The sequence below is a fragment of the Thalia democratica genome, chromosome 2 (assembly GCF_965202585.1).
Source record: "Thalia democratica chromosome 2, ktThaDemo2.hap1.1, whole genome shotgun sequence".
Lineage (NCBI taxonomy): Eukaryota > Metazoa > Chordata > Thaliacea > Salpida > Salpidae > Thalia > Thalia democratica.
In genome coordinates this window covers 85,979,622-86,051,710 of record NC_139166.1, presented here as the reverse complement: position 1 = coordinate 86,051,710, position 72,089 = coordinate 85,979,622, and the positions used below count along the sequence as shown (strand labels likewise).

Here is a 72,089-nt window from a genome sequence, read left to right as displayed (position 1 = left end):
TATGTTCACAGGTAACAAAATATGTCACTTATACAGAATCATTTTACACTATAGCTTTAATTTCTTAGTGGATAAAAACATTATAATAACAAAACATTTACTTTAGAAATTAACATCAATGTGTCTCTATAAGTGTGCAAATTAACTACTTAACTTTAAAGCTTGTAACATTCAGACTTATATCAGCTTGATTTTTAGCTCTATATTGATAATTGAACATTTATATTGAAATTTATTTATAAAGATTAACAACACATAACTTTAGACATATAGAAAAGCTAATAATGTTTAATAGTAACAGCTCTTTAGTTACTTTCACACACTTTAGAAACACTATACTCTATAGGATATTATTAACTTTCATTGTAATTAATTCATAATTTTATGACATGCATTTATAAGTACCAGGGCTGCCACTCTTTTATTCAAAAACTGTACTCTATTAAACCAAATTTCATCTTAACTTTATTAAAATTAGAAACTAAGCAGCACTGCTAATGTGTTATGTACTTCACTTATACTTGATATCAGTCGATTTTGAGCACTAATTTATACTAATGGTATTCTACATTTACAAAATTAACGACAATATTTAATGAAACAACTAATTATCAAGTATTAAAACCTGAGCACTACTAATAAATTAAGTGTTGGCAACCCTAAAAAATTATCTTATATGACATTTATCATCTTAACATTAACTATTTTGTATAACATATAAAGCACTTACCTCAGTAAGAGCAGTAAACCAAGAACAGACCTGATATTTAAATTGCCACAAGAAGGTTAGTGGCAAGAATATGGTATAGATGATTGCTGTAGAATCACTATGATTAAATAGAAACACAGGATTACTAATAAATTGTAGCAGACTGTTGATTTGAGACACTTTTTCAACATAAAGATAAAGACTTTTCTCTGAAATCATGAAAAAAAGGTAATGAATCACATGGTTTGAGTAGAAGACTGTTGATTCAAGATACTTATTAAACATACAGACATTATCAATTTGTTTTATGTACATTTTTTTTCAAGCATAAACAGTTTAAGTTTCAGCTGTTAAAGACAATGCTGATTTTTTTCAAACCAAGTAATTGATTTGATTTATCTGCTTTTAGTACCTTTAATTACTTAAAAAAAACATATAAAAAGGTAAACTCTAAAATAATTTAACAATCAAAATAGAAGATGCCCAATTTGCTTGTGCTTAATAAAAACCTTTCAGTGCAACTATGATTAAATAGAAACACAGGATTACTAATAAATTGTAGCAGACTGTTGATTTGAGACACTTTTTCAACATAAAGATAAAGACTTTTCTCTTAAGTCATGAAAAAAAAAGATAATGAGTCACATGGTTAGAGTAGAAGACTGTTGATTCAAGATACTTTTAAAACATACAGGCATCACAATTTGTTTTATGTACCTTTTTCAAGCATAAACAGTTTAAGTTTCAACTGTTAAAGACAATGCTGATTTTTTTTCAAACCAAGTAATTGATTTTATGTATCTGCTTTTACTACCTTTTATTACTTAAAAAAAATATATAGAAGGTAAACTCTAAAATAATTTATGAAAGTAAAGTTTAAAAAAAAAATGACAAGAGCTGCTACCAGTAAGAAAACATTTTACTAATGAATGCAATTTTCATGAAAAATTTCTGCAAACACAATTTTTTATAATTACGTAACAAATAAAAACTTGGTGCAAAAAATTCGCTTGGTGACATACACGGGTTCTCTCTTCTCTCACTTAGAAAGTTTTAAGCTGATTTTAAACTTTTCGCTATAATTTTTTTAAACCTAGTTTTTTTCAAAAATAATATTTACCATCATGTCAAGCGCCGAATTCTGCTTCAAAAAACACCAAACACTTTATAAAAAGGATGAAAAATAAGGATTAAAAACTTCAAAGCTTTGAATTTGAATTGTTTGATTTTTCAAACTTGTATCTTTTTGCATGAAAGGGTTTAAAAACAATCAGCAGATACTAGTATTCGAACTGCGTTCATAACAAATATGTCTGCAATATTTTTAATTTCAGCTTTAAATCTTTGTTTTAGTTTAAAGGTATACATTTGTATCTATTCATTAACTGCTTAAACAAAACATTACTTACATGAGTAAATATAAATGACTAAAATAAAGGCGTTAATTTAATACAATCACAGTAAACTTGTGATTGATTAGTAAGCTACTTTTTATGGAAACCTGTTGGTTTGTGTACATATTTATAAAAGAATACATCACTCTAGTATTAAAAACACCTTAAAACAAGTATGTGAATAAAAATTTACGCACACATTAAAGCTTAATTTTACAAACTCTGTACTTTTAATTTGGTCAACAGTTTATTTTTACATGACTTAAATTTAGCTTAATTTGACTTAATTAAAAAGTTTAATGTAAGTTATGGCATACAATAAAAACATTTCATCAAGTTTATAGATAAGTGTACTACTTGACAGAAAAATAGTTTTTATTTGATGTGTACACTGACAAAGTTATCTATATGATTTGACTGTATTTCTATTTATAGTCAAATAACTTGATAATGTGAACTTTTAACTTGTGAACACTATTGTTTACTTAATTAACTTTTTCAAAACAGTATTAAATTCAAGCTATTTGAATAAAAACTTGTGAGCTGCAGAACAGTTGAACTAGTTTAGCTCTAATAGAATTTTTTAATGAACTCTTAAAACTGTAACACAAGTAATCATAGTATTGTGTTTTTAAATTACATACTGTTCCTGATGGAAAAACCTGCTCATTTTACTTATCATTTAACTTACATATAAACTTTATCATGATACTTAAGTCAGTAACATTCAAAATTAAATATATGTGAACTTATTGCTATATGTAGGTTTTAACGAAAGGTATTTCATTTTATCATAGTTATTTCAGTATTATTTTCAAGTTTCACTAAAGTAAAGATTAACTTTTTATATACAAAAACTATTTTATGTTTGTCATTTAAATCATAATGATAAAACTAACCCACTAACCTAACATTATCTTACTTAATACTTGAGCTAACAGCTATAATTTACATTAAAAGTTACTTAAAACTAGTTAATAAAACTTATTTCTTATTGATTAGTGTAATACTTATTTATAAAATAATTCTTAACTCTAGTATTAAAGAGAACATTTAGTTGCAATAAGTATGAGAATAAATACTTATACAGACACCAATGTTTAAGCTTAACTTTACAAACTATATTAATACTTATCAAAACACTATTAAAACTGTTAGCAAAGTAAAAAGTCTTTAATAAACTGTTAAAGAACTAATTACATTAATAAACTCTATAAAAAAGCAGTATTTATCTTAAGACCTAACCAGCTGTAGTCATTATAAATTATGGAAACTGAATGAAAATTTAAACAGGAAAATTTATTTTATTTTCTCTACCTTTGAAAACTTTAACCTGTTTTAAAACTTTTTGTTTTTTATAAACCTGGTTTTAATTTTAAATGAAATTTACCATCATGTTGAGCACCTGCTTCAAAAAACACCAAACAGTTTATAAAAATCATGAAAAATAAGCAAAATAGAACTTTAAATTACATTTATTGCTTGTTTTAGAGGATCTTTCAAACTTATATTTTTCAACAACATATGAAATAAAAGTTAAAACAAATAGCAGATGCTAATATTTGAACTATGTTGATAACAAATATCTGTGCTACATTTTTAATTTCAGTTTTAAACTTATGTTTAAATTTAAAGGTTTTGTATAAACAATTAAACTTATAAAGGTAAACAAACGTTAAATGTAAAACTATATAACTTGTTAAAAATAATAAATGTATAACACAAGAGTATACAAACGAATTTATTCAACAAGCAAAACACAATTAAGTTGATTATTTTAGCAAAACAATTGAACACAAATGTTTATTGAAAGTATTTTATTTAGAATTATTTTTGTAAACTTTCATTAATTTAAGTATTCAACTCAATAAGCAGTTTTGTTATAATAAGAACAGCAAGTTTACCTAACTGATATAAACAAGCTTAAGTAGTTATTATCTGAAAACTAGACAAAACTATAAATATGAAAATTTATGCAAATTTTTGAGCAACAAAATTGAATAAAAATGAACAGGTAAGTTTTATTTTTGAAATTTTATTTATTTTTATTTTAAACTTGCCAATACTTAAAAACAAATGTCTCCATCATTTTGGGCATAAAATTCTATGCAAAAAAATACCTAAAACTTTATATTAACGATGAAAAATGAGAATTATAGAACAAGAGCGTTATTTTTCACGAGTAAAACAATTTTTTTTTAAACTTCTAGTCTTATAATTTCTTATTATATTTGTTATTTGTAAAATCTATTATTAATGTCGGTTTTTGTGAGTTAGAAAATATTTATTTATGACTATTAAAACAATCAAACAGTTTTATAAACAGATATGCCAAAACTGTACCCACAAAAAAGCTTACAAGAATATAGCAGTTTTTTTTTTCACATAAAAACTTATATTTGCAGTATAGTTTTATCTTACTGCACGGTCACATTTTATTTAATTTAAAAAATATTTATATATTCGTTAAAACTTTTATTCCACTCAACATAACACTCATTTCTAACTAATTTTAAATATAAGCTCTTGTTGTGTTGTTTTTTTCTTGGGTAAATGAAATATTTGATAATAATTTTTTTCGTTTACTTTATTTTAAACAATGGTTTACAAGCTAAAACAGAGTTTAATTTTGATATCTTCCATTCCAGTAACAAATTATTTTCTTAATTTACTTCTACAACTTTACTTTGATTTTATTTAGAGCAACTTTTTAGTATAATTTAATAAATAAAACACTTTGTAACAAAACTATTATATTGTTTATTGAGCGATAAAAGTAAAGCTAAAAATACTCGCTCCTAGAAGTTGGTGTGTTGGAAGAACCTTTTGGTTGAAGAGTCGCAACTTTTTTGGTTACCTTTTACTTGGGTACCAGGAAAGTTTAAATGTTTTTCACAAATTTTAACTCACACGAACTGTTCTGTTTTGACAAGATGTTCTGGAATATCAGGATATTCAGGAAATTACCGAAGAACTGAGAGAATTGGATGTGACGTCAGATGAGGGTCAGAACTCCGCTCGTCGCAAGCTGCGAAGTTATACTGTTAAGCTATACTGCAAGCTGCGAAGTTATTTATAGTAAAAAAAAAACTTTTAATGTATTATAATGTTTTACGTATAATAATTAATGTAAAAACGAAGATGAAAAGCATACTCGATTAACTTACAACTAATTTAGTGGTCTACTAATATTTTTAAGTTTTTGTTTAACAAAGTTGTCATATTTTTTACTAAAACTTAATTATATTTTGTTTAGGAGATTTTTATGCCATATGATTATGAAGGGTGCACAGTTATTCAATTTCGTAAAATAATTATATCTAGCCACAACTCAAAAGTTACTACACATTTCAAATGCGTTTTAATATTCAAATTTTTTTACTTTGTTATCAAAAACTACTGTATTTTAATCTATATTTTAGCTATATCTCAAAATCTAGCTTGATATTTTTCAAAAAAATAAGTGTTGGAAGGTATTAGTTAGACCTACATATGAATTTTTATATAAATAATAACAATAAAACGATATAATGATAATATATATGATGACATCAACAAATAGTAAAGTAAAATGACCAATGAAAAAATTACATTTTATTTAACCGAAGAAGAAAAAGGGATGAAAATCATACTTTATTTACGTTTAAATGCTTTTTCTTGCTTTACTGTGTTTGTAATTGTTGATTTTTTTTAATGTATACTTATAAAAAATAATAAATAAATACAATAAAAATTTTAGAAACAATATAAAAACGATTAAGGGTTGAGTTTGTGATGATTTTAAATATTAATAACTGTTATGACTCATTTTACTATTTTTATTTATATTAATTACGGTTTCACTTTACATTTACTAACTCATTTAAAGTGTTTTTTTTTATTTCTCTTACTCATCTTGGTATGTCCATTTTTATATATTATTCGCGTGAATAGAGCTTCCATCCTTTTAGGTCGTGCTGATAGAACAAGTATAACACGTGGTTAACTTCTCAACTATCGGTATAAATGTATTACTTAATGTAAGGTCATACTTTACTTTTAGATTAAAGTAAAAATAGTAAACATTTTTAATCATAACGGTAGTTTTATATTTCTTTTAGTTTTATTTGGTGCTTAGATAATGAGTGCAGAATATTTAAAACAACTTTTACGTAGATATTTAAGCAAGAAATTGCGTTTTATGTTATAAATTTAGTGTCTTTTGAGCAAGCGAAAAGTTTTTTCAACATATATAAACCACTTTTGTGCTCTCTGCTTGAAATAAAACTAGCCAAGACCACCAAGTTTCACACATAATTTAAACGGTAAACATTATAAAATTTTTATACTTTTAAACATTATAATGCTTACATTGTTTTAACTATAAATTTTTACAAACAACCGGTTGAAAACCGTTCAAGAAATATTACACTACTTAGAAAAATATAAACTATTTGTTGTAGAGTTGTTTAGATTCTTTTGTTTGAATAAACAATTACTACAAAGTTTTGTTACTAATCCTTGTTTTAAATTTTTTGTTGAAACATGATATTAGTAGTGTATCAAGTTAAAAGTTCCAGATTGCTTGCATCTTTAATCTTTAAAGAATTTAAACTGTTGCTTAATATTCTTAATAGAGATAGACTTTTTATAAAGTGCTAACAAAATAATTGCCATCTGAAACCTTTTTTCAAACATAACGGAACTCAAATTTAGAAACATATCAACTATTTTAAACCAAGTTTAATAAATGCGGTATAAAACTTTCTCGTTGTTACTTAATATTACGCTTATTGACTTTGTACTTGATTTGACATGACTTTTTATAAAAATCAGCTTTCGTTTCATGTTATAACCAATTGTGTATTAAACCATTGTTTGAGAATTCTGACGTTTATAAAAGTAACGACAACTGTTTAAACGTTTGTAGCTTTACAGTATCTTTTCGATGTTGCTAGACTATATAAGACAGTATTTTTTTACCTTACACTTAGTTTTATACTAAAATAGACCCAAAAACTTGTATTTTTGAAAACCTGGAAGAAATTTCTCAAAAACATTTGGCAACCCTGTAATTATAGTTATTCAATATTAAGTTTAGTTAACGTTTTATCTTTATTTTACATTTTTGTGGCATCTCTTTATACTTCATTTTTTTCTAAAGTGAATATAAGATAGTTTACAAGTTAAAGTAGAAGCACACTATGTTAAAGCCCAGAAAAGTTTAAACTATCATTTTAATAATATAATATAATATACTATCAGCATAATAGTTTAATATTACATTGTTATGGACTGTTCAGACTGAAAACTTTATTAAAACAGAGAGTTTCTTTTTTATTTCGGTCTGTTTTGATTGTTAATTTTCCAGACTAAAATAATTTTCAAAAATAAACTCAATTCTTCTTAGTAACGTCAGTTGAACTACAGCATTGGTTATAAACATATAAAATATTATTGAACATATAAATTTAATACCTCGAACAACAAAAAAGAAGATATTTATCTTGATATCACCATTTTTGATCAAGATTTGAAAATTTACAAAAATAATAAAAATAAAAAACTGTACGCTAGAGTTTACATTCCAAAAATGTTAGAAAACGAAAGCAACAAATATATATAATAGAAATATTCAATAATGCTTTATACATCAATTTTATAGTTTCAGAATGAATGCTTGAATGATTTCAAGCTGAAATCTAGATAATCTCAAGCAGATAAACAACCGTTTCAAGGCAGCTCAAGTAGACGTCTAATGAAGTGTTAAACAATATAAAATTTCTAAATAATCTATTTCGATCCTTGCGTTTAACAAGGTGTAAAGACCGAAAACATGTTTCTCAGTTGTCGATTGTACCCCGTATTTTCAAGTTCACCTCCAGAAAGTTTTCGCATGTTTCTGTCAAAATTCGGTTGATGTCCTGCTACTCGGTTGTCAGCTGGCCGCCCTGGTCAGGTTGTTGCTGGAGCCTGGCTTTTTGCTGTTGGTATCTGTTATACAACTGAAGCCACCGGTCCGATTTCATGATTAACTTGTCACGCGTCCTTACTGTTGTGACTAAACTCCAATCAAAAAAACTTTGAGTTACTGACTGCATTGAATATAATCGAAGAAACTGCTGTGAACATAAAGTAAGTAATTTTTGTAGCTACATAGAATTAATAAATATAATTAAAATGAAGAAATATATTAAAATTTTGAAATTTAAAAATATTTTTTAATAACATAGGAAAGCCTTAAGAATGTTGTTAAACTTATGAAACTAGTTCTAAACTGGTGTTAATCAAATTTATGCATAAAAAACAAATAACTTATCATCTTAAGACTCTGAAAAAAAAACTATTTAAATGTTTAGACAATACTTAAATTCTGTGTTTAGGGTATTTTATCTTATTATTAAACATATAAACCCCTTGCCGTTAATATTAAAAAAAAAATAACAAGTCTTGCACAATAACTTAATAAAAATACATATATGTTAATTAGCTAATGAATTCACTTGTATTTCATGTGAGTTATATTTAAATATAAATATAGATATATATATATACAAAAAAAAAAAAAAGGTCTAATAAATCAATTTTCACAGAGACCCCATAAAGGGCTTAAAAGTAGTTTATTGCAAATAGTCGAGTTACAAAAAAACAGTTCAATTGTTTTTCTATCTATTGCTTGTAATCTTAAGTTGTTAATAAGTTGTAGCGAAGAAAATATTATTCGATTAAAAAAAAATCTAATTTAACAAACTTGCAAAGAAAATTAATTAAGTTACAGTTTATTTAGAATAATGTTTAGTATATATTTAAACTAATAGTTTTTTTTTTAAATACATACTTTTTCTGTATTTAGTTTTTCCTTTAGTACAACATCATTATTTGTTAATATTAATACAAAAAAAAAATTTTTAACTATTCTGTTTTTCATTAATGTTTCAAAAAAGTATCAATAAAATATTATCAAACACAATTTTCTATTGTTTTGTATCCTTTTTTACTAGTTTTTTTTTAAATAAATGCTAAAAGTATGAATCTTTATCAAAATGCGTCCTTAACTATTCTTGCAATGAAAGTAAAAAGCCATAAAAAGTGTACACAACAGGCATAACTTCAAGCATTAATGAGAAGTGTCAGCTATAGAAGCTAATAGTGGGCTAAACATATGATGTGTTGATTTAGTAGCATATAAAGAGAAAACTTCAAATAATTTATAATTATTTTTTTGTTCAGTTATTAGAAAATTGTGTTACTGTACCAAATATAAGTGTCAAAACAAAACAGTAAAAAGCTTTGTTTTAAACATAAAAACATCAGTAGCCACTATTATTGAGTGCAACAATATATTTCTTAAGTAAATCAGTTACACACAATGTAATCTTACATGTCATTTTAATTTACAGTAACCTCTTGCTTATTTACGCACATTGTGTCCACAGAAAAAGTGCGTAAAAATATGAGAGATCGTAAGGATACGAGAGGTACCAAATATACTTATTATACTGGCTGTTTTTTGATAATGCATCTAGTTAAAAGAACTGAGAACTTTTCCACTTATAACAATTTGTTTATTTTGTTTATAAATATAAAAACAAAAAATAAAACTATACATGTTTTAGAAAAAACGAATTTAAGTTTATATAAAAAAAATTCTAGCAAAACTGTTAATTTGTTGCATTAATTATTTATATAAAATACACAATATTTTTCAGGACTTGATCGGCAAACCAGCTAGAAATGAATAGTCGAAGTAGAAAGTACCCTGTCTTGAAATATGCAAAAGTTAAAAGTATTAGAACATTTACTGTAGACAATTGGTGTTCATTGCTTTTGATTAGTTTTAACTTTTATAGGAAAATATTGTGTGTTGATTATCATGTTCCTTATTCCATACTTGTGATTTTTTAACTTTCATAAATAATTTTGGCTTCAATTTAACGGCCTAAATTGTTACGTATTTATTGTTATTAAGCTCACATTTTTATACGCTAGAGATTTAACTTTGAATAAGTTTTTAAGTCATAGTTAAGAAATAATTCTTTAATATTTTTTGATTTAAGGTTCTACAATTACAATTTACATGTAAAACTTGTGATTTTTTAACTTTCATAAATTACTTAGCTCCAATCTAACGCATAAATTTTTACGTATCTTTTTAAGCTCACGTTTCTCACACTAAGATGTAACTTTGAAACTGTACTTATAAGTCAAGTTTAATATTTTTTAGAAAAACTATTATTATTTAAAAAAAAAATAAATTTTACAACAAAAGTTTTTTTTTGTTTTTTTTTTTTGTTTTAAGCTTATAAGATTAAAATTTTGCACGTAAAAGTTCGTTAATTATTCTTAAGTTTGTTTTTCAGTTTATAAATATAATAATCTTTTACTTGAAAAGTTTTATTCTTTGATAAAAATTATCTATACATATACTATTTTTTTAAATAATGAAAATTTTGATACAAAATAAATAGTAAAATTAACTTAATGATATATTTTATTTATATAACAAATAAGTATTATGAATATAAGTAAAGAAATATATTTTAAGGGCTCAAACGCGTCAGACCAAATCGTTCTATTTTGAAAATGCCTGTTTTTATCAGGTTGCATGTTTTAAATGCTTAAAAATTTGTGTATGTCAGTTCAAATTCTAGATTCATTATTTTTTGAGTTCATTATTAAGTTATAACCTTCATATGAATACGAATTTGTTTTTTACCTTTATTTCAGTACAATTTTGGCGATGTTAGCTAAAAGTTTTTGTCTTTTAAAATGCTTGAAAGTTTTTAAAATAGTTGAAAATATATACTTTTTTGAAGTAGTTTATAAAATTACGTTTATTTTTCTAATAAAAATAGGTTTTTGTAGGAAACATGACGGTATGTGTCGGTACAAATGCTTGTAAATTTCTAAACTTGTATCTAAAATGTAACTGTAATCTAAAAAATGTACTTTGTTTTGACTAGGTATCATTAACTTCCTTACCAGTAATTAAACTAATCAGTGTTGTTGTTAATAAACTTAATTATAAAGAGAGGAACATGTGAACTAAAAAATTAAATTTTATATATGCTTGCTAGAAAACAATTAAGTTCCGAAAACTAATATTCTTATGAAATTTTCAGGGGTTTTACCAAATAAAAAAGTTCTACTAATAATAGACTACGTAGCTAGATATAATGTAACAGGTTATGTCGTTTCATATAGTTATAAACCCAACCAACAAGGGTTAGGAAAAATGCACAGTGTGTCTGAATCACGCTGAACTAGATATAAGCTTGTACAACCTAAGAAACTTCAGTAAATATCTTAATCTTTTAATGTTTTTTTTTTTCTTCAGTATTCATTCCGGCTACCATCAACTAGTTTGAAATATTTTTGCTAATAAACAATGAACTTCACTGCACAATTAAAACAAGTGTATGGGTTGTCTCGGAATACTTTTTTTTCAACCATTTTCTGTTTTGTGAAAAATTTTCTATCAAAACATAATAATATCTTCTAAATAATTAAAAAATATTAAATAGTTTACATAAAAGGCTTAATTTTGTATGTTTTTCTTTGAAAATTTATTTTTAAGAAAAACATATTGAATTTCTATCCATGTTTAGTTTTTTTAAGTATATATTTTGTATAATTTCAGACAAAATAGACTTTATTTTTTCTGATTCGTTAAATAAAATAAAACTTTTTTGGGTAGCTTGAAAAGTTATTTGCATATTTTTCAAGCTACCCCGTATTTTATCTATGAGTTTGAAACTTAATTACTCACCTTTTAAGAAAATTATCATTGAATCAAACAATTAGTTGTAGTACTTACACTATTGCAGTTGTGAAGAAAAATACGAAATTAAACTTAAGTCAGGTTTTTAATCAAAAATCTAAGATATTTTTTTAGAGTGTACAGTACATTAAAACTGTTAAAGCATATCTTCTACAGTAATGTTGTTATTTTAAGTTCCATATTGTAAGTTGATAGTTCGATTATAAAACTGTATTTAAATCTAAAATCAAATTCATGCATTATTAAAAAAACTTCAACAAGTTCTTGAAACCTTCTAAAAGTTTAAAAGCGTGGACCTAATCATCAACATTTTAAATTATATCACCTATTTTTCCTTTTTAACTCACAAAACAAAAAGCAATGTTGGTAGTTTTAGTAATTGTTTTAAACTTAACTTGGAACTTTCCTGAACTCTCCTGGACATTAAACTGTTCTGGTGCGATAACTAAAAGTTTTTTTCGTGTACCAGGTCCTTGGACCAAACTTTTTGAGTGTATTTTTGTCGTTCAATAACAGTTTTAAAAGCTGATTGTTTAGTTATGTCTCGTTTTAATCTTTTTTAAAAGAAACATTAAATAGCACTTTGATAAGTAACAATCTATAAATAAATAAGGTAAACAGTATAAAGGTAAACAGTATAAATAACAATAAAGAATGTATGAGATTTTTTTTTATCATCAAAGTTTACAGTTTAATTAGTTTAAATAGAAAAAGTGTTAAGATTTAAGTTGTGGTTTATTTACATAAGTATCAATAAACAACTTACCGTTTTAAAAAGTTTGTTAAGATGGGATTTTTCATATATTTAGATAGTGAACAGCATGTACTTAATCTTGACAATCTACGTGTCACTGTTTTTGAGATAATACAATTGATCACTCCATTAACTTGGTTGTTAGAGACAAGAATATGTTTGAATGTTCTGAGAAATTAAGGACCTTGTTTGCGTTTGTATGCTGATAACTACATTTTTATGAGAACATCCAAAACTAAGAAATTTACTTTGTGCTTGCACTTGGTAATGTTAGCTTCTGGGCTATTTTTATGTAATTTTCCCCGTAATAACGGAAATTAAGAGATGGTAAAGTTCTGGTCTCGCATATCCGTGACGATTGCTACTTTCAAAGGTTTAAGTGGTGCCGTAAGAGGTCTGCAAGAAATTTTTTTTTTCACAACTTCTATAAGCATCTGTATGATAATAATTCGAATATTTACCAGTGTGGCATTCAACACGGATCGAATTTGTTTTTATTCATTAATTTGATTTATTGAATATGCTTTAGTTGCCTCAGTTAACAATGGTTTTTGTTTTATCGAGTTAGTGTACTTTGTAAATGCTTATAATTGCTAACAGTTATGTTTATTAGTTTAAGTATTTTTTATTCCTATGTTTCGATATACTATTTCGTTTTAATGAAATGCGTTTTTATACCTAAATTAGTGGAAATAAAGCTTTAGATCTGCCATACTTAAGAAATTATTACGTAAACCACAATATTATCAACACATAAAATAGTATTAGTATTGATTTTTCATGATTAAAACCACCTAAAATGAAACTGCTAGGTTTCACTCATTTTATTATTGATTTTATCTTCTTTAATTAACAACAACTAAACTATAAATTCATTTTGAATTAAACTTACAAAACAAGAGCAAGATACCTAACGTTAAAAAAGATAAATGAAAATTTGCTAATTTTAACTTACCCACTCATAAACCAGATCAATAATTTTAAAATGTTTAATGTGTTAATCTGAAGATTTAACCAGTTTGATGCTTAAAAGATTTTTATTTCTTTAACTTGTAGTTCATGATTTAATTAGTATTTTTACTTAGTTTTCAAACTTGAAGAGATATAAACGTATTTTTAAAACGCAAATTTTCCGATATCTGGCAGTTCTATGGCCTGATTTTCACAAAACTTGTTAGAACTTTTCACATTACGGTAAAAGTGTGATCTTTATTGTTAAAGCCGTATATGTAACTTAATTTACATAAAAAATTGTTTTAACGAAAACATAAGGCAGTTAGATTATATAATTTGAGTTTTTTTTTTAATTAAATGTCAAGTAACGAAAACCACAAACAAAGTATATATCTATTGTCACTACAATGAACTTTTATTTATAAAGCTTAAAGTTAAGCGTTTGTTTATTAGAAGCGTTTGTTATTACAACTTTTTGATAAAAAAGCACAATTCTTAAATCAACTATTATGCTAAACTTGTTCTTGTTATAAAGTTGGTTAACGAGTTAAAAGAAGCTTAATTGCTGTATGTAAAAACGGCATTAATATCTAATCATAGTAGTTCTATTCAAAAAATACATAACACGTTTCATTAAAACAACCTGTTTATTGAAACATAGAGACACAAAATCATCAATTAAAACACAATTTTCAAAACTTTATTAATTCACAACTTTCATCAATTTAACAAAATAAAATTTTTTTTACCGAGGCAATTTTCCTAAAGGAGCTACATACAATTTAGATCCGTTTTGAACACCACACTGATAGACATTCCATTTTTCATCGAATCGATCATACTTTCTAGCGTTGAAAGACAAATCATAGTTATACGCTGGCAGCCCGGTTAAATCAGGAAATCGACGTTTTAGATCGGCGACCGTACTGAGCCGGTGGGACCAACGCTTTACAAGCGCCATTGATTCAAGGTTAATATGGAAAGACAAATAAAAATAAGTCCAGGAGCTAACCTTGCCAAGTGTGAGCACAAAACTAATATCCACGTCACGCATGGTCTCATTAAAAATGTGGTTATCCGCGTACAAACGCAAACCAGGTCCTTGATCAGGATACTCAGGATACTCGTATAGATTCTGGTCTCTGACAGGTATGCCAGTTTGATCGCTGATCATTTGTTTTACATGAAGAACGTTGGTAGGTTGATTGTTAAATTCATCGTGTGCTGTTCACCGTCTAAATTTATGATAACTCGCATCTCGAAATTCAATAATTATAAGCTGTTTCGATATATAAATGCAAGTTTTTGTAATAATTTTTACTAATTTCTTTTCGCTTAGTATATTCTATATTATAGTTTCAACCTTTTTGTAATTTTTAACTAAATTTTAATGAAGTTAAGTTTTGTAATCATTCGATGATTTCATTAATAAGAATTCACTAATCAGCTACTTTTATTATACTTAAACATTTAAAACATATTATAAACATAAGTTTTACTATTCGGTTAAAAAAAGTTTAAGTACTTTTCCTAAGAAGTAAAAACATAATGGTTTGTAATATTCTTTAAAACCTGCACGATAGTTAATAATTTCTTTTATTTTTTTTTGTATACGTACATATCATATATTTGTATATTTATTAAGTTCAGTGCTTTTAATTATAACCAGTACTAACAGTAAATGATAAATAGTTAAACTAATGCAAATAGTTTATACTTAATAATGATTTGATAAAAATAAGTAAAACGATTATGTCTTTTATCATAATATTAACTTGAAGCATTTTTTAATGTATTAGCTGTTTATACGAAAGTATGAAATAAGGAACAAGTTTTAAGAAAATAAAACAACAAAGCGGTTTGTTTTTGCTGGAACACTGTGATTATTTAACAAGATAAAAAAGTAAAGTAATTTCTTTAATACTAAGTTATACTCTGACTTTATATATCTAAATAATTTGATACTCTAAATATCTAGAAAACAAAAAATCTGTATTTTTTCTCATAGATTGCATGCATTTTATAAACTTTTAATTTATAATAAAACTACAATATATTCAAATACAGAGGTCGGCAGCTTTTTGAGTATCAAACTAATTATACTTTAAACAGTTGTTTGTGGGCCTGGCATATTGGTAAAAATCATTTCTGTGCAATTTCTACAGAAAATCGTTAGATACTAACAATGACATGCACACTACAGCTTGTTAAAAAAATTAAATTTAATTTTGATTAGTTATCATTTAAGAAGTCAGTTAAACAAATTCTTTTTAGAAAAAATCATCTAAAATAAAAACCATAACATCAAAGTTAGCCGAAAAAAAATATTAATATATATGCATTTATTGTAATCTTTAGGATATGATTGGTAAATATAACAACTGATTTTTATAAAAGTTACAATTTGAAGTTTTTCTACACAATAAATAATGAGCTAACCGTATTATTTTAAAATTACAAGACAAAAATTATTATTTTGTACTATGTCAAATAATTTTAACAATTTTTAATAGATTTTTATAGAAATTTTAAAGTATTGTGTAAAAACTTTTAACCATAAAATGTAATTATCATTAAAAATTTTTAATTGTAAGTAAGGGTGTTGAAATAAAGCAATTAACTCTAATATTGTGGCTTGCCTAACTGTTTTAAATTTAAATTAATTTTCGTAACTCGTTTTCGACAGAACTTTATGAAAATTTAATTGTGCATTTAAACAAATACATGGAAAACTCTTATTTAAACGTAGGTTTAAAACTTGAACTTGCTTTAAAAGGTTCAATATTCGAATGCAGGTTAATTAGCACTCAAAATCAAATCAGAAAAACAAGCAGCTAAGTGTTTTAAAATAAGAAATCATCGTTAGCTTTGAATTTTGTAGTTTTTTAATATTTGATGAAGCACTTAAGCATGATGAACAAATGTGTTTTCAAAACTAACAAAAAAGCTTTTCACAAATTATTTACACCTATCAAATTTTATATATAGATTTTTTAAATAAAAAATAAAACATTTGTCCTTCTGATTATTTAAACTTTAATTACTTTGACAAACATTTAATTTTAATTTTACTAAGGCTAATGTGTTTAATTAAGTTTATTAGATTTCTAAATTATATTTAATTTACAGCATTAGTAAATTTGTTTGTTTCAAACTGTTCTGTATTTGTCCACAAATAACATGGTAAGTTTTTTTTTTAATTTAGTTTCTTTTTATTATTTGATATTTTATCAGTGCAATTCTTGAGTAGAATTGTAGATTTTATTGTAGTTTCAACAATAAGGAATTAAGGTTAACTTAACATTTATTGGTTTGTGAAAAAAAAAAAAATTAACTCTTTTTTTTCAATTGATGATTTTTTGTAAAGATAGAACTAAACTAAGTTGTTTTATTTATATATAGTTCACTTACTCTTCAAAAGCTAGTAATTCTTTTTTATAATCATATTTTAGTTTTAAATAGTTTTTATTCTGTTAGGCTAGAGACATTCAGGAAGTGAAGGTTCAACCTGAAGACGTTCCGGAAGGAGAAGTTCAACCTGAAGACGTTCCGGAAGGAGAAGTTCAACCTGAAGACGTTCGAGAAGGAGAAGTTCAACCTGAAGACGTTCAACCACAACAAAACGTTCAAAAGGCGAAAATTGGCAACCAAATTGTAATTCTAAATCCTCCGAGATCGCCCAATTGCACGTACATCAATGCCATAGATTTAAGAAACAATATACCTGCTTTTGATTTACTTGCTGTAGCAGCTGATGTCATCGAAAGACGTCCTCTCAAACCACAACAACTCCGACCTGCGGTGCCAGCTCAACAGCCTGGAAACGATCCCGGAACTCCCCCGCGTGATCAACAAGAAAACCAGCATCATTCCAATGCAAGCAACGAAGAAATGGTTCAACAAGATATCCAGTCTGAAGTTACCTCTCCGGATCCTAATCCCATGGAAGCGTTAGTGGAGATGAAGAATGTGCTCGGTCTTCAACTTTCACAACAAGAAATAGCTCAGTTCTTAAGTGATAACTTTTCTGCTCTTGTGGATCTTGCCGGAAGGGACGAGAAAGAAGTGAAAGATGTAGATTATTATAAGAACAATTTTGACACTCTATACAATGGGCTGAATGAATTGGTGGTTGCACGTGCACTTACGGATGCACAACGTAATAGTTCTGGCATTAATAAGAAAAACGAAAACGAAGGCTCTGTAAGAGAGTAAATAATAAAATTTGACAAGGCTTCTGCTGTTGGTGAATGAAACTTGTTTTTACCAGTTTTCAACTTCTAATGTTTTGTAACTTTTTGTGGAATCTTATAACAGTTGTCACGTGTTAAAATTTATATATAACTGATCAATATTTATTGTAAATTTCCTACGTTTTTTAGATTTATTTGTTAAGTTTATACATGTTTTCTGTTTTCAGTTTACTATGCATTAGCTTTACGTTAATAAATTCTTAAAAACATTATATCATTTTTCTTGCTATATAATTATATCATTAACTTTTAATACCACCAGCATAAAATAACTAATTTGTTCATGTTTTGCTTTTTTCTAAAAGCACCTGAAGATAAAGCTAGTCGTATAAAAATGAATAATACTAAGTGTGTCTTGAAAACAGTTAAAATTGAGCTTAAAAAATCTCCGTAGATCTGTTCTTAAATATATTTGAGAGCAGTGAAACGCCGTTAGTCGGAATTAACATCTGTGATATATATTTCGATAAGCTTAGCTTATCAGGATCGCTAGGATTTAACGCCTTTTAACGTTACATCTTATAAACATATTATGAATGAAATTAAGGATCAAAACATGATTTTTTTTCAATAAATAACAAAATAAATAAAAAAATGTTCGTATGATATAAAATTACAATGTATTTCAATTAGTCGTTTGTTTAAAACTCTTAAAGAGTCTTCGATCAAAAAAGTTCGATTTTTTATGCATAAAAGCAGTATTAGATTTTTTCTAGTAGTAAAGGTCAGTAGTCAAAAAGTTTAAAGTTTTATATACCTTTACTATAAACTATTATAAACTTAATTGTAAAAATTAAAATTGTTAACGTTTGTGGCAGATATATAGATTTTTTAAATTCAAATGAAAAAAAGTTTTCTACACCGTTTGACTACCTATGGTAAAAGCCAAAGTCTTAAAACAATTGTTTTACTTAAAGTTGTTTTAAGTTTTTATAGTATGTGTATTTTGTTAATACAGTATGATAGTTGTACAACAAATTTTATTGTCTAGTACTTTGAATAATGCATCGTACTCCAGTATTATTTTTAAGAATATAATTTTGTTATCAAATAATATCAAGTCTTAGATATTAATAAATTCAAAAATAAACATTTGGATCTTTAGAAATCCTCAACATACTATCGTAAAACAGTTACTATTATTACAATAAAGTCTAGTATTTTTTGAAATGATATTACGGTAGTGATGAATATTGATTTAATATTATATTATAATAATATAGTAATATTATATAATAATATATTGATTTTTAATGGTCTGATTTAGTTTTTCAGTAAAAAAATTACTTGCTTTATTTCTTATTTCGAAAACTTAAAAATAACTAAATGCATAAATGTAACTTACACCTATATTTTTTATTGATGAATATCAATATAGCTTTCATTAAAAATTATTACCTAAAAATAAGAGAACACAGAGCGTTAAAAATAAAAATTTCAACTTTTAATAAATGTAATCATTCATTTTACTATTATTGTTACTTCAATAATTATTATTTACGGTTTCAATTTTCACTTTGTAATTTATTTGAAGTGTTTTTTCATTTCTCTTACTAACTATGGTAAATATAACCTTATAAAAATATAATATTTTTAGCGTGCAGACAGCATCTATCTTTTTAGGTCGCGATCATAAAACAAGTATAATATGTGGTTAACTTCTTAGCTAAAGTATAAATGTTTTACTTAGTGTAAGGTTAACCGTTTTGGTGCTTAAAGTTGAACAACTATTACGTAGCCATTAAAGCAAGAACTTGTTTCAACTTATAAATTTAGTTTCTTTTGAGCAAGTGAAAAGTTTTTCTAACATATATAAGCCACTTTTGTGCTCCCTGTTTGGAATAAAACTACCTAGCCAATATTACCAAGTTTCACAAATAATTTAAACGATAGACATTAAAATATGTTTCTTATCTACTTTGAATAATTACAAATTCTTTTCTCTGTTTTAACTATAAAATTATACAAAAAATCTGTTGAAAAAGGTTTATAAAGTATTTGGTCACTTTGAAAAATAAAATTTTATTGCTTGTAAAAGTGTTTCGATTCTACAAATAAAATACAAGTTTTTGTTTAAACAACTTTTATTAATAAATAATAAATTAAAAGTTGAGTAGGTAACCGTTGAACAGGATATGAGTATTTGTTTCTCAAGTTAATAGTTTAAAAATCTAGAATACTCTGCAACAACCACCTTTATCATAAGTCATAATCTTTAAGTCAAAATTTAAAATAAAAAGTATATCAATACTTTGTAAGTAGATAAATTCATAACTAAATTCTATATTTAAACTATGTAAGAAAATGTTTAAAACATTGAAAAATATATTTTTCCAACTTTAACATCATATATCAATCTTATTCTCGCATTAACTGTTACAAAATTCGTGTTTAAAAAATGACTTTATATTAACTAGAAAAAAACTGGCTTTTTTATAAAACAAAAAAAGATGCTGAAATTTTGAAAATATTTAAATAATATTACCGTATGTTTTGAACAACTTTTTTAAAACTTTTCAGATTTAATTAAATCACTTTACAAAACATTTACAAAAAAGAATCTTAAACGGTTTGACTTGCTTCAAAGTTATCACGTACTTATTATGATTGATAAAAACATCTAAAAAGTATTATTTATTTCCTCTAGTTACAACTGTTTTTTTTTTACGTGCGTGCTATTTATAACAGCAAATATGCTTAAATTATAATTATGCAACTTACAAGACTTAAAGAATTCAATTGAAAATTTTGAATGGTTTATCTTGTTTTGTAGATATTAAAATGAAAAGTTCAGTTAATGTGTCTAGGGTTTGTTTTATAACTGCTACAGGTATTAGACTAAAAATTAATAATAGTTTGCTTAACGACATAAAAAAGCGTCCAAATTACTTGGTCCTAGGGCTTGGTGCACGAAGAACCTTTCGGTTATCCAGTCGCACACCACGGATACCTTTTAACGTCTTGTCCAGGACTTTAATTTTGCATTACTAATTTTGAACAGCTTAGAAAACTAGAAATATTTAAACCAAACGATAATTATTTTGATTACAAATTATATTTGTGTATCTAAATTTTGCTTACATATTCTTAGGTAACAACGTTTCTATACAAACGTAAATAAAATATATTATTACCAAAAATATTTTTTAAGTTTAACTTGATGATTTTATTAGTTCTATTTTTTGTTTCATATACTAAATCTTTTACTTATATAAGTTTTCTTTTAACAGCACCTATCTAAAAGTTGTGCTAATCATCTTGCATGTTTATAACGTAAAAAAGAAAGAAAAAAAATACTACATAACTTAGTGTTCAAGTAATAAAACAAAGCTTTTTTATAAGTTTTTGTATTGTTTGTATGAACGAATAGTTATCACAGTAAATAAAATGCAAAGTATATGACCAACAAACTATATCATTATTTATAAACAAAACATGTTTCAATACTATTTAGGTATCTAATACTACACAGGAGAGATGGACTTTTAGCGTAAAATAAAAATGTACAGTAAAAACTGCTTAACAACTTCGGAAAATAAATTTATAATAACAATTCTCTCATGCTTGTTCCTTATAACTTGCATTATTGCAGTATACTTTTGTCTATGTTCACCTTCGTTCAAAATAAAAATTGTGGTTCTACTTCCTTACACTGTGGTTGCTACTTTAGTTGCAAGCATTTTCTATGAACTGTAAGTTTTTTATTTAAATTAAAGATAATTCAAATAGTTAATATAAATTATATTTGTAAACGTTTATACATTTGTGAAATAACTTTATTTTTTTCCTCTTAGGTTTATTTCATTGTATATTAATCTTTTTTAGCTTAAGTAACTGGTTGTAAAATAACAACTAATATAATTCATATACCGCAGTAATACTGATAAAATCTAATTTTTTTTTTGGAAAAATCAAACGTATGTATAAAAAAAAATATCGTTACTAATTTGCTGGAGGTTTTTTGATTATACATACATTAATTTCAACTTAAAACTTTATTTAAGTATTACACTTATTACATAAGAATAATAATCATGACTATTTTCTAAACAACACAGCTAAAAAAACTATAACCCTATCATAGTAAAGAATAAGTAACCTTTATTTTAAACTTGTGTTATAAATAGATTTTTTTTTTACAATAGATTTGAATGAATAACTTAAACAGGTACAAATAAATAAAAAGCTACCAGCTAGATCAAGAAATTATAAAAATAGAAGAATTAAAAAAAAATATATAAGTTCAATATGTATAACGGTTTCCATAGATAAACTATGAAAATTTTGTAACTAAGAAAAAAAAAACAAATCTAGCGCTACTAATTATTTTGAATTAGTTCTTCTAGTATACATAAAAAATCGTTTAGTTATAGTTTTTTTTATAATATTGTTATGCAAGTACAATATTTTAAGAAGTACTTACTAAATCTTAAAAACTATTGAGGTCTAAAGTCTAAACTATTATAAAAAAATTATTAAACGAATGATCTTAATGAACAATACTTGAATTTTATACTAGTATGAACGTTTTTGGTTGAGTTCATAAAATAAACTACAAATATTCGTATTTTTATAAAAGTAAATATGTATTTCAATTAGTTTGAGTAAAAAATGTAACATTTTTCCTGAAACAGTAAGGTACGCAATTTTGCATATGTGTTTTATAAAATAAACTGTGTCAAGAAATTTTTTTATTTTTGTAAGATTTTTTTTGTTTGAAATTTGAGCATCTGTTTTATTACGTGTACAGTCTATAATTTTACTAACCAAAATTATAAGTAATTAAAATGTATTTTCAAACAGATATTTTTGTTTTGTTTTTAACTAAACTTTATTAAGTTTACTAGTTTTTTTAAAACAGTTTGAATTTATCTAAAACTTATTTAGTAAGAAAAAATAAAAATTTAGTATAACATAATATTAGAACTACTTGACGAAATATTTATTTTACAAAAAAAAAGTACAAATCCACTTTAAAGTTTATGTTAATAGAATAATTTTTAAGTCTTAGCCCTCTAATTTAAACTCTTTTTTTATCAAAAATTTCGATTTATTGTAAGTAAAGACATCATTAAATTCTCTTCTTAATAGTGAAAGTCAGTAGTGAAAAATAAATGTATTATATGTATTAAGTAGAAACTAATATAAATTTAACTAAAAAAGACCAATTTTTTAAAAGTTTGTAGCAGATATATAAATATTTTAAAAGCTAATGTTGAAAGTTTTTATATACAAATTTCCCACTTTAGTTAAAACAAAATTATAAAAGAGTTAAATTACGTATAGCTGTTACAGAGTTTATAATATATGTATCTTATAATTTAAGTATGTTAATGGTCCACCAAATTAAGGTTTTTGAATTATGCCTTTGTAGTCCACAATTATTTTGTAACCAAAAAATATCACATTAAATATTAGAATATTCAAAAATAAACTTTTGAAACATTGGAAGACCTTAAAATAATATTGAAATACATTTGCTTACATTACAATCAAGACTAGAGTTTTAAAGATTTGAAATTACAGTAGCGAAGAATATTGATTTATGTATTTAAACAAAGTTAGAATAAGTTATCGTTTCCTGCTGTAAAAATATATAAAATAATTGGTTGATTTAACGTATCGTAGGAATTATTAATATTTACTCTACATAAAGTATCTAATTTCTTGAAAAAATAAAATCACTTAACAAATTTTGTTAAAGTTTTAGCGGCAAAATTAAGTAAACAATGACTCTTAAATCTAAGAAATAAAAAATAGTTGAGTAGTTTTTTTTTAAAGCCAAAAAATTGATAATTAGTAAACAAAGCTAATTACAACTGAAAATATTTTTAATTGGTAATTTTTTGATACGTTAGCTACATACTATAAGTATTTTTATTTATTGAGTTAATCTAAAATAACAAATTAAACACCTTTTTTTTCTTTTCTTTGTGTATTTTAATTACAAAATTTGAAACTAAAACAATTAACCAAAAATTAACTCAATTTTTCTTAGGAACGTCAGTTGTACTACAGCTTTGGTTGTAAACATATAAAATATAATTAAACATCATAAAATTAATATTTTGAACAAAAAAGAAGTACATATTTAACTTAATGTCACATTTTTTATGGCGCTTTTAAAACTTATAAAAACTATCAAAATACCATGTTATACGCTAGAGTTTACGTTTCAAAATCGTTAGAAAAGAAAAGCAACTAATGCATATATACACGTAAATTATTATTTGATAATGCTTTATACATCCATTTAAAAGTTTTTGCTTGAATGCCTGAATGATTTTAAACTGATAAGTTCAAGCGTACGAACATCAATTTCAAGACAGTCCAAACAGTTGTTCAATGAAGTGTTAAAGAACATGAAGTTGCTATATATTCTATTTCGATCCTGGCATTTAACAAGGTGAAGTGACCGAAAACATATTTCACAATTTTCGATTATAACCCGTATTGTGCCGTTAACCTCCAGAAGGTATTCGCATGTTTCTGTCAAAAGTTGGTTGATGTCCTGATGTTTGGTTGTCAGATGGTCGCCCTGGTCAGGTTGTTGCTGGAGCCTGGCTTTTTGCTGCTGGTATCTGTTATACAACTGAAGCCACCGGTTCGATTTCATGATTAACTTGTCACGCGTCCTTACTGTTGTGACTAAACTCCAATCATTAAAACTTTGAGTTACAGACTGCATTGATTATAATCGAAGAAACTGCTGTGAACACAAAGTTATGTAATTTTAGTACCTACATCTAATCAATAAATATAATTAAAATAAATTCAAATGTAGAAAATAAACAAACCATTTTTAATAACCTAGAAAAGCGTTAAAATAATCTTGTTAAAGTTATGAGACTAATTCTAAACTACATGGTATTAATCAAATTTATATATAAAAAACAAATGACTTTGCATCTTAAGACTATAGAAAAAGAGTATTTAGATGTTTAGACAGTACTTAAATTTTGTGTGTGGGCTATTATATTAAATTTTTAAACATACAAACACCTTGCCCTTAATAATAAAAAAACTAAGAAGTCTCGCTCAATAACTTTATAAATTTACATTCATGTAAATTAGCAAATGAATTCACTTGTATTTCTTGTGAGTTATATTTTAATATATACAAATAGATATAAATAAATTTATATATATATATAATCAAAAAAAAAAAAGTTCTGATAAATTAAATTTCACAGAAACCTCATAAAGGGCTTTAAAGTAGTTTATTGCAAATTGTAGAGTTAAAAAAAACAGTACAATTGTATTTCAAACTATTGCTTGTAATCTTAAGTTGTTTAAATTATAATTATATGTACGTATATATAATTACCAAATAAAAACATTTTAGATTTCTTGATAAAGTTTTAAGTTTTAAATGCCACTATAATAGTTTACTCAAGTCTCATAAATTCGTATTTGTTTAGAAAAATGTATAGTTATTTATTTTTTATACCTGGAAATATTTAATCAATTTCACTTAATACTAAAGTTTATATTAAGGAATAGGCTTTTTTATTATTCAAAACATATTTAGGTTTAAAATTGTAAATAATAAAATAAAATTAACAAAAATTTTAAATCTATTTAAACATACTATCAACTTCTAATAACGTTGTGATATCAAAAGAGTTTTTTATATTACAACAATCAAACTAAGTAATACTGATTCATTAAAGATCATTTAGATCGTGACTTTTTAAATATACCTAGAACGCACAAGTGATTACAATTATTTTTTTTTTTTAATAATTAAGACTTTTTAACTATGTAGTGTAAAGATTTCGTATAGTAATTGATATAAATATTATATTTGTATTTTTTGAGCTTATAACAACATAGTTTAAATTAAATACTCTACTTTTTATTATGTAATGTAATTTATTTTTTCCTTTAAATAAATTTTTGTTAAAATAATTAAGTAGAGCTAAGTATTTATATGTCAGCAAACTGGAAGTTTTGTTTTGATAGAATATTAAAATTCTATACTTACATTGAAGCTTAATATCTTCCCTTGTTTAGTAAGAGGTCAAATAAATTAAAATAAATTTATCTTTTTTGTTTATTTATAATGAAGTAGTTTGTAGTAGCAGATGACTAATTGATTTCATAGTTGTAAAAATTGTAACTACCAAGTTTAAGATTAAAGTTTGATGTAGCAGAATTTACAACAAATATTCGTTTAATTTTTGAACTTACTCACTACAACAATTCATTTTAAACAAATCAGACGTAAAATTTTACTTATTTAAATGTTAATAAAAAATAAATAAATAAATGTAGCTGTGTAGTAATCTATTTTTTTCTTAAAAACTATCATAGCTTATGTACTTGTATTTTATCTCTTTATTTTTAAAACAAAATATAATGTTTAACCTTTTTTTTCATCGTTTTGTATTGTTTTTGATGTTTTTTTTATCTGATTTATCTGTATTATTTTTTAGCGAAACGTTGTCATATAAATAAAATTAAAAGAAAACTGCTGTAGTGTGTTTTTAAAAAATACCCCATAAAGCTTGATTTGAAATTCTCATTGAATAAATTTCGTCTAATATCAAAAACTTGTATTTAATTTAATTTGATATTTTTTACCTATTTCACAATAAAAATAGTTAAAATGCAATACAAATCTGACTCTTTTTTATTCTTTTTTTTATAAAACAATAAAAAAGTAATATACATTAAAAGAGTTCGTACTTATTTTGTATTTTAATTCTTAAGAGTAGTGTTTAAAGCAAGGAAAATATTATTCGATTACAAAATAATAACTTAACAAACTTGCAAATAAAATTAATTTAGTAACAGTTTTTTTTGAATAATATTTGATATATATTAATTTTAATAGTTTAGTTTTTAAATACAAACTTTTTTGTTTTTTCCTTTAGTATAACACCATTATTTGTTAATATTAATGTAACTAAAAGTTTTAAACCATTTAATTTTTCATTGATATTTCAAAAAAGTATGAATAAACTTATCAAAAATAAAAAATATCATTGTTTTTGTATCGTTTTTTCTAGTTTTTTTGTTTGAATAAATTATAAAAGTATAAATCTTTATCAAAAGACGTCCATAACTCTTCTTGCAATGAAAGTAAAAAGCCATAAAAAGGGTAAACAACAGGCATAACTTCAAACATTAATGAGAAGTGTCAGCTATAGAAGCTAATACAAGGGGCTAAACATCATAAGTTGTGTTGATTAATTAACAAATAAATAGAAAACTTTAAATAGTTTATAATTATTTATTTGTTCAGTTATTATAAAACTGTGTTACTGTACTAAATACAACTGTCAAAACAAAATTGTTCAACATTTTGTTTTAAAGATAAAACCGTTAGTTTGCAAACTTGAATGCAGCAATATATTTTTTAATTAAAAGAGTTATAGACCATGTAATCTTACCTGCCCTTTTAAGTTGTTTAAAATTTATTATCAAAAGTAAAATGTATCATGTAATTTGGCAAATTTTACAAAGTTAACTCTCTGAGATTGACTAAAAAAATATTTAACCAGCTTTAAGATTATTAAAATTATTAACATAAGCAACTTAATTTATGAAAAAACCTCAAGCTCAAATATTCTTTAAAAAGATGAAGCAAGCTTTAAATTAGACTAATAAACAACTAAATATTTGATTGTTGCAACAAAATTAGTTGCAGCTTGACATTTAATATTGATAAATACTTATTTAGTAATTATTTACTCCAAAACAAATAACAAATAATTTAGTTTTCAAAACTAATTGAAAAACATTGAATAGAAAGCTGATATATCATAAAAGTTCTGTGTTATTGCATAAATTATAATTTCAGTTAAATAATCTTGTTTACACAACACAGTTTAGCACACTGAGCAAATTTTAGCTTATCAAAAATTAATTATCTTACCACCAATCTAAATCATATCTCCAAGCTGAAGATTTATAACAGTTTATTTTAATATTAATATCTTAAAACAACTATTTTTAACAGATTTGTTTGAAATCTTTTTGTGGAAATAATTAATTGAATTTTAGTCATTTTGAATTAAAACCTTAAAACTTTTACAGTATTAAATTTAAACTAACAACTATTTAACACATAAAGTGTTTAAAAATAAAGTAATGTCCGCTATATTTAAAATCTGGTTTGAACAAAATTTTGCAGATAAGCTTTAAATGTTCTAGTAACTTAACTTTAATGATTTTTTGGCTTTAAAATAACTTTATTTTTCCTATAATTTTAAATTTAAGTTTCTTTAACTATGTTTTATAAGTTTTAGGTCAACAAAACACAATAAAACTTACTTAATTTAAGCCACCATAAGATGTCAAACTAACATGAAAAAATATTTGGCAGCTTAGCAGAAAATTTAGATTCTGTAACTTGAGCTCAATTACCATACAAATATGATATGAAAACTGATGTTAAGTCTACATAAAAAATAAAAGTTTATGAATATGTGTTTTTAAATTTCTAAAGATAATCACCTCGAAAAGGTGTTCAAATTTTTTACTTATTAAAATCTGCATAGTTTTATTTTAAATAAAGTATTTTGAAGTTTTTTGTAAACAAAAACATTTTAAAATATGAACTTTTGCATTTATTATTATCAACTAATCTTTTTCAAATTGCTATAATAACAACAAGATAAAAAAAAGTGTTTGATGGTTAAGTTAGGTGCTATATTTGGCTTTAAATTTTGTTATATATTATTTCTGTTCAGATATAATTAACATATAAAACGAGTTAATAACAAAATGAGTTCTTCTTCTGAAGAAGAAACAGTACAGACAGAACAGACTGAACAGTCCCAACTAAGTGTTGTTAAAAAAGAGCCCAAAAAGAAACCTGATTTAAAAGTTAGTGTTTTTAAAGAATAACATTTTAAGATGTGTATACATAGTGATTATTTTATTAAAATTTAATAAATAATTTTAAAAACAAACGTGTAACAATAAGTTATACATTGCAGTTTATATTTTCTCAATAAACTAAAACATTTAAAGCCAATTTAAGGGCTTGGGGGGGGATTAAACACTTTTTTCACAATTTGATCTTATTTTATATAGTTTTTACTAAGCTACAAGATACTTTTTACAGATTTTGAAAACTCAAAATAATTTTTGAGATATAGCTGGTCAAAGTCAGAGGCAACATTAGGTTCCGTATGGGAGGCTCAAACTAAAAAAGCAAATAACTAGAAATCACTAAAAATCTATCTCCTCCTTTTTGAGATAACTACCTCAAATTTTCAGGAAATGTTCCTTGCAATATTTAGAAAATTCTGTTGGAACACAATTAAAAAAAAATATATAATAAAAAAAAAAAAACTGTTTTTTGGGTTTAGTTTTTATATAAAGTTTCATTTTTTTATTAAAAAAAAAAATTCTTTCCAACAGAACTTTCTAAATATATCAAGGAACACTTCCTGAAATTTTGAGATAGTTATCTCAAAAAGCGTAGGAGAAGATAGATTTTTAGTGAAATAGTCTATTTTTGCCGTTTTTCTTTGCGCCTCCCATAAGGAACCTATTGTTGCCTCCAAAGTTGACTGGCTATATCTCAAAAATTATTTTGAATTTTTAAAATCTATAAAAATCGTCTTGTAGCTTAGTAAAAACTATATAAAATAAGATCAAATAGTGAATAAAATGTTTTACCAAAAGTGTGTCTTATAAAGCTTTTATAAAAGTTTGTTCATTAAAATACCAAAAGTTTATAAAATTAAAAGTAGTAAGTTAGTAAACTTGTATGTAAATTTAAATATATATGTTTATGTCATAATAGTTTTTAATATAATAAATTTTACCAACATTTAAACAGATTTTCATTCCACAGTCTTCATTTCCAGGAACAGAGCACTATCAAACTACTGGGTTCACACAGCCTGTATGTTTTTATATTAATAAGCAAGACATAATAAAAATATAAACAGTAATAATTAACAAATAATTTTTTTTTGTTATAAGTATGTCATTTCAGTTTTAATAAAATGAAGTTGGTGGATAATTAAAAGTAACTAAGTACAACAAGCTGTTAGTTTAACCGTTACAAATGTAAGATAGGTATTTTTTATAGATTTGGCAACAGTATATTTTTCAAATTATTATATTTTATATATTGCTCCAAAAACAAACGATTGCAAATGCATGATAATAAGTAGAAAAATAGTATTTAAATAATGGCTGGTTTTATTACCACTGACTAATTCTCAAATTTATAACTTAATTATTCAGTTGAAATTTCTTTTTTTTTGCATTGTAATAGTTTCAATATGAAAATAAATCATTTTGTTATATATTTGATGTGATACCTTGATTTATGGCAGTCCCTTGCTAATAGTTCAAGTTAAGTTTACATCCTTTCATATTGTTTTAGATATATGATATGTGAAACTAGTTTTAATATTTAAAGTTTAAAATGTGTGCTGTTTATGCCACACCATGTACAATTCTTTTTTTTTTTGTAAATATCTTGTTACCTGGTGCATATACACTTTTAGTTGTTAGTTTGATTAGAGTTTTTTGTAGGAATGTTTTTATCCGAACCATCAAAACTTTGTTAAACTTTGCCATCATTTTATTGTTGGAACAACAATGTTTCTTATATTTAGCACAACTTATAAGTTTATCATAAAAAAACATATTTGATAATGTTCTTAAACAATTTTTATAAATGCATCAATTTTCTAAAAATACCCTTTTCAAGAAAATATTAAATTTCACACAAATATCTAAAATTGCTAATCATCATTTTTATTCAAACCCTGTTTTATCTAGGTCCAATCAGAATCGCAGAACTCTTCAAATTCCAACCAATCAGACAAGGAGGGAAAGTCTTACAGGAGGAGCCAATCTGTGCCGGCTAACAAGTCGGATGAGTCCAACAACAAGTCAAATTACAGGTGAGTTGCAAATATTTACAAAATTTGAAAAAAAGTATATTATGACATAAATATACAAAATAATGCGTTACAGGGTGTCAGTCCAGCAGAGAGACTCGGTTGAGAGGAGGACCAGCTACAGGCAGGGAACTTCTGTGCTGAGGAGGTTTGTTTTGTTTATATCTTTGTTTAAAGCATAATTTTACTCAGTCAAAGAACTTATAGAAATGATAAGAAGGTTTTATGCATGTTTATTAAAGTTGTTTTGTATTTAGGAAAACCTCTGTTGAGATGTTGGTAAAATAATAAATTATAACATTTTTTAAATAATTTTTTTATCTAAGTGTTTTCATAACTTTTTCAGACGTATAAATAAATTAAAATTATTTTATATATACTCTACTATTGTTAAACAAAAAGTAGTTTTGGTTAAAAGTACTTTAGATTATTTATTATACTTGAAAACCAACAAAGTTATAATAAACAGTGCTTCAAAACGTGTGAAAGAAGCCACTAATGGTTTGGTGGGACTGGGTAAAAATTATGACCAGGACAGAGAAAGATGGAAATTAAGACATATGAGGTATTTCATTTTGACTAATTTATATCCATAAAGTAATAAATTAGACATAAAATAAACTTATATAAGATTAATAGTTTAGTTTTGATTAAAGTTTGAGATAACTCAATAAATTTGAGGTTAATCATTTAAAACTTAAGTTTTTTTAAAAAGTTGGTTTTAATCAAAAAAAAATAAAAATTTATTTTTGAAAAATTCAACTATGACAGTGGTACTTTAATTTAAATAAAATAAACAAATGAATTAATTACTTTTGAGATGTTTTTGAAAAATAAACACAAGATACTATTTTAGTTGTCATGCAATTTGAAATGAAAAAAAAAGTACTTGGTTTGTTTTAACAATCTTAGAACCGAGTTTTCAGTATAGTTTACTACTAAAATTAGAATAGAATAAATAAAATAAAATTAATTCTATCAGTTAAATTAAATTGCTTCACAGGTCAATAAGTACGCGTTACGGTAAACTGAAACCGGAAGTTGAAAATAACTTGGCAGGAGACAATATAACATTAGTGGACTCCCCATCTATACAACCTGTTTGTTATAGTTGTTATTTTTATCTTATGCTAGTGGTTTAGCTTTTTAATTTTTTTTTTCAGATACACGATCCTTACACAAGATCTGTTAGCAGGCAGAGATTACAAAGGCAGCCAACATTGGATGGCCATGCAGATAGTAAGTAAACTATTATTATTAGTTTAATTGAACGGTATAACACTTTATATGTTGTTATGAGAAAAAATTTTAGTTGACATTTCAAACTACTTCTTTATTTTAAAATTAAAACTCTGAGAAATATTAAACAGAAAAAACACTTAATTAGCGTTGTTATTTTTATTACATCAGCAATAATAGCTATCAAATAATTTTTTTTTTGAGCCACTTAGTAAGTCTATTTTCAAATTTGTAGTTTTAACCAAATAAACTATATAAATTATTCTGCTTTTTTATTATAAAAATCTATAACATTTACTTCCATTCTTTTTACTCAACAAAGCTTGTTATATAAAAACTTAAAAATTAACAACAATAATTGAAAAAAAATACTTTTGAAATATCTGTATATACAGTGCTTATTCACTTATCCGGACAGTTTCGGTCACAAAAAAATTTTCAATATTAAACACTAACAATTTTGTTTGATAAAAATGTTAAACGTAAAAAAACTAAAACAAACGTCTATTCTTTCTTTTCAAAGTAAAACTTCCCATAAAAATTAGTTTCTTAGGAGTGGTATGTTTCCGTTAAATTGACTTTAAACTTCGTCAAAAATTTTTTTATGTCTGTTTTTTTTTCTTTGCTTAAAAAGTTTTTTTTTTGTTTAGAGAGATAGGTTGCCATTAATTTTTGTTTTTAAAGTTAAATTCAACTTATACTTTCTCTTAAACAGAAATTTATATTTTTTTAAAATTGATAGTTAGGGCAGGCGGAATTACAAATGATGAATTTTACTTGCTTGACCCTCAAAAAACGTATATCGTTGCAGAGGGTTAGTAAGTCTGATATTTTTTTTCCTTAAAAAAAATAAATTTAATTAAACTAAAATTTAGATTTTATTATTTATTATTTTATTATATATTACTCACAACTATGTACTATGTATTTGTTTTTACCATAGCACTTTTATTATGCATTGCATTATATGCAGCAGTTATATTATTATTTAAAAAACTTGATTTTTTGTAGTTATCAGGACATGTTTACAGAAAAATCTTGCCCAACGTGTCCGGATAAGTGAATAAGCACTGTACTATATCATAAAAGCAATGAAATTTATTCACCTGAATTCTAAGTTAAATAAATCTTTAAGTTGTGTAGTAATCATAAAGTTTTTCTTTTAAATAAAAGTATAAAACAAACGAGTGAACAAAAAAAAACTTTTACAAAGTCACACTGTGCATTATATAAAGTTTAAATTTTTTAAACAAAAAAATGACTGAGACCATAAAATACCACTTTAAAAAACTAATTTAGTGTAAAAATCTATAATATGTAAATAAATTAATTTTAAAATTCAACAGGCTTCATAAATTCCCCTGGAAGGACCCCGGGGCATCCTCGCACCCCACAGACCCCTTCAAACATGCTGCATAGCAACAGGGGTGCCTACCAACGAGGGGGCCGGAAGCGCAAGGACTCGGTTGCTAGGATGTCGCTGAAGGTTGCTAAGGCGTTTATCAGGGTGAGTCTATAAAATGTATGAGTTTGTTGAACATGAAATCAAACAATAGCAATAGACAACGTGAAGTAAAATAATTAAAAATATAGAGTACTTGTCTAATAACATGTAATATTTTATATACATATGTGTTATAATATTTAAATATTTTCAATATTTCTACATTAAAATCAGTCATGTAAACCTTTTTGTATAGCAAGTCTTTTACACAGAGTTATAAATAATATGTCCTAGATTGTGTATCACATTTAGTTTAATTTGCTTTAGAGTTTTTCTTTTTGTTTATTTATTACCTCATAACAGCTGTTTAATAAAGTAAGTGTACAATTATACATCAAAAAAAAAAAAGATTTTATAAAGTCACAGTGTAGTATTTAGCAGAAAAATTGCTAAGAATTTTACATTTTTTTAAGTTTAATAGTTTCGGTTTATACATACTTTGATCTAACAGGGCACGAGTGTTATGGAAGACCTGGTTCAGGACCAGTCCACGACCAACTTAAGGGACAGGAGGCAGAGTTTCGGCCGTCAGTCCAGTTTCAAGGCTCCTGAAAGTGATGGCTTGTATGACAGGTCGGTATGATAAATATCTGCTAGAATTATATATATGTATTGTTATGTGTAAGTATGTATACTATTTTCTTTTATAGTTGAACTAGGCTTTAAATGTGAAGGTCGAATTGATAAATATGCGTACTGGTTTTTGTTTAGCAAATGTGAAAATACGATCTGAATGTGAAAACAGGGTTTTATTGTGAAAATAAAACTCTCCATATAGAAAAAATAACAAAAAATTAAACAATATAAATAGGAATGAACTTCAGGGTCAGTATGATAAATGCTAGTATTTATACTTGTTTTTGTTTTGTAAATATGAAAAAAACATATGATCTCTAAACGAAAAAATACTTTATAAAAAGTTTAAAAAAAATATTTTTTTTTGTTATTGCCAACAACATTTGTAAATGCTTAGTAGTTTTAATTTACAATGCGTAAGTTTTGATTTATGCTTTGTTTTGTTGATAAACTTTTGAAAAGCAGTGCAACAGTTATTTAAAAATAACACTTATTTAAAAATAACACTTATTTAAACGATATAAATATTTACAGGCAATCTTCATTTTTTGAGCCGCAGAGGGCTGCTTACAAGAAACATCAGTCTTTAGTTTCTGTTGATTCGCCTGGTCAAGACGTTAGTCAAATTGTTTAACCGTATTTGTGTATGTGTTTCATAATATTATATCATGTCAAAAGTTCTACAGAAAAAATTGTATTAAAGTATTTTGTTTTCTAGGCTTGTTAATGAGCTTGTATTCTAATAACAATTCAATGTTTTGCATACAACTTAATCGCCTGTAAAATTTAATGGTGATTGTATTTCGAAAATCGACATTGTAGAGAAAAGTTTGTATGTATTTCAAAATATTATCAAACTCCACGGATAGTTCGCTATTATCGCAGAAAATTTTTCAGCTACAACAAGTTACCATAAAACTTATTAGCTTACTTTTGCAAACTGCAAATAACTAACTATTTTGAGTATACTTAAGATATTTTGTAAGTAACTTTGACATGTTTTAGTAATATCTTTCAATTATGTATGCAGTATAATAATTAAAATTGACTGAGTATTAAATTAATAAATAATATTAAATTACTTTTTAAAATGTTATTATTTTCAATTTATTATTACGTCAAAAGTTATTACAACTATTTTTTGTCTATTTGTTTAAACTATAAGTTGAAGAACTTTTTCAAACACTTAATAAAAAGTTTAGTTTTGATATAATATTTTAATTGTTTCTATTTGTTTTATCATTTTTTTTGAATTGTTATATGCAATTGTTATTTTTTATTTATTCAATTATAAAGTTTAAGAGCGAATTTTGTGTAAAGGCTATAGTGTAGTAGTAGTAGTAATTAATCATTACGTAAAGATTAAAAAACAAAATACACATCGAAAAATATAATTAGCTTTTAATCTATATTTAAAAATGATTTTAGTTAAAAATTATGCAGTTAATATGAACTGTTAGGCATAGATATGTAAATTTAATTTTTTTTTTAGTTATACCTCTAACTTGATACTTAATTTAAAACAAAAACTTAGTTAAGCTCTTCATTATCTTTTTAATTATTTTTTTGGTTGCAAATTTGGTTTTCAAAGTAAACTTTAACATCATAAACTTTTTAGCATCTAAAAAACATAGTTTTTTAATTAATTCAAATTTAATGTATGAGAAATTGTCAAACAAAAGAACTTTTTTCTCATTATTTCAAAAAGCATTAAACATTTATCAGTGCTTTCTATGGAACAATTGAAAATATAATTGACTGAGCAAAACGTTTTTTGAATGAGGTTTTTAAGAGCTTAAGTTTGACTTTTATAAAGGATTATTTTAATTGAAAATCTCATTAAATTATAACTTATGGTTGATTTCACTATATAAAGAAATTCCTTGAACTTGAAATTATTATATTTGCTTTTTTTTAATATAATCTATTTAGTGTGTTTGAAAAATTTAACATTTATTTTCTATGTTATTTGATTTAAAGTTATAAATTCAAGATATGTTTTTAGCATTTATATTCTAGTTAGTAAATAATGATAAAATAAATTATTGTTGTGCAAATAAGAATATACCCGTAAAATATTTTGACAATTATTTTTATGATGTTTTGAACTGTATTGTGAATTAATTTACTAACTAAAATTAAATATTTTATTGTTCGAAAATTGTTGAATTATTTACGTTAAAATTCAAATAAAAACTGTTCAAAGTTGACAAATGGTGTGAAGGTTTAATTAATGTTATTTATTTAAGTAGCTATTGCTGAACTTTTTTTGCAGATAACTTAATTTTAGATATAGATGTCTTAAAATAAAAGTTTAGTTCTTTTTATCAAAAATAAACACTAATTAAAATTGCTTGTATTAAAGTGAAATGATATGCTACTGTTTTGTATTGTTTCATTAATAAAACTTTGGCATTTAATTTAGTACAGTAATTGAAAGTTCATGAAAGTTAATTTATTGTTGTTAAGTTTTGATAGTATTAATTACTTAAAGTTCAAGTGACAAAAAGTATTAGTACTATCACTTTCCAAGTATTACGGAATTTTACTAATTTTTCTAACAAAATAAGTTTGTTTGAGTTTATAAATGTAGTTACTCAGTTTCATTGAATTAAAGTTTACCTATTAATATAGTATAATTAAAACTAGTATTTGGTAACTGAGCTTAATAACAATGATAAGACAATAGTTGACGCAGAGATTTTGTTTAAAAATAGGAAATATAGCGATTAAGAAGATTGGCTCGAAACTTAGTTTTTTGTTACGTCATAAAGAGAGCATGTTAATGCCTTGTCAATTAACTCGTCTCTTGTTAATACTGTTTCCCTTTATTTTCTCCCGTTTAATTTACTTTTGTGATTGAAACCAGGTGTTTTTGTTTTGCGTGGATAAAAAACGGTAAGCTCTTTTATTGTATTGTTAAACATTTTTTGTCCTTTACTTTAACGTTTTTGAAAGATAGTTGAGTTTAAGTTTTTGATCCAAAGTTTTCTTATGTTGTTTTTCGTGGTTTTAGTACTTTTGCATGTGTATATAAAATTAAGAAACAATTATCTTTTTAATAACAATTTCCAGTTTTAAATTTAGTATTTTTTTTAAATGATATTGTTGAAAGTGAATTAAAACAAACTCGTTGAGTTCTACTGTAAATATTTCAGTTCATAAAATAAACACAAAATCTTTTTTTTTTCTAGTTATGAACTTAAATATGTATTTTTTGAAAATTGTGTGCTTAGAATTTTAGACTGGTGGTTTCCTTATAAAAAGTTTTCTGTTGCGTACTGAACATTTCATTAATGTTTGTATGATAATAAACAAAGAGATACCTTATAGAATAAAACCAGGTGTTTAATTTTATGAGTGTAAACAAAGAACGGTGTTTTGTAAAAAAGTCCATGATATACTACATATGTTTTTCAAAAGTATTTTTAGATATTTATATAGTGAAAAGTTTTAAATTCATAAATGAAATGATAATAAATAATTTTGCATTAAAAAAAAGAGTTATTAAAAAAATCAAAGTGCTAGTTTTTATTAAAATGAAATTCATCAAAAATTTTAAAATTATTACTTAAAGAAACTTAGATTAACAGTTAAAATAAAATATGCTGTTTTAAACTTTTTACTTTTTTTTATTGGTTTTAGTTTAAAAAAATTTAATTTTTTTTTCAATTAAAATGCTCATGACTATTTTAAGAATAATTTTTTGTTGTAAGAATTTTTAAAAATATTATATGATCATATTTCTATCAATTTACAGGTTCACTTAATGACAATTTCATAAAGATTCAGTTTTTGAGTGACTTATTGACATTAATTAAAGTTTAATTGATAGAATTTTAAGCAATCAAAAATAAAATCTCAAAAGTATGATATTATTTAATTAAATTATTTAATTTAAAGTCTTTTGGTGAACACAACTAAACAATACAAACAATTTTATAAGTTTTTTTTTTTGAAAAAAGTAAATCAAAATAATTTAGTGAAACATATTTTTTTTATCAAGTTTGTTTTTGGGGCATTTAAAGTATCAGGTTATTTCTAAAAACTGAAATGTACTTTAAAATATACTTAAACTCTCTTTTCTTTTCAAAATTTTTAAAACAAAATACAAATACCGAAAATTTATTTTGTTTTATTATTTTTTTAAAAGTAAAGAATAAGGTTTACGTAAAAATGTTGTATTACGTATTATGAAACTGAAAATTATGTAGTATATTAAAAATACATTAAAGTAGCAACAACTTTTCGCGACATAAGTTTTTACTTTTGGTTTCCTTACAAGATAAAACATATTTATCAACACGTTGTTTATGCATGTAATTTTTCAAGTATATGTATTCCGTATTTTTCTTTTATAAATAGTAGTTCAATTTTCGAACTGTATATAATCGATCACAGCTAATGGAAACAAACATTGTTTTACAAACACACATTCATAATAAAGTGTGTAATTTTCTTCAAAATGTATAATGTTTTTTTCATATTTTAGAAACCGTTTATATCAATCTAAGCTACTAAAACTACAAACTGAAATTATTGCTTCAAATATTGTAATACATAGAAAGTATATTTTTTGCTCACTTTTAGATACACTTCGTAGTTTATCATTGGTAATAAAAATAATTGTATCATATTCCTCAAAAAGTTATATATATATTTTAAATGTTGGTTCTGTGCTCTTTGGAAATTTTAAAACCACATATAATTATGAGTTATAGCTACTGAAAATCACTACTTCAAACTGTATGTAAATTATTGTAACATGTATTTTCCAGTTTTTGTCTAAATTATTTAAAATATCTAGTCTTTGGCTTATAAAAACTAAAATTACTAAATAGTGACGAACTGTTAAGATTTATAGAAAAAAAAAATTTGTGTTCTTATTTTGGAACTACTTTACTTTTTTGTTTATTTTATTTTTTGCTTGTTTAAAGTCTTATGTTAACAATAGCTTTTTATTTGTGTATTTTTAGTATAGTTACAAAGATATACTTAAATCTATAAATTTTTATAACAAATAATTGTACAAAAAAAAAAACTTTAGTCATTTATTTTTTAGTTAACTAGTTTTAAAACAAATGATTAGGGTTGATATGACCAAACGTTTTAAATGTTTTAATCAACAGTTTTTTATAAACAATTACACTGTAATTAAAACTTAAGTTGTAGTTTTATTTAAATAAGTATTTAATTTAACAAAGTATTTCAAGAATTGTGATAAAAATAACAAAGTGCATATTTCTCATATTTCAAGAAACATTTCTCTTAAAACAAAGTTATGTAAACAGTTGTGTAAATAATAAGTTTTATTTGTATAAATAAACTTGTAAATTATACAAACGTAATTAGGCATACAAAATTTAAATTTTTATTTATTTAAATATTAATATTAAACTACTGTTGGCTGTTTAAAAATAATTTATTATTAATATTTTTAAACTATATAGCAATTAATAGCTTGTAGTGATTTATGAAAAGATGTATATCAACTTGTCTTAAATCTGCATAATTACTATTATATTAAGTTCAAAAATAAGTTAAATTCTACTTAAAATATATTCAGTATGCAAACACTAAAAACATAGATGATAATCGCTTTATACGACCTTTTTTGATAAAATATGATAAAAATCTCATTAATCAAAAGTAAATGAGAAAAAGTTCTGTAAAACTTTCTTGATGACAAGTATACTATAAAGTAATTGATAATTTTGATTGATTGCATTAGCTGTAAAATCTTGTAGGATAAAAACTCAATTTGAGTTTACAATTTTGTGGTAAACATTGATTTTTTCCTGTTTACAAAAGTTTAATAAGAAATAGCTTTATAAACCTCAGCTGTGTAAACAATTAGAGTGATTGGCGTGATAATTGTTTCGCACGTTTTTAAACAAGTAGTTCACATGATGAACAAACAATAAAATATTGAGTACAATAAAGCAAGTTTTTCAGACAGTTATGAATTCATTAAAATGATTTATATTGATTAAAAACTTCTGTTGCGGTGAATACAGTTATTTGATGATTCATAAAGTTTAAAAAAAAGTAAATAAGACGAACTTGTATGGTTTCTGATAATATTTTAATAAACAATAAGGCATTTTTATGGTTTAACAACCAGTTTAGTATTGATGAATCATAAGCTGTAACGTTTTAAAACAAAATTATTTGCACGTTTTTCCAGAAGATAGTTTAATAAACAAAAATAAAATAAAATATTGAGTAGATAAAGCAAACCTTCCAGACAGTTGTAATTATGTTAAGATGATTTATCAATACTTTTTTTTGAAGCGTTTATAAAGATAGAGCAATGTTAGTTTATAGCTAGTTTAATATTTTTTTTTGTTTTCCTTCAAATGTGTTTAGAAATCAAATAAAGTAGTTGAATTTATAATAAACTGATCTTAATATTTCTTAATAATTATTGTTTTGCGAAAATTTGCTTTAAATCCAAGTAATTAAAAAGTAAAATAAAACCAAAGTCAAAATTAGTACCATGCTTAATTAAAAAAGTTTTTGAAAGTAGAACACCAACAAAAACGCTCAAGTAAAGTAGTTTTTAAACAGTTCAGATAACATAAAAAGTTTTTTGTAAATATTTGAAACGTCTGAAAAAAGAATTACAAAGGTTTTATTTGTGTTTGTGCTAAAGTAATTTAAACTAGAAGAAGCTTCTATTTATTTTCTGTAAAGATATACAGTGAGGTAGTTTGATAAACAAAGCAAAGTTCCAGACAGTTGTGTGTATATACTGAAGTGATTTATAAATATTTAAACGCTTGCGTATTTACAAACGTCTCCACTCGTCATTGAGTAATTTTTATTTCATGTGGAAGCATTTCAAAATTAAATTTAGTAGTTTTTTTTATCTATATCGAAAAACACTAATTTCTTAAGTACATTTGATCACTGTTTACTTTTATTTTTACACAATATTATGTTGAGTTAATAATTTTGATAATAAATATATATTGTCGAATTTTTTAAATTAGTCATAGAATATTTTAAGCTTAAATTGTACAAAAAAAAAGAATTAATTTTAAATTAAAATAAAAATCTCACGCAACTCTCAATGTAAAGTTCTTTATTGTAGCAATGATAATATTATAAAGTATCACACATACTTTCGATATTTTCAATTAAAATTTAGCACTTGATTGACATTTGTTTTATTAATCTTTCTTAAAGTAATATTGTACTTTGTAAAAGGAACACGCTATTTTATCTACAGCAGTAAGACAGTCATCAACGTATAATATGAAGGGTAGATAAATATTTATGCTGAAAATTGTTAAAGTCTATTTAAAGATTCGTTAACGTTTTAGTTCACTCAGTAATAAAAAATACAATTTAAAAACGGTTTGTTTATGATGTTTACTGAATATTGTTTTATTTATACAGTCTGAACTACCAACAATAATTGAAGGATAGTCTCTTAAAATAGTAATTAATAAAGATAAAAAATAAAATGATATTAATAATTATACAGCCTAAACTACCAACAATAATTGAAGGAGAGTCTCTTAAAATAGTAATTAATAAACATAAAAAATGAAATAACATGTTAATTATACAGCCTGAACTACCAACAATAATTGAAGGAGAATCTCTTCATGATGAGGTGTTTTTCGATCATCACATTGAATCAAAACAAGATCATCAAATACATCATGGAAAGTTAGTTATTACTTTCAACTTAATTTGATTAAAAGAGACTTAAAGTTAAGAGATGAGTTGTAATAATTCAAGTACATGAATTCAAGTTACATGTTAATCATTGTTCGTGTAAAAAAAAATCAATAGAAGTATTAAACTTTAGTAGAAATATTACCTAAAAAGCTCATTATAAACGTAAAATTTTAATTTAAATCTACTAGAAAGCAGTTTATTTGATAACTTTAATAAACTTTTATATCAAGTTACTTATTGAAATATGACAAGTAAAAAAAAATCGTTTTGCTCAACTCAACTCTTAAAAAACAATTCACACACTTGCGGACTACTTTATGAAATTACTGTTTTCTCACCCCGAAGGCTGAAGTACGACGACGAGCCGGCGAAGAAGATCGGTGGGAGGCGGATCGGGGTGGAGAGAGTTTTGAAGCACGCGTTCAGGAGGAACAAGCGGGTGTTCGGGAGGGGACTGGTGGGAGACTGGCTCGACAGGAGGCTCACACGCAGGAGGATCAACTCAAGCGTGAAGAAGCAGATCGACAACTTCGACTCGCACAGGTTTCTTATGTCAAGTTGTTAAAGTCGGCAGTATTTTTTGTTGGTTTTCAATAGTGTCATATGGTGTACTGTTTTTAGAGAAGAATCAAGTATTTTAGGAAAAAATAAGGAAAATTGTAAACAAATTGATAAATTCTATTTGCACAGTTATTTTTCATAGTTGTTAGATTTTTATTTTATGTTTATAGAATAATTAGTATTTTCAGAGAAAAAAAAAGTGAGTTGTGTGTATGTGAAAAAGTTTGACAAATTTTTCAAAAAGTTTAGAGCTTACATTTAAACGTTAAAATTTTCCTTAGCCAGCATCTAATCTGGTCATTTTTAGCTCTTTTTTTTCTTCACAAACAAACTTAACACTAAATAAATTTGAAATTTTTAAAGTTTTTTCAGACCATATTTCACATATTGGATTACTTTTGTGCACATAATTGTCACTTGTATTTAAATCAATGTTTCTTTTTAAAATAATTAATTTTCTGCTTATTTTCAGACCATATTTCACATACTGGATTACATTTGTGCACATTATAGTAACAGCTATTTCAATCAGTGTTTACGGAATCGCTTCAGTCGGATTTACAAACACTGTAACAGAGTTTGAGGTTTGAACTTATTAAGTGAAGTAATAATATTTAGTTGCTAAGATATAAAGAAACTTAACAATTTTTAACTATCTGATAAAAAAATATCACATTGAAATATTTTGATACATTTTTCAACAAAAAGAATACTGAAAAAGTACTTTATAAATTATGCACCGACAGCTAATAATTACTTAAGATCTAAAATTTTAGGTAACCAAGTATTCATTGTCAAGGATTCGAGAATCTTTTACAGAACCCCAAAATTTCTGGATTGGGCCAAGAGTGGTTAGTAGATTGAAAATTTGCATTTTGTTTTGAGTAATTAAACTTTGTTGTTAAAAAATTAGCTAAAGTTGTTATTTAAAGTGGTTTAATTTTAATATTAAAGTTTGTTTATGCTTCTTTTTATTGTTGAGTTGTTTTTTATTATGACTTAATTTACAGTGATTAGTTCATTTGTTTTACGTGTAATATAAATTCAATCTTGAAATGAATTTGTCTGTAAATAGTTTATATGGTAGTTTCAAACCAGTCTAGTCAATGTAGTAAAAACTTAAAATCCATATTTCTTTATTTAAAACAACTCTATGATTTTTTTTTAAATTATTGATTTATTGGTTAAAAATTTCGGCGACTTTTAAACTTTTTCAGTTAAATCAAAACTCAGGGTAACTAAGGCTTATTTGCAGAATAGTGTTTTCTTCTCTTGCTAGTTTTAAGGCTATAAAGTTTTTTTTTTTACGAAATCTTACGTACTCAAGCTTGGATAGCAGATTTCGGCTATCACTACTTTTTTTTCAAGTGTTTCACTAAATTAGGCTGACTTAGGCCAGTTTATGGTTACTAAAGCTAATTGTTTCAATGAGTGGTAACTTGCGTTATAAAAGCTTGCGTTATGATTTTAAAAAATGTTCGTTTTATAGTTGAATGTTACTTAACAAGTTATTTTACTACAATTCAAGGTTTTCAACAAATTTAAAAAATGTTTTATATTGTATAGAGTGTGTTGTTTCTATTTATTTATAAGTTCTTCAAATTGAATATTTTTCTTGAATGGGTAACAATTAAAAATAGATTTTTTTATGAAATTAAATTGTATGATAAAAAGTTTTTACTTTACATTCTTAATTTTATTTGCAAATAAAACTGACAAGTAATAAGTATACAAAATATTGTTAATAAACAGAAGTTTTTTTATCATTCTCAACTAGTTCAAAGTGACTGAGTTGAAAATTATGAAGCTTGAAATAAATGTGAAACATTTTACAATGTTTAGTTAATACTGATAATTTTGTAACCATCTGTTCTGTTTAGAATATAAAATCGTTGAAAAAGTCGAAAAAATTATTTTTGGTATGAAAAAAGGAAACTTATTATTTGTGCTCCAAATTTACTAATTATAAGAAAATTTCTGTTTACTCATAGTTTTATAAAAAAATATTTTAGTTATAGGTTACTTGTGTAATAAATGATTCCTTCCATATATATTTTTAGTATTTTACCTTCCTTGTTTAGCAAAAGTAATTATCAATGTTTTTAGCCCAATAAAAACTACATCAACAAAAATTAAAACAGAAACACTTTATTTTTAGTTTTAAGGCTTAAGCTTAAAATCTCAAACTTTCCACATTTTATTACACGGTCAATAAATTATAAACCGTTTTCGTATGGAAAAAACCACGGTTTTCAAATAGAATCTGGAAATGAAAACAGAAAAACTTTTAAATAAAAGTTAAAGCTTTTATGAAAATCATAAAACAGTTTAAAAAAACAATATTAAGCAATTTGTTTTAACGAATGCGTAAAAAATTTAATGCTTTCTATTTTCAATAACTTTTACACGATTTAAAATTTCTAATCCTTTGTTTTTGCAAATCGAAATTTAACGTTTAAAAGCAAGGAAATTCAAAAAGATTTCACAGATAATGAAATTTTAATGTAATTTCTCCGTGTACGTATTTCAGTTTTATTAAAGAAGTTGTTGTTAAATTTGTGTTTTGTGTTTTACACTAATCTCTGTAGGATTAAAGTTGAATTTTTTTTTTCATTGTGCATCACATATTTTGTGGTTTTAAATTAACTGTTTGTATTCTCGTACCATTAAAAACAAACATTTTTTTTTTGATATTTTGTGTGTTAAGTTTAAACTAATGGTTTTGATTAAAACCATACCTTTATTTTTCAAACTAATGTATTTTGATTATACAGTAATTTAAAGTAATCATAAAACAAAAACAATGTTATAAAATGGATTGATTTCTGTAACAGATTATAAACAACTTTTTTCTAAACAAGTAACTAAATTGTAATCAATTTTAAATCAAGTACAAATCAAAACACTGTTAAAGTAAACATAGATTTGATATTTTTTTTTTTTAACATTAAATAACCTTTTTATACATTAAACTTTTTAACACTATAGTTTTTAGCTAGTGACTTTATAAAATAAAAAATCATTTAGATAACAGTTGAATCAAAACTGTTAAAAAAAGAGAAATAAGATTATATAAAAGTTAACATATTAGAAGAATGAAATATTTGACTGTTATATGAAGTCAACTGTCAAAAGCTATCAAGATAAGTAAAATAAAATTAATTAAAAAGCTAATATATTTTATAGCAGTTGTTGGTTTATTGACGTGAATTTAACATATTAACAGCCATGCTTATTAATAACACATCAGTATTAAACTGTGTTAAGCTTTTAATCTAGAGGTTTTAAACTTTCAGTTATATTAAATTAATTCTGTTACTTGAACTGTGTTGCTTTCACGACTTTAGTGAACTGTTTTGTAAGTTGAGGTAAAAACAAAATTTAAAATTTTGTGATAATTTATGTTTAAAGTCATATGTGTTGAACTTGTATCTAGTAATTTTGTTTTCATACAAATTATATGTATGTAATTGGAGTTATAATGATTTGACATGTATTCTTTACTTATACATTTTTGCACATTGCTTTGCAAAGTATTTTAAACTTGTCTATTTTATTAGTAAAGAACAAAAACAAATGTTTAGTTAAATCTTAGTTTCTTGAAAATATTAACAGTTGTTGTTTGTGATTTTCATCTTGTTTAATTTTTTATTTAATAATAGTATAATACAAACCAGCTAAACAATTTCTTCAAATTTTTAATAGTTCAAAAAAAAGTTTTCATTTGAAAACAAAATTAACACTTAAATGCATCTAATGATTACTTGAAAATTTTAAAAATATCATTTTTAAAATCTCAGAGTTTTTTGACTACTTTTTGTAATAAAATTTTACTAGGTTAAAAGTTAATTTGGTTAAAGTTACTTTTTGGCAAACTTATTTTAAAGTATTAGATTATTAAACTTTCTGTAGCTTGAAAATTATTTCAGATTGATGTGTTACTGTTGTGCTAATTAAATTTGAAAATTTATAATTTTGAGAAAAAAAAATTAAACTTTCATATTTTCACAAATTTAAATTACATTGAAGTTTTACTTGGTTAAAGTTTAAATCAATTTTCTGCCAGATTTATTTTATGTCACAGTTATTGGCGGGTTAAGCAAAAAAAAAGTTATTTTTCATCAAGAATTTTCAAAAAACAACAATTAAAGCCATATGTATCTTAATTTAAAAATCGTTCAAACATTTTATTAAGGTTATATGTTTTATATTTAAAGCGTTTTAATGCTTGCAATTATGTTTGTGAATTTTGTTTATTTCCTTATTTAAAGCGGAATATACTTGAATAAAACTGTTCCTCAATAAGATTTATGTAAAAGGTTATTTAAAATAAAAACAATGTCACGATAAGAGGGAGAAACTATATAGGTAAAAGTTAATTTAAAATAGTTGAAAGCTTATTTAACAAAGTATAAATAATAAGTTTGAAAATATAGACGTTTAAAATATCAGATTTGTGTTGTAACAATAAGTTTTAATGTTTTAAATGTAAAACTGCATGAAATATTGCTTACTTTAATAGTTTTGCACCAATAGTGTTGTTTATAACTTTTTAAATTTAATAAAGTATTTTACATTTATAATGTGCTTACCTTTTATCAAGTGTTGACTTAAATTTTAGTTTTAAAGATTATAATTTTGATTAAAATGTTTTTATAAAGTTTAAGAAGAAAGTATTATTTTTATTACAACTATATTGAGAATGGTATTGAGAAATTATATATAAACATATGTATATATCAAAGTAAAGCAGTAACAGTTTTAAATTTGTCGGACATGTTCTTTAGGAAAAAGTTTAATATAAGTACGTAGCATTTTTTGTTCATACCACACAAAAGTTGTTTTAATACTCGCTAAATTAAATTTGAAAAGATTTTAAATGTTACAATCGCTTAATTAAGGGGAGTTTTTTGAAAGTACTTTGAAATAGAAAATTTTTGTCTAAAAAGTTTTCAGTTGCTGGTTTTGATGTTTAAAAAAGTTTTTTTGTTGAAAAAAAAACAGTGTTTAAAACAATATTTGTAGTTTTTTTTAGGTATTCAACTTTTTTTTGATTATTTGTTTGAAGTTGTACACTTTTCATATTTAATAAAGTTTTTCAATTGACAATTGCCACACTTCTCTATGCAGCTTTTGTTGCAAGAATGAATAATTATTTTATTAAAAACTTCATTTTTTCTAATTGCTGACAGCCGAGCAAAACAACAGATAATACAAACCAAAAAAGAACTTACTTGTACAATACCATTTTTTAAAAATGGATTGACCGAAGTGAAATTTATTTTATGCGTTTCAATATGTATAGTTGTAAAACTTTGTTAATCTTCCAATAAGCTTTATTTGTTTTTAAACGGCTGTCAGCAATATCGAAAAAGAGTTATTTTTAATATAAAGTAAATACTTTGATATTTATATTTTTAGTTAACTCAAAATGTTTAAATACGTAGTCAATATCATTTTGTTTTTAATATAGAGGTACAGTTTACAACACTATGATAATACTTATTCTTTTTTAGTTTGATTAAAATTTGTATACAATTATAACTTAACTTAATGACTATGTACAATGTAATTAAAATTTAAATATCAATTATAAAAAGCTTTTAGCGTAAAATATTTAATAAAAAGTTTTTAGTTCAGTTTTAACATATAAAATATTTTACTAAAATTTTCTACATTTAGCTCTTGTGCTTAGAAATATCTAAAGTCGTCTAATTTAATCAGTACAGTGCTTCCTCGCTAATCCGGCCAAGTTGGGTAAGATTTTTTTGAAAATACGGCCGGATTTGTCTTTGGCCGGATAAGAACAAAATATCGCTTTTTTTACAAATTATCTACCTTACTTATATTATGAATGTATAAAACAAAACGTACTATAAAATTTCTGTAAATTTAATTTATTCTACTTTTATCAAAGAAAAAAGAATTAAAACAGACAAAACTAAACGAAACAAAATTTTATAAGTTCAAAATTAATGGAAAAAAACTACACTGTTAACACTTTAACTAAATTAAGATTTTTTTGGAATAAGAAAGAATGGAAGATTGTTTTACAGTGCTTTCTCGTTTCTTAGCAGAAAACTCACGAAATTGGATGAGTTTTGACACATCTTCAGGTGTGGCTTCTGGTTGGCAACGATAGTAAGCTAAGTAATCGTCCATTTTCTGCATGGATTCAGCATGAGAACATGGATACTTAGGAGGCTGGGAAACACCAATCTATCTTCAACAACTTCAACAGCCTCTTTTTCGTTATCCCCAGTAACCAGTTCAACAATTCCTTGCTCGTCCATATGCTCATATCCAGGACCATCGCAACTCATCCATCCGTTTTAGCAGCTCCAATTATTCTTAGCTCCTCCTTTTTGGCTTTAAACTTTTTGAACTTTTCTTCGCCTCTCAAAATGTCATTTAAAGTTGACTTACCAATGTTAAACTGGCTCATTATAACAAGGCACATTATTGTTTGCCATTTCGAAAACTTTTAACTTGTTTTCAATTTAAGTTGAACGCGTTTTCGTTTCTTTGCTGTCTTATCCATTTTTTAACCAGATATGTTGATTGTATGCAAATGAAAAATAAACAAGTTTGTTACAACTGAGCGGGAAAAGTATGAAAAAAAACTTAAGATTATACAATTGATACTTTATTATGGCGTAACAATATATTGCTTGCATACTTATAAAACGTAAATTGAATACTTTTTCGAAGTAAAATGAAATTAAACGCTAAAAACGCTAAAGTAAATAAGTCGACTTCTCGACTAAAACCGGCCGGATTAGCGAGGAACCGGATTAGCGAGGACCGGATTAGCGAGGAAGCACTGTATCTTAATTAAATATTAAGCACTTTAAAACAGAAAGACCTTATAAGATTGATTACAAAGATAAAAGTATATTTAAACAGTAACAGTTTTACATTTGTCTGACATGTTAACTTTAGGAAAAAGTTTAATATAAGTACGTATTAATACCGCACAAAAGTTTTTTTAATACTCGCTAAATTAAATTTGAAAAAATTTTATATACCACAATCGCTTAATTAAGGGGAGTTCTTTTGAAAGTTATTTGAAATAAAAATGTTTTGTCTGTAAAGTTTTTTTGTTAAAAATAGTAATTTGAAAGTTTGTGTGCACTTAAATTTAGGTAGTTAATAAGCTTTTATAGTTTATTTAAATATGTACATTTTTATATTATAAACTTTTTGATACTTAGTATTGTTTATCTGATTGATAACAGTTTTCTTTGCAAAAAAGTTATTCTATGCTAAATTAAGATGTAAAATATCATACACCTGTTACTCAAGTATCTAAAGACATCTAAAATCGCTTAACTAAATAATGTTTTAATTAAGTATTGAATATTTATAACAGAAAGACCTTATAAGGTTGGGAGCGAAATATTCACCCTGCATGCGGGCCGACCCGAAAATCGAGGAATTTTTGCAAAATGAACGGAACATCGAGAAGGAGTCGGCCTGCTGCGTGAGAAACGATAATTCCGGCTGCATTCAGACGAATACGTGCCCTGTTAGTTGATTAAATGTGTATTATTTTATATAAATATTTTTTTGGTACTTAAAAGCAGGATTGCCGTAGTTTGACCTATTTAGTGTATAGCGGTTGTAGTTGCTTTGATTTCTAACACTTATACTGTTTTTTCATGAATACGTCAGCTGAAGTTCTGAGGTCGCTTCTGATTGGCTAACATTTTACTTGTTTTTACTTTAGGTTTTAAGTAGTATAACTTTTTTTTCCGTTAATCTTTTATATATTTTAGTAAGGTAGGTTAGGGATAAAGGAGTAGATTAAAAAAGTTGGGAAGGTTGGTTAAGGATAAGAGTATAGACCAGAGTCTTCCAAAAGTTTTTTCATAAACCCCACTTTAGAGAAATTAAAAAAGCTATGGCCCCCTCTAACAAGATTACTCAAAAAACTACCATTAAAAACACTTAAGACTGTTTTTTTATTTTTTGCTTTTCATCACCATATCTCTTTCAAATTATGACCTCATGGCCCACTTAGGAAACTCTAGTATAGATGTTCTTAATATTTTGCTATATTATCACTTAACCTCATTTGAATAGTTTTATAAATGAAAAGGTTTCCAAAACCTTACAACTGCAGCCAACCTATATATCTTGATAAGTTAAGCGCAAAAAAAAAGCATCGATAGATTAAATATAGTCTTAGATACGACAGCCCTGCTTTATAAGCTAACTTAGTTGTGGCTATATTGCCACAATACCAACTATGTATATAAAGCAGAGTTGCCATAATTTAAAAAATAACAAAACAAAATCAATTTTAGTGTTCTTCAGAACATGTTTGCAAAACACATAACTTAAAAAAACATTAATTAATTATAAACATAATATAATTAATTAAATAATATAAATAAATAATTTAATAGTATAAATATTTAAATAAATTAAATTTAAATAGTTTTTTGTTTAATAATGATAAAATTGTCTTACATAAACATATCAAAGCAATAAAAAACAATTAAATAATAACAATTATCAATAATTACAGTACACATTCGCGAAACACATAACATGGCCGTCTCACGACCCGCCGACCATGACGAAGAACGGGAAAGAGGTAAACAGGACATCCGGGTCAGTTTGCGGGCAGGATCCCAGGTACTGCAGGTGAGAATTTATAAATATTTAATATTGTGTATTACATGGTTTCTAATTTTCATAAGCCCTCTTTGGAGAAATTAAAAAATTACCGGCCCAAATTATTAGATAACGCCCACTTGCTAGTTATATACTTATTTAACTCTTTACCGCCATACTAATCAAAGCCCTAATATAATATGATAGCCAATATTGCCAGCTTTTGGAAACACAGGTATATGTCTTTATTACTGAATGTATTTTGTTTTTGCAAGCTATGGTCCTACACATAATAAAACAAAAATATGTTTGTGTCACTAAAAATATAGTTCATACGTAGTAATTTTTACTACTGTTTTAATGATTAAGACTTATTTTTTGTTTCAGAGATCAACACGGAGCCAGTGAAGCGCAACAGTGGAAAGATGACATCACAAAATGGCCTGTTAGTTAAAAAAAAATATTTATTAACAGTATATTAAGTAGTCATGTGTATAATGTTTTTGTATTGGAAAGGTCGAGATTAAAAAACTGTCTGCAAGTTTTATACTACAGTACACTACCGCTTAAGTACGCAAATTGAACCCGACCAAAAATTGCGTACCTAGCACGATAGTGCGTACTTTTTGATGACATAGTATAATATGAAATTTAGTTGTTTGTTTTCTTTTTTACAACTAGCCACTAAATAATTAAGCCAAATAAACAAGTCTTTTTATTTTAAATAACATTTAATAAATAATTCTAATTTTCAAAATTTTTTAATAGATTTTAAAATGATTTATTTTATCTATAAAAAGCTTCTACATAATTAATACATACATTTAATATAGAAAGTCAATGTCAGTCAATGATTTAAAAAAAAATATTAAGCTACATTTTGTTTTGTTAGAGGGAAAGTACCAAACTACATTGTGTTTACCAAACATTTTCAAAACATCAATGTATGTACATTTAAATTAAGTTATGACATAACTATTTTGTATTTGTAGGTTTTTTTAACTTTGTCATCTAGGTTTATTTATTTTATAGCATTACAGCTCAAATATCATTATTCTTTTCACTTTTCTGCAACCACTACATAAGTATTTAGTTTTTTAATATTTAATAACAGGACTGTCACAATCTCAGGCCACTTAGACTACTCAGGATTACTCACCCTAGTTTAAAAGTTGTGAAAATCTCAGGCTAACTCAGCAGGTTGGCCATTCTACCTGGAAACATAAAATAATCTGTAAAAACTTGATGATTGAAAATTTAGGCAAAAAAACAGGAATTTTTTAGAAGTTCTAGTATAACATCCTTTACTTTGTCTTTCTGGATAAGTGCGTACTTAAGGCGTGATGCGTACCAAAAAAAGTGCGTACTTAAGCGGTAGTATACTGTACTTTATTATAGAACCCCGTTTAAAATTTTAAATGTTTAAATGATATGATAAGTATATTTGTAATTATTTCTATAGAGTTAATAGAGCTTTTAAAATGTTTCGTTGTTTCAACATGTCTTCTGTATGTTTTTTATAAAGAAACTACAAGAATATTTTGACCAATTAATGTACATACAATACATACACTTTAAAAAAATCATTCTTAAAATTGCTTTTAACTACACCCTTGAAATTTGAATCTATATAAGTTCACGATTTTTTTTTCACACAAGATACTACAAGCTTTTAAGTTTAAAACACATTCAAAGTCTAAAACATATGGTAACATGACAACTCGAATTCTTAAAATAATGTTTAAAAGACCGTATCTCAAAAGAATAATTAGGTTTGAAAAAAAAAAAAACGTTTATAGGTCTTATTAATATCTACAAAACATTTTTTTTTTGCAAAATTTTAATAATTTTTTATATATCTAAAAGTTTCTAATATTTACATATTTTATAACTTATATTAACCATATCTAAAAAAATTTTTCAAGTTTTGCAGTAAAAAAATGGCTTGTAATTATTAATAATACCTAAGTACGTGTTTTTTTATTTTTTTCAAATACACTTTTGTTTTGAGTTGTGCCTCTTTAAATTTTTTGAAGAATTTCAAATGACGGAACTTGAATTGTTCGAATTTGGTTAGTCGTGCACCAAAAACATATATATAGTATAAAAATCAACTTCTAAGTCTTCGGTATGAAAGCATCCTGCTTTTAAAGTATACTTTGTTGCAGAAATTTTATGGATTTGGTTTTTATTAACAGATATAAGCAGCTTAGTAGAAAAACTTCAAGAAGTAACAAAAATAATTTTTGATTTAAATAAGTCATAGTATTATGTAACAGATATGTAGCGATCCACTTAGCAAAGAAGAAATGCAAGAATCCACTTCAGATAATGTTAAATGCACTGTCGTTGGAAGGCCTTGCTGTATTGGCTCTGAAGCTAGGTTAGTGTGTTTTTATTGAATTTATGTAAATTACATTTAAAAAAATAAGTTGACCAGTTTTTTTGACTATTTTTGTCATTTTTTTAATTAATTAAATGTTTAATGAATGTTAACCCTTTAAAAAGTAAAATAGTTTTGGATAATTTGTAAAAGTATTCTCCATTCCTAAAGAAGTTTATATCCATTTTATATTTAATTTAATCACTAGGTAGTGTTAAATTTACACGAAAGACACTTTTGGTAATTTATATTTTACGTTAGGGGTTGCATTAGTTTATGAAGTTTACATGCAAAAAAATACAGAAATAATTAATTATCTAAAATGATGATTTTAACAGATATGAGGTAATCTTTAAGAATATTTCGTAAATACATTTGGTAGTTTATACATAGATAATTACTTTTAATAAACAATTATAACATATGTGAGATACTAAGTAAACAACATTATAAAAAAAACATAAACATTTAATTTTGATAAACAATGCAGATGTGAGATAGTAACGAAGGAGTACTGTGAGCTGAAGGACGGAGTTTTTCACAAGGAAGCGAGCCTGTGCTCCCAGGTAAACTGCTTGGAGGACACTTGCGGCCTCATCAAGTCCCACGTCCCAGATCAAGTTTACAGGCTCTGGCTGTCGGTACTGATGCACGCTGGGTCAGTATGCAATTTGTTATCATTATTTAAAGTTGTTTGTTTTTATTATGTAGGATAAGTGCTGGGTTTATATTAAACAGTACTTTATAAAACGTAGTTATTTAAAAAAAAAGTACAGGAAAAACAGATAAAATAATTTGAACAAACTTTCTGAATTACTCTAAACATGTCCACATTTAAAATAACAACACCCAAAACTAAAGGTGTTTACTTATTTTATTTAGTTTAACTTATCACTATTTTATATAACCAAGTATAGACTGTTTTGTATAAGAGCTTTTTTGTTACTACTACTACTCTTAGATCAAAGCTAATGAAACTTACGACTTGAATCTTATATTGTATTAGCTAAACTTGTTTAACGTTTAATAAGCAAATTATTATTTTTTCTAAAATGTTTGGATTAATATATTTAAATTAAGTAATAATGGCCTTTTTAGGTTTTTTAATTCATGTTTCAAACTATTTGTATTTGAATATGAAGTTTCAGTCAATAATTAAAGACTACTAATATCATGTTATACAAACTTCTATGTTTTTTTTTCGAATTATTTGTACTGATTACCTCATTCATCAAAACACTGTTTACAAAATAAATAAATTTAAATAGTTTATTAGTGTTTACTTTAAAAGTTATTTTTGAAAAAATTATAAAAAATTTAGCTAGTACTTAAATAGTTTTTACATAAAAATAACATTTTAGCCTATATTTCAAACAATAAATGTATATTAAATTTTTACAATGTCATTATAAGTTAAAAATAACACAAAAGTGTTTTATTAGTTGTTAAAAAACAAAAGTCTCAGGTTTAGTCTAGTGAAATGTGGTTATAAAAAACATACTAAGTTTATCTTATATGCAAATGAGATACTTAGCTTTGCAACTTATCAATTATTTAAATTTCTTGTAACTGAAACAGTTTACTATATTTTTTTCTCCTTTATAAATAAGATATTTTTTAAATGTTTACAAAGCTTTAAAACTTGGTTCGTTTTTGTTCAGTTTTACTTAGATTAAATGTAAATTCTTCGGTTTTAGTTTTAGTTCTACCTAAAATAATTCATCATTTTAATTAGACCTAAAAGTTTTTAAACTGCGTTTTTTGAAGTGTTTGTAATTTTCAAACGCTTTATGACTTGTAATATGCAAATAAGCCTTATTCGCCGACCTCATACAATTATCTTGCTAATGAATTATTAAAGTTTTTCAGCTTAGATTTTCTTAACCGTTGTTATGTACTATATTCAGGTTTTTTTATATTTTTAAGTTTTTTGATGAAGTTAGAGTCAACTTTGTATTTAAAAAAAACATTTTATACACTACTAGTTTTCAAGTATGGAATTTTTTTGATAGTAATTTAGTTGCTAGATTTAAGTCTGCGTGAATTTTCAAATGAGAAGTTTTAAATTTTTAAACAAATGTTTTATTTGCTCATAAGCAAGTAAGCATTTTTTACGGAATACTTGATGACTTACTATAATAAGTTTTACTTCTAAAAAATTAAACTTTTTTGTTTACCTTTGTCAATAAACTTAATCTAGCGTCACTAGTTATTTAACAACAAGTCAAATTTATGCATAAGAAAATACAAGCCTATTTAAATAAATTCTACTTTATTTTTAGGTTGTTAATCTTATGGTTATTTTTTTTATTAATTAACTTTATTTATTTCTTTGGTATTTAGATCTAAGTTTTTTTATTTATTTTAAAGATTCACTCTCGAAATTTTATTCATATTGTAAATTTAAGTTGTTATAAAACTACTTTAAACTCAATTTTAAATAGCTTACTTAGAAAATTAAGTACAACTGAAATTTATTAATTTTAGATGTTAAACTAACATAAACCTTAACCAAAAAAGAGTTTTGTCTAAACGTATGTTTATTTGTGGTAATGTAAAAATGTGTTATACAATTTCAAGTAAACATATAAGTTTTTATTACATCGTAAAATTTTATTACATCTTTAGTTTGTTTAATTTTTTTAAACATAGTTTTATTATGCAAAATAAAAACCTCTACAACATTTCCAACTTTAATTATTTGTTTTACAGTAAATTTTTCTTCCACCGAATTAGTTCGTATGTAATATTTTTTGTTAAACTTTTATTTATACTAAACTTTATTTATTTAAAAAAATTAAGTGTTTGTAATTTTTTAATTTTGTTTGTTTTATTAATTTTCAAAACTAAGACAAAAAACTTAATGTTTCAAATATCATATCAACAAATTGAAGTTGTATCAAGTATGTTTTACTGATTGATTTAGTTATTCAAACATTTTTATAAACTACTTTTTTTTTTTGAATTTGCTTAGCAAGACAAACTACTTAATTATTTTAATATATTTTACAGATCAATTTGTATAAAGTATTTGTAATAAAACATTTCCACAGAGTTCTTCACTGCCTGCTGACTACTTTCTTTCAAATGACGGTTTTGAGAGACTTGGAGAAACTGGCCGGATGGTTGAGAATCAGCATTATATACATGCTGAGCGGAATTACTGGCAACCTCGGATCCGCTATTTTCCTCCCATACAGGGCAGAAGTTGGTGATGTTTTGTACTTAAATATATGTTAATGTAACATGATAACTACTGGTAATCCTAGTAGTGCTATGTTGTTAATTATAGTAGAGAGGTAAATAATATTAATTAATATAAGTAAAAACAAGTTCTGATTTAATAGAACTAATCGAATGCAGTTAGAAAAAGTATTGAATCTTTATATCATTCATGATTAATGTGACAAGAAATTAAAAATTTAACATATTCAAAATTTTCATATTATCAAATTGTAAACTTTGTACAATTTTTGCACTTAAAAATGTGAATTTGTAAACGTTGAAAATTTAACGTTAAAACAGATGACCAAGTAATTACTTTACATAAGTTTTTTACTTGTAGTATGTATTTTAATTTTTATATAAAATTGAAGCATAGAAGCGTTGTATGAGTAAATGTTTAGTAGATTTTCTGTTTTACAAAGATACGATAAAATATTTAATATACCAGCTTAAAAAAGTAAAAAAATACTAATTATGCTTATTAGAATATATATAAAAAAAAATTAACATTACTTTTGATATTAAAAATTACTTAGAAAATAAGTAAAGCAGGTATAAAAAGTAGAAGTTATAAAATGTTAAATTTTACTTCAGATTTCTTGAAAAAAAGATTCTAGATGTAAGAAAAGATTTATAAATTATGTATAACTTTTTGTTTTTGCTTGTCAAACTACCTTCAAAATTCAACAGATTTTACATTTGTCATCACATACTTGTTTTGAAAAATTATTTAATATAAACAAAAAAAATTCGCGGTTTTTTAAATAATTAACTTTTACAGATGATTAAAATTTTGACAATACATTTATAAAGTATTTATTTTTTTAAATTATTTTTGTAGTTTTTTAGTTAAAATTTATTAAGTAAAAGGTTAAAATCACTATTAATAAATGAAATCGATTTAAGTTTTTGGAAACTATATTTAACTAATGAAAATCTCAAAACATTTTGAAAATGTGATTAAAAGTTTGTGTACTAGTATTTAAATACGAAACAAAAATTTAAACTATCAAACAAGCTTAAACTCAAATAATTTTTTTCGTGTAGGTATATTGTTTTACTTCACTAATAAGTTGTTTTTTAACAATTTAGATTTTTAATGATTTGTCAAACAGTTATACTAAGTAATATATTTTTAATTTCATTAAGTTTTCTTTTCAAAGATAGTTTTGTTTCTACAACATTTACATTTTTTGTTTGTCAATACAAACCACAAAATATTTTCTCTATTCATTTGAAGCACTAATTACTCCAATTTACACAAAAATTTGACGGTTTAATGCGAGTTTGAAACCGATAGAGTTCATGGGCTGACGTTTTGTATGAGAAAGTTATAATTAATCCTGTCACAAGTTGTGTAAACTTTAGACTACACATGTTTTATTGAAAATATATACAAATAACTTAAACAAAAGTATTTGCGATAAATTATAAAAACACAACTTAAAAGTAAATTTTTTATGCTTAATTCTTGCAAAAGTGAGTTTTTGAAAATAATAATTACTTATTTAACTAGAAATTTTGATATTTTGTATTGATCTAAAACTACATTTTTTGTTCAAGAAAGTAGTTTTAGCATTAGTTACACATTTGTTTTAGCATGTGTTGTTTTTTATTTTGGCTAAGGAAATTTAGATTAATTTAAAAAGAGATAAACTTTACCAATAAAAGTATCTAATTAGTTATTATTTGTTTGAAAATCATCTTTAAATTATAAGTACATATTAACACTACGAATTATTTAAAAAAATAGTAGAAATATAAAATAGCTTTTATTTCTAGGTATGTTTAAAAATACTAAAAAATATAAAATAAACAAAATATAATTTTTCGAAAGTTTAGCCGGTAATATATTTGTTTATATTTTTGTGAATATTTTTGCTATTAAAAACTAGCATGTTCGTTGAAGTAGTATTATATATTTTTTATAATAAAAATAGGAGTAATGAAACAATTGTTTCCTTTAAAATCGTAACGTTTTATTAATACCAAGTTGGGATCAAACTTAATTTTTTTACCAAAGTTAACATTATGCCTTCTGTAAAACCTATAATTATATTATATAAGGCACTTTTAAGAGAATAAAGGAAAATATTAACTAACTTTAGAGATATAGTCAGTTGTGTAAAAACGATCTGGTACAAACGTAAGGAGAAAAAAAATTCAATGCCGATTTCTCGGAATTTTCTAAAAGGGTATATTCTCTTTGTATTTCGATCAATTAACCTTAAATTTATTGGAAATGTTTCTTGCATTAACAGAAAAATCCTGTTGTAAGAGTTTTACAAAAGTTTAAATTAAAGAATGTTATGAACAGATTAAGGGCGTAGGGGGTAAACTCGTTTTTGGTTTTTGATCTTATTTTGTATAGTTTTTACTAAGCTACAAGATGCTTTTTACAGATTTTAACATTTCAAATCAATTTTTGAGATATAGCCGGTCAAAGTCGGAGGCAACAATAGGATTCTTATGGGAGGCGCAAACTAAAACGGCAAACAACTAGAAATCACTATAAATCTATTCTCTCCTACGTTTTTTGAGATAACTACCTCAAGTTTTAAGAAAATGTTCCTTGCAATATTTAAAAAATTCTGTCGGAACAGAATTTAAAAAATTAAAAAACAAAAATTTTAAACACAAAAAAAAAAAAGATTTTTATATAATTTTTATATTTTTTTATTTATAAAGAATTATTTTTGACAGAATTTTCTAAATATATCAAGGGACATTTCCTAAAAATTTGAGGTAGTTATCTCAAAAAACGTAGGAGAAGATAAATTTTTAGTGAAATAGTCTTTTTTTTGCCGTTTTAGTTTGCACCTCCCACGAACCTATTGAATGGATCACTTGATATTAGAATATATAAATTAAACAACAGGTAGGTCCTGCGGGGAGCATATTCGGCATACTGGCGTGTCTGTTCGTCGAAGTCATCCAGTGTTGGCAGTTGTTCGCCCATCCGATGAGAGCCTTGTTCAAGCTGATCACAATCGCGCTGTTGCTTTTCATTGCCGGCTTGCTCCCGTGGATTGACAACTTCGCCCACATATTCGGATTCATCAGCGGTTTCGTTAGTTTCGTTTGATTCTGCTTTTGTTCATTTTTAATCTTTTAAACAGTTAATTTTTTTATGTTGAAAGAAAAAAAAGTTCAAAATCACTTTCAAAACAGTTCAAATACCAATTAAATTAATTTCCAACAGTAGCTATCTGTGACTTTAATCATTTTTTCAAGGTATCAAGGTTTATTATAAGTTTCCAACAAGATAGAAAAGTTTTATACAATTTAAATTAAATACAAGCATATGTCAAGAATCCTAAAAAGTAATTTTTTAAATAAAAATAAAACAAATGCAGCTTTTATCGTTCACTTCTGCGAATATAAGCAATTTTTTGTTAATATTGATTCAACTTCTGCAGAAAAATCAAAAAAATAAATACAAATAAAAAAATGAAAAAAGTAAAAATTTTTTTAAGCCTACTCTAAAAAGTGCACAGAAAGTTTTAAAAACAAGTATATTTTTAATTCAAATAAAACGTCAACAGCTCTTGTCGTTCACCTTCCTCCCGTACATCCACTTCAGCAAAATAGACAAGCGTCGCAAGCAGCTCACCGTCATCACCTCCCTCCTCCTCTACCTTGCCCTCCTCGCCACTCTCATCTTCTTCTTCTACGTGCGGCCCGTCGAGGAGTGCGCCATCTGCAAGCACCTCAACTGCCTGCAGATCGCAGAAAACTTCTGCAGCAACCACGGCTTCCAACCGCAGACCAGGAACACCTAGTTTTGTTTGTTGAGTTTTGAATAAAATTTCTGGATGCAAAACATATAAAGTTTAAATAAATGTTTTGTTTTTAAAAGTAAGTTTTTTAAGAATATGTTCTTTTTAAAAAAATTATTCTATAAATGCTTTGTCTGGCAAAGAAAGTTAAAATTTAGGTTTTGTTTCATTTTCAAGTTAAATTTCATATTACTTTCTGAAGTTGTTTTAGAGAAAGTTTTTATTTTGGTTTTGTAGCTTTCTCATAAGGTTTTGTTTATTTTTGAAAGTTTTAAACAAACTGAAAACTTCAAAGTTCTTCAGTTGACATATTTTTAGACTTTTTTTGAACTGGTATAATATATTACTCCACTATTGTATCTAAAATACTTTTTAGCAAAGAACTTAAGCTGATTTTAAAACTAAAAAAAGTACTTAATTAGTATATAATATTCGTATTTTCTTATATTTTGAAAAAATCTCAATGTTAAAAAAATCACAGCAATTAAAATTCTTGAAGCTGGTAAATGAATTTTATCAAGGTGCTGCTTTAAATTTCATATACATTTATTTATTAAAACATATTTAATTCATGACAGTAGCACAAAAGCTGGTCAAAATTAAAATATCATTACTAAGTTATACACTGCTAGGTATTTACAAGAAGCTGAATTTTATATCACAACAAATTATTAGTTGTTATGAAAATTTTCAATATTTTTACTTACAATACGTTTGAGTTAAGCATTATTTTTCTTTTTTTTAAATTAAAATATCACCTATTTACACAATTTAAAGTTCACAGAACTCTAATTTATATAGCTCAATTTTATTCAATTAAAAAGCTTTTTGACCAAAAATATATGTAAAGTTATGAAACATTTGCTACAATTTTTAATGCCAAAACCAGTTATTTATATTTTAAACTAAGATATTAGTTTCCCTGTTTTATAAGCAAAATTTGCAAATTGCTTATATACGTTTGAACTATACAATCTGCTAATTTCTTAAGTTTTCAAAGTTTTATTATTTACTGTGCCTTTACTTTGAAATATTTGCACCTTTGACTAAGTTATAAGTTACAAAATTTAAAGTTTTATTATTCTTAAAACTATATAATTTAAATTAAATCCGTAAATGCATCAAATTTTAACCAGCGTTCTTTGAATAAGCAAAAATATTTCTAATATTTGATTTTTTACTTTTTAATCATAACAACATGCCCAGTTACTCAAAATACTTTCAAGTAAATTTTTGGTGCTTTAATTTTTTATCGTGAAAATATTTGACCAAAGTGCTATTTTTCAAAGATTTTTTTTTATTGTTGTTGTTGTTGTTTTATTTTCGTTGTTTTTTTAAGTTAATAAACTTTGTTATTTATACAAAAAACATAATGGTTATATATTTATTACTTTTAACTATACTGACTTTTTTTTGCAAAGCTTTTGGTCCACAACATACTAAACAATTTCTTTGAATGCTGTAAGTTTTACAATAAAATTTTAAAATCATAAATATTATTAATGTGTATTTAAAAACATATTTACAACGCGCATGTAAAGCAATGTTTTTATTTGAAAGTTTATTTTATATTTATAGCAATGGAAAAATATGTTGAAAATAAATTTTACACATAAGTTTTAATATAGCCGGATTAAAAAGAAATTTGCATAAAATCTGAATAAAATGAACAAAAACAATCAAAACTAGGTAAAGTAAACTACAAAAAATCATTTTAAAAATGACAAATAATAATGTCTCATTAATGTGGCCCGCAAGATAGTTTTTATCTTAAAATTTAACTTTATAAAATAATAAAAAGAAAGTTTTTGTAGTATTAACGTACAATTAGGCTTTCATTTAGTATTTACTAGTGCTTTTTTACTGTTTTTTGATTAAAACAGTACTTTTATACTAATTACTACAATCTTCAAAACATTTTTCTTGCTAGCAACCCTGAACTAGAGTTAATAGTTGTCGTTGAAAGTTTTCTATAACAAAGCAAACTAATAGCTGATAACTATTTCAAAAACAGATTAGTTGCAACAAAATAAAAACTTAGCATCACTTGAAAAATAATCGATAAACTACTAAAAACTTTTTATTAAGAGTTTAATTACTATCGATGAACCGAAATTTGATAATTTTAAGTATTTAGCCTAGCATCGGTTATCTTTACAAGTACTAGAAGAAATTTGTTGCATTTTTATCTTAATTCAGGTTTTTTTTTGAGAATTAATTCCTACATTATCATCAAATTGGTTTTTATTATATCTATATTAGTCAAAACACTGCACTACAGAAGTCCAGATTATACTTATAAGGCTGGTCATCTAGCTTACTTTACAAACGTATAATTCAATTTAATTTCCTTCATGACACACACATAGTATTATTTATTTTTTCTGACTAGCCCTAACTTCAGGTGCTTGTAAAAAGCATGACAAGTAAAGTAGTTTCGTAAAGAATTAATTAACGTAAAACCAATGCATAGTAGATAGAAAACATGAATAGACCTAACATGTAAATATAAAAAACATAGGAAATATAGAAGAAACATAGATCGGTCATATATAAAATTTAACACGTAACAGCTGTTATAAGATTCCACAAAAAGTTACAAAACATTAGAAGTTGAAAACTTGTACAAGCAAGTTTCATTCACCAACAGCAGTAGCCTTGTCAAATTTTATTCTTTTCTCTCCTCTTAAACCTTTTTTTCTGTATTCCTTACTCATTCCAAAAATTCAAGTCTAGCATTAGAGAGTGCAATTTACGTTGAATACACGTACAAAGATTTTTTAGTTGAACTTCATTCAGATGTTCAATTGTGCCTTTAATTTTATCGAGATACGTTTTTATGATTTCTCTTGTCGTTCATCTTGCCAGGATTAATGCCTAAAGTTTCACGCACGACTTTGAACAGATCACGATAAATTTTTTCACTATAAACCCTCATTGCATTCGCATATTTCGGATCATTCAGCCCCTTGTATAGAGAGCGAAAATATTTCTTATAAAAATCTACATCTTTCACTTCTTTCTCGATCCCTTACGGCAAGTTTCACGAGAGAAGAAAAATTATCTATTGAGAACTGAGCTATTTGTTGCTGTGAAAGTTGAACACCGAGGACATTCTTCATCTCCACTAACGCTTCCATGGGATTAGGATCCGGAGAGGTAACTTCGGACTGGATATCTTGTTGAATCTGAAGATCTACTTTTTCGTATGTTGCATTAGTATGATGCTGGTTTTCTTGTTGATGTTGACTCTGTTCAGTTGCATTGGCTCCTTCCGTGTTTAAACAAAATAAAATATTACTTTTAAAATTGCTATTAATGAATGTTTTGTGACGGGTAAATATGTAATGAAAATTAGTGAAAATGTAATTTACTACTAAAAGTGTAAGAGTGTGTGTTAACAAAAGTCAATGAAGTTTTATGGTATTGTATTAATCAATAAGTATTTTGTAGACTTAGTAATAAAGAGATATGTGGGTAAAATAAAAGATTATGAATTGTTTTAAAGGTTAATCTTTTAATAAGTTTATTTAATTAAAGAAACTTTGAAAGGTGACGTAAGAAAGAATTTGTTAGGAATATTTTTTTTTGGTTTAATTAAAATGAAAAATGTATTGAAAGGTTATATTACGTAAGATGGATTTTTAGGGAATAAAAACAATTTTGCTCAGTATGAGTTGGGCTAATGTTTAAGGGTGGAGGAGGGGACGTGGTGGATTGAAACAGCGCCATCGCGTGGTGAAAAAAAGACAGTATATATTTTAAATATTTTTTGTCTAGAACGCAAATGGTGCAATCTCAGAGCAAGTCTTTGACTCGGTGGCGCCACCTAGCGGTTGAAAGTTCCAATATTTTTATATATAATATTTAGATAAATTTTTGATAATGTATATTAAATACAGTAATTTACCTCAAAGCCGCTTGAGTACGCACTTTTGCGCGGTGTTCATAAAAGCTAAACAAAAATTACAATATTTATACATTATAATTGTTTAGGCTGCAATTATAAACGATTCATGAGATATTTCACCTAATTCATAAATATCGTAAAAAGTTATAAAAGTTTATACTTTTACGTTAAACACTCAATAGATATTTAAAAAAGACTGCTAGTTTTTATTAAATTTGATTGTTGGTACAATATGATAAATTATGTTTTCAGTAAATAAGAAAGTTATTTATTAACTTTCAAAAATAACTAATAGCATCATAACTTAGTTTATCGTGTTTAGAAAATATAAAACATTCAATCAACTTTAAAATAGAATAACATTTTTAAATTCTTACAATTACACAGATATAACCAACAAATATATTTAACTTGTACATAAAGCTTTATTTGTTTTTGATTGTCTAACTTCAGTTTGTTTTAAACTTAAATAACTTTTAATGAAATTACAAGTAATCGAGGACAGAAATGGCAAAATTTAATAAGTTATGTTTGTTTACTGTATATACCTGATGAGCCAATTAAAAGTTAAACTATTTGACGAAAAAGATCTATTTATTTTTTAGTTTACTTAGTCCAAACACAAAGTACTTTAAATAAAATAGTTCAATTAAAGTACTGCTTGAAAAAACTAAGAAGTTTTATCACGGTGTTCAAGTTACTTAAAACATTTAGGTAACTAATAGTTTTTGTACTTATGTTTTTAAAAATTATAGGTGTCAATGAACAAATATTTCAACTAAGCCACATAAGTTTATGTGTAAAATTAATGGTACTTTATTAAATTGTTCTACTTCAAGGCATATAGTTTAAAAATTGATGTACTATAAAACTACTTATGTGCCGTTATCAATCAGATCTATTCAACTCTAACACGACAAAAAATTGTTAATTTGTTTTGCGTTTGCAAAAGATTTATTTAACTTTGAATAACGTTTAAAAGCGATATAAATTGGTTAATTTAAAACATCTTTGAAGACTTATTAACATAAGGAACTAAGCTTGTTAGCTTGTTTTTACCCACGAATTAAAAAAAAAGTTTGTAAACAGCAAATAATTTCTGACTTATTTAAACCAAAAACTACTTTTAAAAAATCAAACTAAATTTTAGTTTTTATTGATTGACCGCTTTTAGGTAACAGATGAATTTAAAAGAAAATTCGTTTTTAAGCATGATTATTTTTATGCTAAGCGAAAACATACTTCACCTACATTTATAGTAGTTGTCTACACATTTTAACTGTGTTGTACAAATAGTTATGTAAGTAGAAACCGGCAATTTAAAAATACTTTTCATAGTCAAAATCTCTAAATTATGCAATTACTAATGCCAAGTGTGTATAAGAAGAACTAAATTGATTTTGGTACATTAAGAAAGTATATTTTTAGAAGTTAATTTAATTATATTTTAAGATATCATTGCTTAAACATAGCCTTAGTATAACTTACATAGTTTTAATTGTTGTTAGTATTTATGTATATAGTTAATACATGTCATTGCAGTTGTATACCAACTGAGAAATTATATTTATATATACTTCTATAAAACGATAAATGTATAAGCGAAACTAATTGACATATAGAACATTTGAAACTAGTTTTTAGTGTAATTTTGATTACGTCTTTTATATACACAAAAAACAGAAAGTCCTAATTGTCTAAAACCTGCAAACCTCCATAAAAAAGCGTAATTTCAGGTTGAGATACATACAAAACAGAGGTTGTTCTTAAAACATACTCAGTCTTGTTTCAAAAGTCAGCAAACTGCTATGTGCATTTTAGCGAAAAACTACAAAAAAATTAGACTAAACTAGAAATTTATAATTAATTTTGTGTTGACTATTTCGTCCGTGATTAATACAATTATTTTTTATAACTGAGTCCCGCAAACAAACTTTTCTAGGGTAATTTGCACGCAGTTTATAAAAAGTTGCCTGTTTTCTTTCAATTTTCCGTAGCCGGATGTTTGGTTATTCTACTATAATTCTTTAAAATAAATCAGTACAACAGTTTATTTATTCTAAACAAGTACGGCCACATAATATTGATTCAAGTTGGACAATGGTGTAAGAATTACAGTTACTTTAATAATTCACGCGCAGCAACTTTAATTGATAAGAACCATTATTTTTTAAACCCAAGTTCATTTAAATGTTATAGCTCTGTAAATATTAAATTAAGTTTAACCCAGATTCTAAATGGCATAGTCTTAATTTTTCTTTTGCGCACATAAAAAGAAACCAATCAAACTTTTACAACTAGAAATTTATCTCTACTTATGTAGCATTAATTGAGATTTAAATTGTAAGATAAAAACCTATGAGAAAGCCTTTTTTAAAAAACATGGTGGACACTCCTTTAGAAATTAAAAACTTTCAAACTTTTATTTAGAAGACTTAATTATTGAAAGTAAAACTTGAGTGATTTTTCTTATCTCTGAGAGCGTAAATTTGGTTTAATTGTAAATAAATCTTAAAACCTCGTTACTTAAACTTATCGAGAAAAAAAAGTCTTCTTGAAGCTAACTATATATTTTATTTTTACGAAAAAAAGAATAAATAATTTGAATACGGGTCTTAGTTGTTGTAACAGCAGTAGACAGCCTGGTTTTATGCACTATCGTTTTTCGTCATCAAGATCTGTTTAATATGCTACAGTAAGTTGATTATCACAATTTTTTTTTTTTAAAACATAGAACTGTTTGATTAATACTTTTAAACAAAACGATTTTAAAGCTGAGAATTAATAAAAGTTACTGCAGAAACAAACAAGTTTTATTAAAGTTTAACTTTTACTAATTAACAACTAAAAACTATTTATTTTTCCACAATATAAAAAGGTTAATTATTTTATTTTAAAGCTTGATTTCATTAAAAAAGATTATCGATTACTAAACAGTTGTGTTAAACGCACATAAAGTTAAGAAAAAAAAATAATGGAACTAATAAACATTTTGATTTCAAACAAATCATAATACAATAAAGAGTGTTAATTAGAATAATCAAACTTTTCTACTTCTACAAGCTATAAAACTCATATCAGATTTCGCCCACTATAAAACGTACAAAAAATAAGTTATGATTCCTTAACTAGTAATTATAATTTACAAACAAAACTACATAAACCTATAACATAAAAGGTTGTACAACTTTGAGCAATAAGTATAAATTTACAATTAAAACACCTTACAAACAATTAGAAGTCAGCTGTTAAACCTTAAGTATTTTGAAAACTTAAGTAACCATAAAAAAATCTATTTGTTTAAAACTTACAATAAAAAAGAGGTTTAGTTGTGCTTATGAATTTATCTTTAACTTTTTAGCCAATAATTTGTTTAATAAAACCTTTTTGTAATGGAAGCTATTATTAAAATATACAAAATTTACAAGAATAGTTTTAATAAACTTACATTGAAAATATTACATTTATAGATTGTTGGTGTAGTAAATCAAAACCAAAAGAAATAATCATCTTAGTGAAAATAAAATAAACTTTTTATTCGAAGTAATTATTATATATGTAAGATGCAAAAATTGAATATTGTATACTTTAAAAATGCAAACTTTAAGTAGGTTTTTATTTCAATGCAACAGACTTATGTATAAAGACTTAAATTTAAATCATAAAAATTATTATTTAAAGTATAAGAAAAACGACAACACAATTGAAACAAAAACTTAAACGAAACATAAGTAGATTTTCATTGAATTACTTGATTTATGATAATTTTTTAGTTTACATTATTTTAACCTTGGTTGGAACTTGTGAATCTAATGACGACTTTTCTCTCCTCTTCACTCCTGTTTCACAACACGTACTTGCCAGTCTCCCCAATTAATGCAGGCTTGGCAAAAATTTCAGTGAATCGGTCACAACCCTGACCTATAATGTCACAAAAACTATTAGAAATTTCCTTTATTTTGTGTATAAGCAAAAATTTGTTAAATCCTTCAAATTAATAACTAGCTAGTTTATATAATTTCTTATGACTAGAACAGGGGTCGGCAAACTGCGGCCCTCTAAGTCAAAATCTACGGCCCGCGAGCTCCATTTCAGCCAAAAATATACACTGTTGAAACAATAAAACTTAAAGATTTTGTAATTTTCAGGCTATTTATTCAATAAATACACTTTATTAGTGCTTTACTATTCTATAATATTTATGATCTAAAATAATATTTTTCTACTGATTACTAGAACTTTATTTAAATTGATGCGGCCTGCGAGCAGTTTTTTATAGAACAATTTACCCGCGAGCTACAAAAGGCTGCCGACCCCTGGACCAGAAGACACATGTTTGGCATTTTACTTAAATTAATGTATAAATCAATAGTGCAATTTATTACATGATTTACGAACTGGCTTTAAATTTTTAAACACATTTCCTAATAAGTACTTTAAAAATAAGGCAAGAAACATTTCTTAAAAACTTGAGGTCTGTAGCTTAGGAATTTAAAAAGTAGAATATATTATTATAATTAAATATTATCAATACTAACTAATTAATTGTATTAATTATTAAGCATATCAGTATTTTATCAGCAAGCTTTTAATTTTACAACCTTAAAAAAATTCAAGTTTATAGTTGCGTTTCGTAAACATTATAGTAAAGAGTCTATATGTCTGAAGCTAATAAAAATTTTAATACTCTTTGAAATATTAGTAAAAACTAATGCTAAATATAAAAGCTAGGATAGAGTATATGAAAATAGAACTTTAGACAACCCTTGTCCATAATTTTAACTACCTTAAAGCAAACAGATTTTTTTTAAATTCACAAAGGTTGTCATTCTTAAACAAAAAATAAAGTCAATTTAAGTAAACCTAGATAAATTGATTAGTGACAACCAATAAAAAATTACTGTTAAACAAGCTTGAACACTTAAAAAACAATTTATTAATATAAATAAGACTTTAGAATCAGTAAAATAGTTGAACATTTACTTTTATTAAATTGAAAATATCTAGCTTGAGGTTTACAAAAGCACTTCAAACAAGACTGGGGCTTTTAATCTACTTGAAAAACTTAAAAATTAGCAATAGGCTTGAGATATCTTTGTGAGTGACAACACTGAAAAAACTTTATCTGTTTGAATGCTTTTGAAAGTAGTCAACCTTGACAAACACATTTAACCTAGTTTACTTTAGTTTATATAACATATATTTAATTCAATTTAGCTTAGAACTAAGTAATAAGTAAATTTATTACGTTGTCAGCTGAAAGGTATTCAAAAATACCAAAATTCAATCTACATAATGCTTGTAAACTTGAATAGGGTAGAAACTATTTAAAAACACTCCAATTTATTAATTAAGGGCATAGGGGGGTAAACACCCTTTTTTGGTTTTTGATCTTATTTTATAGTTTTTACTAAGCTACAAGATGCTTTTTACAGAATTAAAAAATTCAAAATAATTTTTGAGATATAGCCGGTCAAAGTCGGAGGCAACAATAGGATCCTTGTTGTAGGTGCATACTAAAACGGCAAATAACTAGAAATTACTAAAAATCTTTCTCCTTCTAGATTTATTGAGATAACTACCTCAAATTTTCAGGAAATGCTCCTTGCAGTATTTAGAAAATTCTGTCAGAACAGAATTTAAAAAAATTAAGAAATAAAAATTTTATAACAAAAATACAAAAAAAAACTGTTTTTTTTAATTTTTTTTTTATTTTTTAAATTACTTCTGACAGAATTTTCTAAATATATCGAGAAACATTTCCTAAAAGTTTGAGGTAGTTATGTCAAAAAACGTAGGAGAAGATAGACTTTTAGTGAAATAGTCTATTTTTGTCGTTTTAGTTTGCGCCTCCCATAAGGAACCTATTGTTGGTTCCGACTTTGACCGGCTATATCTCAAAAATTATTTTGAATTTTTTAAATCTGTAAAAAGCATCTTGTAGCTTAGTAAAAACTATAAAATAAGATCAAAAACCAAAAAAAGTGTTTTCCCCCATATGCCCTTAATAAACTTATTAGTTTGATTTTAGAAGCTATTTTAAACTTTGGAAATGGTGTTATAGGAATGTTCTGAGTTTTTTAAAGTTTTAAGTTACTTTACATTTTTAAAAATACCACCAGTATTAATTTATATCACCTTATACAACTAACAATAATAAAGACTGAGTTATAATTTAATGTTTATAAAGTCAACAGACAAAGCAACAGACAAAAGGTGGCTCTTCCTTATAGAGATTGGGATGAAATTATGATGACACTGTAGAAAATTACAACATTTAAAACAACTTTTCAATCTATATAAGAAAAAACAATTTGTATACTGATTTAATGTACAATAAAAACTGTATAAATTGGCTTACAAATAAACACTACAACTAACCATTTTGTATGATAATAGGATTCTTCACAACATGTATTGAGACTCATATGGGGATTCCATTTTTAATAGTTTTAAATTCTACAAACAGTTTGATAAATTAATTTGTACTATAATAAATAAATGTGATATATAAACTATTTTTATACAACTTGCTTTTCAACAAATTCATTTTGCTTTTTTCTGAATAGTTTAAACTTGTTGATAGCTAAGTATTCTTGATTTTAAGGATAAGATTTAAAATATAAGATTAATTAAGAACCAGTTTAAAGGAGGACAATCCTAAAAAGGTGGCCACTGGCTTTCAAAAAAATTAAGCAACGTTTTTAATTGTTTTATCAAGTGTTATTTCATGCAAACTTTCTTGTCCTTATCTAATAAATTCCTAATATCTTACTTATAATGCAACTTTCAATGTGTTTTTTGAAACATATAACAGTAGGATGGATTTATTTACATATCAATTGTTTTTTACCTGGCATACATCTAAATACTATGTCCATGATTTGACCTGATCTACAAATAAAAATTTTGACTCTTTACAAGGTTAAACAAGGTTAGTTATTAAAGCAAGTATCCAGGTTTTATTGTTCAAATTCAAGGTTTTTCCTGATATCAGGATAAATCATAAATTTTATTCTTTATGATCACAGTTCACACCCTTTGTTACCAAAATATTTAACTTTATCAAAAGCTTTAAACTGTCTTGAGTTGGGCTGAATTAATCAAAAAAGTTATGTGATAAGGTACATTCAAAATGTACTGTATATAAAGGTTTCACAGTAAAATTTATGTAGACACATGTACCAACAATGAGAGCACTTGTTCAAACTACATAAAACTTGTAGGTTACCATAAGAAAAATTAATGTGCATGTCTGTCTTATCAGGGCACATAGTTTTATAAGTCAAAAATTCGTAAGTAAAGAAGTAGTTAAACTCGTTTTAATTCAAATAAAAAAACTTCAAACAAAGTTTTTATTGAATATAAAATTTAAAAAAATATCTGAACTGATATAAGCTAAAATAAAACTAAAAATTTACACTTCAACTTCACAACAAACCTAGATATATTTGAATACACTGTTTACTAAACGATAAAAAAGCGCTCAAAAAGTTTGGTCTAAGGACCTGGTGTACGAAAAACTTTTTGGTTATTTATGCAACATTTTACTTTTAATAACTTTAGTAACTTAGTTTAGTAAAGACATCGGTTCTTTTTAATGCTTTTAGCTTTTTAATAATTTGTCAAAATATTTGTTTATTTGTGGCAATGTAAAAACTTGTTATACAATTTCAAATAAACATATAACTTTTTATTACATCGTAAATTGTTATTCACATGTTTAGTTTGTTTAACTTTTTTAAACATAGTTTTATTACGCAAAATGAAACCTCCTCGACATTTCCAACTTTAATTATTTATTTTACAGTAAACTTTTCATAAAAGTTTCTTATGTATTATTTTTTGTTAAACTTTTATTTAAATTAAACTTTATTTAAAATTTATTTTAAGTGT

General features: G+C 25.1%; 1 protein-coding gene across 1 annotated transcript; it reads left to right on the top strand.

Annotated features, from left to right (window-relative positions):
• Nucleotides 1-28,522: 28,522 nt before the first annotated feature.
• LOC145829639 (inactive rhomboid protein 2-like) lies at nt 28,523-61,482 on the top strand. Its single transcript, XM_082937491.1, has 22 exons — nt 28,523-28,660; nt 29,625-29,690; nt 30,581-30,705; nt 30,779-30,850; nt 31,172-31,267; nt 31,706-31,802; nt 31,866-31,941; nt 33,288-33,448; nt 33,897-34,018; nt 34,556-34,637; nt 41,601-41,701; nt 42,059-42,256; nt 42,747-42,858; nt 43,051-43,125; nt 49,647-49,802; nt 50,808-50,926; nt 51,284-51,341; nt 53,176-53,279; nt 53,770-53,937; nt 56,333-56,486; nt 59,383-59,574; nt 60,050-61,482. Exons 1-22 carry the CDS (start codon nt 28,559-28,561, stop codon nt 60,284-60,286), a joined length of 2,673 nt encoding a protein of 890 aa, XP_082793617.1. The 5' UTR covers nt 28,523-28,558; the 3' UTR covers nt 60,287-61,482.
• The last annotated feature ends 10,607 nt before the right edge of the window (nt 61,483-72,089 follow it).

Excerpts from the sequence above, each read along its gene's own strand:
- LOC145829639 (XM_082937491.1), top strand. The coding sequence starts at position 28,559 with ATGAGTTCTTCTTCTGAAGAAGAAACAGTACAGACAGAACAGACTGAA. Across the intron at positions 31,942-33,287 it reads ATTGGATGGCCATGCAGATA|GCTTCATAAATTCCCCTGGA; the intron begins GTAAGTAAACTA and ends AAAATTCAACAG. Across the intron at positions 41,702-42,058 it reads CATCAAATACATCATGGAAA|GCTGAAGTACGACGACGAGC; the intron begins GTTAGTTATTAC and ends CTCACCCCGAAG.